We start from the raw sequence: 67,886 nt of genomic DNA, 5'->3' as shown, positions 1-67,886 counted from the left end.
GCGGTAACCCTCGAACCCCGTGGTGGACACCGGTGGTCAGGGAAGCCGTCCGACTGAAGAATGAGGCCTTCTGGGTTATGATATCCGGTGGGACTCCGGAGGAAGTTGCAGTGTACCGACAGGCTCGAAGGGCAGCAGCCTCTGCCGTGATGGAGGCAAAGCAGCGAGTATGGGAGGAGTTCGGGGTAACTATGGAGAAGGACTTTCGGTCAGCACCAAAGTGCTTCTGGAAGACCATCCGGCAGCTCAGGAGGGAGAAACGGGGAACCATCCAAGCTCTGTACAGTAAGGATGGCACCCTGTTGACCGAGACTGAGGAGGTTATCGGGCGGTGGAAGGAACACTTTGAGGAACTCCTGAATTCAACTACTGTGCCCTCTTTGGTAGAGGCGGAGCTGGAGGTGGAGGAGGGATCATCGTCAATTGGCCTGGTGGAGGTCACCCTAGGTAGTCAAACAAATCCGCAGTGGAAAAGCCCCGGGGATTGATGAGATCCATCCACCGTCCAGAGATGCTAAAAGCAATGGGTGTTGGGGGGTTGTCTTGGATGACACGCCTCTTCAACATTGCATGGAAGTCTGGGACAGTGCCAAAAGAGTGGCAGACCGGGGTGGTGGTACCCCTCTTCAAAAAAGGCGACCAGAGAGTGTGTGCCAAATACAGGGGTATCACACTACACAGCCTCCCGGGTAAAGTCTTCTCCAAGGTGCTGGAAAGGAGGGTTCGGCCGATAGTCGAACCAAGGATTGAAGAGGAACAATGCGTTTTTCGTCCTGGTCGTGGAACAACGGATCAGCTCTTTACTCTTTCCAAGATCATGGAGGGGCTTGGGAGTATGCTCATCCAGTCTACATGTGTTTTGTGGACTTGGAGAAGGCGTATGACCGGGTCCCCCGAGAGAAACTGTGGGAGGTGCTGCGGGAGTACGGGGTGAGGGGGTCCTCGCTTGGGGCCATCCAATCCTTGTACGCCCAAAGCGAGAGCTGTGTTCGGGTGGTCGGCAGTAAGTCGAAGGCGTTTCCGGTGGGGGTTGGCCTTCGCCAGGGCTGCACCTTGTCACCAATCTTGTTTTTGGTTTTTATGGACAGGATATCGAGGCGGGGGGTAGTCGGGGGGAGGAGGGTCTACAGTTCGGGGAGCTGCGGATCTCATCGCTGCTTTTTGCAGATGATGTGGTCCTGATGGCATCTTCCGTCTGTGACCTCCAACTCTCACTGGAGCGTTTCGCAGTCGAGTATGAAGCGGTCGGGATGAGGATCAGCGCCTCTAAATCTGAGGCCATGGTTCTCAGCAGGAAACCGATGGATTCCCTACTCCAGGTAGGGAATGTGTCCTTACCCCAAGTGAAGGAGTTCAAGTACCTCGGGGTCTTTGTTCACGAGTGAGGGGAAGATGGAGTGTGAGTTTGGGTGGAGAATCGGAGCAGCGGGGGCGGTATTGCACTCGCTTTACAGCACCGTTGTGACGAAAAGAGAGCTGAGCCGGAAGGCAAAGCTCTCGATCTACCGGTCAATCTTCATTCCTACCTTCACCTGTGGTCATGAAGGACGGGTCATGACTGAAAGAACTAGGTCACGGGTACAAGCGGCCGAAATGGGTTTCCTCAGGAGAGTGGCTGGCGTCTCCCTTAGAGATAGAGTGAGAAGCTCAGCCATTAGTGAGGAGCTCGGAGTAGAGCCGCTGCTCCTTTGCGTCGAAAGGAGCCAGTTGAGGTGGTTTGGGCATCTGGTGAGGATGCCCCCTGGGCGCCTCCCTAGGGAGGTGTTCCAGGCACAGCCAGCTGGGAAGAGGCCCCGGGGAAGACCCAGGACTAGGTGGAGAGATTATATCTCTGCACTGGCCTGGGAACGCCTTGGGATCCCCCAGTCAGAGCTGGTAGATGTGGCCCGGGAAAGGGACGTTTGGGGTCCCCTGCTGGAGCTGTTGCCCCAGCTACAGTGTCAAAGAATCTGATCCAAGACAAAGATAATATTCATCCAAGTGCAACCGTTACATCACATTACTCGTCCCTGTCGTACGTATCGTTCGAGGTCGTGACAATATGATCCCTGAAGAAACGTCATAAAACAGAAACATGTCACGTCATTTAAAATGACTGATTTTAGTCAGTAACACCCATCAAAGTAGGAAAAGACAAATGATCATACGAGGACACAAATGATTAAAAACTCCTTCCCCTAAGAATTCAAAGATCACATTTGTAATTTAGCTTTGCTAACGCTAGTGTTGTTGACGTGTCTTCAGCACTGAGAAGAAATGATGTCTGTAAATGAGCCGCTGCCACGTTCTGTCATCAGCGACGTCACGGCCCATTCAGTGATGTTGCAGATCGGCTTCTTGCAGCTACTCAGTGACTCTCTCTCGTTCTGCCGCTGTCGGTTCGGTCGTATTCTCTGAATGCTGCTCTCAACTGTCTATTGACACGTGTGTCTCTCAGAGACCAAGTCAATAATACATCTCATCAGTAGCTGCCGTCAACAGAACTATTGCCCCAATGGCTGATTTGGTTCATCTCACTTCTGGTAAACCTCTGTAATGAATCGCTGCTTCTCAGCTACTTCCAGGAACTGACAGTTTACTTTCCAGACCCTGGATAATCGGTTCTATCTGGGCAAGTAAATAGGAAATAGATCAAACAGCATTTCATACCAACCCAAAAGACAGGAAAAACACAATGTTAAGGTAAGGTGACACAATTCAACAAACACTTTATTTGATAACCAAAAAATAACACTTTAATTTCATTAAGCAACAGAAAAACAGAAAAAATACTGTTTGAATTCACATAATAATTTCAAGTTTAGAGTGACTACATCCAAGCACTAAAGCTGTTCTATATAAGCAAATAGCTTCCATTGGTCCTCAGCTGTCCCAATGTCCCCGCAGGACGTCGGCTTGCAACAGGAAGGTCCTCAGCGAGCTGCCGGGGCCACGATGGGCACTCGGCCTTTCTCTTCTGCTCTGGCTCCATCTGGGGACCAAACCCAGAGTCCCTGCTCGCCCAAACAGGCCTCATCAGCAGCACAATGCTTCCGATGAATGAAGCTCCAGCCCGAAGCTTCTTCAAGCACATCCATCATCTAACACACCAATCATAACACATCACACATCCTCATATTTCACAACATCATACGCATAATAGTTAACTCATTTCATATTGTCCAAAAGCAACTTGGGCCGCGCAAGAAAAACTCCCCCAAAACCCGTCAATGGGGATGAAATAAGGAGGAATCTGTTGAAGAAGAACCAACATCTCAGTGAGTAGGATTCATGGATTTAAGCACAACCATAGCGCTCTATTAGAACGAGCTCAGTGGTTCATCTTAAGAACAAGAGACTGTGGAAGAACAGTTCTGTAATTTCACGGTTGAAAGACGTAACCGTGTCTTAATATCTTCACTGTGACGTTACACAACTTAATCACTGATACAATTTTATTACGCGTTACAACGTTAAGAGCCAGAGAATTCAAAATGAAGAAACGAAACACATCATTCATCTTCATTAACAAATAATGATGTGAATACATGAGGAGTTTGATCAACCTCGTCTTTCAATCCTTCGTCTTCAAGAAAAAGTACATGATGCCGATGATGATGATGGTGAGGAGGAAACAGGGGAAGAAGACTATTCCAACCACCAAAGCAGCGTGGGGATCTTTCTCTGGAAGTCAAAGGGAGAATAATTAACTTTCAACAAGTCACATGGAAACAACAGACGTGTGAAGTTGTGCTTTGTGTCTCTGGTCCTACTTGTGTGTCCCCCCGGTGTCGACGCTGCACTCGTTCTGGTTTCTGGTCTTCTGCTGGTCGAGGCCGTTGTTGTCTCTGTGTGGGACAGACGGACAAATACATTATATTTTATTTCTCTCAGACTGATCCCCTTTTTGTCGACTTCATGTTCAGATGTGGTGCGTCTCACTGTTCTTTTTGTGTCTCCGTCTCTTGGTTGTACTTGTGTCTGTGGTCAGACTTGTTTTAGCTGCAGAGGTTGTGGTTTTACTTTCAGCTAGAAAGAGAGGACATAAATACTCATCAGGAAGAAGCTCTGCACCGCAGAAAGTGGTGAGTTCATCACACTCACTCACTCCCAGCAACACAACCTTCTCACAACTGGAACCAGTTAAATGCAAAGGTTGTTTGATGGATTGATAATGAAGCAGCAGCTGTAGGTCAAAGCGGGGACACATCTGGCCTGTTCCAAAGACGTAGAACCCCCGACTGGTACCGATGAAGATCACTCGTTAAGGTCTTAGATCAATGAAATATACATCGTGTAGTGAGACCACATGTTCCTGGGAGGTTTGGTGAGGTACAAAAGAAAATGATGACTGTTGCTAGTTGTCATGGTTACCACACAGAGGGAATTGCTAACTAGTTAGCTAGCTACTTAGTTAGCTCGTCCGTCTCCACGGCGGTGGTCAGTGAGCCGGAGGGACTGTTGGACTTCCTGTCCCCAGATTAGCACTAAAGCGCGGTGGCGTTGAGCAGCTAGCTAACTAGCCTGGTGGAATGAGTTAATGCTACTCTGGTCACAGGAGACCTTCTCAATGGGAGCAGATGAAGTGTTGAGGTGAGGATTTTCACCGATAGACTCTGGACTTTCTGGTCTACTTTCTGTTCCTCCTGGTGCACCATCATAAGGTGCTGGTGCCCCCACATGGAATAGTTGGTCTGGAGCTCTTTCTTGTGTGTTTACAAACCACAGAAAGAAGCTTAGAAGCTTAGAAGGTTAGAAGGTTGGTTCTCTGGCTGAAGGATGAGCAGTCTGAGAAGTCCGCTTTCCTTCTGCACATATCGCTTCGTCGTCTCTGACGTCTCGTGTCTCACCTTTGGTCACATGCAGATACACAACAGGTTTCCCATCACAGCTGTAAAGGCCAGAGTTGTTCATCTCCACGGACGTTATGGTCAACGTCTGGTCAGCAGGAGAAACATGGAACCCTTTCTGGTCTGTTATTGCACCAGTGTGAGTGGTGCTCCACCTTCTAGCAGGTGATCCACCATCAGGAGGACACGTCAGAGTGACTCGTGTCCCCTCCTCAGCTTCACGTACAGCGGTTCCTGTAGCACACCACACAAATAAGAAGAGCTTTAGGGGTATTTTCCATTTACTATGATCTCCATGTACTATATATATATATATATATATATATATATACATATATATATATATATATAAAAAATGCACACTATAAATTCACCATTTCATCAGTGTGACAGAGTTAAAGAAACATGAAACATGTCCTTTAGAGAGTCTGAAACAGGAGGAGGAGATGCTCCTGAGCTAGATGTTACCTGCTGGGATCACCGTCAGCTCCACAGCGTCTTCTCTGTTACAGAAGTATCTCCCAGAGTCTGAGGTGGTGACTTTGAAGATAAACAGACTCTTATCTGCATGTGAACTGTATTGTTTGTGCGGGTCCTCAACGTGTTTAATGTCCCGACCACCTCCAGTTGTCAGTATGTCCACTTTGCTTCCACCAAGCTCTCTGCTCCAGGTCACCTTCTCCTCCACAGGGTGAGGACAGCGCAGAGTAGCTGAGGCCTCTTCCTCCACTATTAACGGGATCACTGCTACAAAAGAAAATACGTTTACTATCGGCAAACGCTCTCGTTTGTGTCCACAGGAAACCAGGTTCATTTACTAAAGCAATGACGTTATTCCACTTGTGTACTTTACTGACCTCGGTTACGTAACATGTCATTCTGAATACTTTAGTGGTCTAAACCGAAATAAGAGTTTACGTTACTCTAACTACGAGTCCACTGGCGCGTAGAGACACAGTGGAAATAAACTGCAGGGCACAAATGATGATTTCACCATTTATCAGTTTGATAATGACAAAGAGACACACAACTGTCTGAGCAGACGAGGACGTGTGCTCAGAAGATATTTGATTATGAACCTTCAGCGGAACGAAGGAGAAGTTATCGCTCTTCCTGAAGGCGTCTCGTTGAACCCTTTTCACACGGCCTAAAATCAGCCGTCAAGCTCCTGATAGGAGTCAAACTACCGACCACACGCATCAAACCCTTCAATCAACGCGATTCAAAGCGAGGAATCACTCACCTGCGGCGCCGTGACAGAGCAGCACGAAGGCCGACAGGCCGACATCCGTCCTCCTCCTCATCCTCACACCGACTGAGTCCACTGGCCACAAGCGAGAACAGGAACTCAGCCGTCTGTGCGTAAAGGTTCTCTTCCTCTTTGCCGACGAAAAAACCGCCACAATAAATGATAAGGTTTCTGTGATAAATACTTAGTGGTTGCTCTCATCTGAATGTGACATGATGAAGCAGCAGTGCTAGACACTAGATCACTGCACTTTTGTTAATGTTTAGTCACACAGACATTTTTCGGCAGATTTGCTCATTTAGATGTGACTGTTGCACGTTCTTCAATACTTGCTCACATTTTGGGAACTGCTAGTCACTCGATCTGTATTGACTTCAGCACTCTACCTTAGTTATTAATGTACATGTAGGAAGTTTGCATTGGTAGAAGTGACTTTGTCGATATAAAGTGTTCAAATGTTCATTTTTTGCAACGGAGGAGGTGTCCCGACCCACGCAGGGTTTGATGAAACAAAGTAGTTTATTCACATTTGGTTTGGTCTGGAAATATAAACAGATGTTTGTTTCTCTTTTATCAAAGATTTCCATACTGTTCAATCAGTCTGAATTGTGTCATTAATAAAGTCGTGTGCTAATCTGTTGCTCTTTGCAGCTTTGTTTTCACACAAAGTGGAACGACTGAAAATTCACCATGTCACTTTTTGGATTGTTTTAGAGATATGTTGTATTTAATACACTGATTATAAGCTTTTCATTCAAAGTAACAGAAACATTTCCAATCGCAGGCCTCAAGGAAGTGTGGTCGATTTAATTCAGATATTATCCATTATAATGTAGCGTGCCTTAAGTTCATAAATGTCAATATTGTTCATTATCACGCATTCACGGTGGCAAATAGTTTCATTGTGTCATGTTTTTCTTGCGTCATCTGACTCAAGTAATCATTACGTCCACAGTAAAAAAAAAAGCCAATTATCCAAAACTGTTGATTTACACTCTTGAATCGTAATTGGCTAGTGCGCATGTCACTTCGTCATAGGGACGCAGAATGAATCCACGTTCATTGGTGTGTTGCTCCTGTCCATCAAAACGCGCTTTTGTGATTGGACCGAATCACCTTTAAAATGGCGTTCTCTTCTGCGCTTTCAACAATAGGTTTGTCCGGCACTCCAATCTTATTGGTCTTTCACTTAGTCAGTCACACCCGTCCTCCGTTCTGATTGGTTGTTCTGTTTCAGAGTGGGGCGGTGACTTTCTGGAAGTGCGTTTCCTTGTTTGTCATATGCGAGGCGACGGGGAGAACCGATAGATCATCGGGAGGTGCAAACTGATTAAATAAATCATTTCACCGACGAGGGAAACACACTTTAGCCGCAGCGACAAATGCTATTCACGGCTAAAGCTCCCCGGGATCCTTAATGCGAAACACAGCGGCCATATTGTTCTAGTGTTTGTTATCGCGTCGCTATCTGGCTGCAGCCCCCCCCCCACACACACACACTACACCTCGCCTGTGTGGCTATGAGTACGGACCTCCTATCTGACCTGGACAGTCGTTTCTTCGCTGATAACCTCCTGACGAGCGAAGATTGGGGTACGTTCACGTCTTCGAGCCGTTCTAGCGGTAAGCTAGCGTGTGTCCTGCACGCTGCTAAGCTAGCGGCTACGGTTGCCCGTCGCAGCTCACCCGCTAAAACGGCTAAATCTCCTGCAACGTGTGCGTGTCATTCCTCACGCTTTAATCTCATTTAACGGGAATTGTGCACGCGGGGAAGTGTGTATTTGCGTGCACACTTCCTACCTCAGTCAGAATACCCGGATGTGTCAGTCTATCTCTGGGGCGGAAGCGTGACGTCACCCGTTAAAGAACACGCGACTCTTCTTCTGCAGCGTGACGCGTGCGTCGTTAATGCACGCGGTGTGTGTGTGTGTGTAACGTGTGTGTGTGTGTGTGTGTGTGTGTGTGTGTAACGTGTGTATAATGAAGTAAATGTACCGTTATAGTAGTAATGAACCTGGTGTACATGAATGTCTATGAGACACCCAAGTAGAAGTACATAATGTAGCATAGAATGAATATACTGTGTGTATAAGTACGCTTTATACAGATACAGCCGCAGGTATTACACAGGAACAATAAATATACGAATCTAAACCAAAGATATGTGTGTATAGAATACAACATTCAACACAAATACATAATCAAATGTAAATATACTATTTGTACAGTAGTATGAATAAGAAGTTTATTGTATTTAAGTCAGACACATGTTTGCTTTAACAGCATGTGTTTGTATGGTTATTACAGTGATAGTATTTGTCCTTAATAAGTGGGACTGTGTCTGTTAAGTAAATCCTGTAATATAAGGAGGTACTGGTGATGTGTGACCACAGGTGAGAATGAAGATGATGAGTTTTATACATCTGTATTGTTCAGGCTGTATGCAGACTGATCCTTTAGTTATTAATAACTCTCTAATGTCTCTTTGACGTATTAACTCTGTCTCATGTCTCTCTGGGGTCTAATAACTCTTATTGTGGTGTTTGGGTCCCGTCTCTGCTCAGATGCCTGTCTGTACCAGTGTGAGAGCATGGAGGAGGGAGAGGACGCCGCCGCCGCCGGCCGCCGGCCGAAGTACGAGCCGTCGGTACGGAGACGCACACACACACACACACACACACACACACAGAATACACACAATACTTAACTGCCTTATGAGAAACTTCACATCGTCCGTTCTTAGTCACAGATTAGGTCACTGAATGATTGTTTTAAACAGATCCTGATGATTTGTGTTGGCAGATGCAGATTGTTTTCGTTGTTGTTGGTCTGTGAAGCTTTTCCCCACCAAGTCACTTTCTATTGATTACATCAATCCTGTCATTAGTAGTTGTGATGTTGCTGCTCATGTCTCATCTCTAACGTCTACTTCACGCGTGGAAACGTGACCTCTCCCTCAGTTCGACAATGACCTCGTGCTCACCCTCGACCCCGACAACCCCACGTCGCCGTGGCAACACCTCGACGACAGCCTTCTCACAGGTACGGACAGACGCGTCGGAAGGCTGAGACGCAGAACGCCGAACCTCATGGATTGTTGCAATAAGAATCGAATCATTGATGTGAAGCTTTTAAAAACCTCAACGGCTTTGTCTTTGTTTTCCCTGAAGGAGAAACTCCTGTGATGGAGGCTGAGATGACCATCGCTCAGCCGCTACCGGTGGAAATGTGTTAGTTCTCCTTCTTCTTTTCACATCTGCTGAACCACACACACACACACACACACACACACACATTGTGTACGTGTGTTTTACTGGTTGATGCGTTTGTTTATTTGTGTGTCCAGTGTTCCAGGTTAAAGCCGAGCCTCCTTCTCCTGCTTCCTCACTCGGGTCAGACTGCTCCTCCTTGTCCCCAGACCCACAGGTGTGTGTGTGTGTGTGTAAAGTGTTGTTTAGTTTGTGTTACTTTACATCCACTCTTGTTGTACTGATGGAAACATCGCTAGTAAGACGACACACCTGCGTTATTAAACGTATTTGAGAATATTCGCGTGTCCTTAAACTGTTTGACGTTCCCGTAATCCGACTCCAGGTCACCATCAAAGGGGAGAACCCCCCGACCCCCCCCTACATGTACGGGGACGTGCTCTCCCCTCCGCTGGGCTCCATGGAGATCACCGTGGCAACGACGGCCGTGCCGCGGTTAGCGACGCAGATGCCGGCGGTGGTGGGCGGAGTCCAGGCGCAGCCCGGTGGGTTACCGTGCCGACGGCGGCCCGGGGGGGGGAACTCGGTCACGTCTGAGTCGTGACGCTCTTTGTGTGTCCCGCAGCGCTGCCGGGCTCGGCCACGCTGAAGGCCACCTCCATCCTGAGCACCAAGCCCCCCATCCAGCCCAGGCCCGTGTGCGTGGCCGCCCTCCCCCTCCCGCAGGCCCCCCCGCCGGCCAAGACCCTCGTCCTGCAGGGCCTGCCCCCCTTAGACCACAACCGACCCGGTGAGTGTTTGGATCCCTGAAGCACACGAGTTCTGATAGTCAGAGCGCTGATGACCCCGTCCCCCTCGTCCCCCCTCGTCCCCCCCGGCAGTTGTGCTGTCCCCGTCCGTCTGTCTCGGCTCGGCTCCGGCCATTGTGAAAATGGAGCCCGTCTCTCCCGGCGTCCCCCAGCACTGCTCCAGCCCCACGGCGCCCACCAGCAAGCCCATCGTCCCGGCGACGGCGGCGTTGCCCGGCAACAACTCCAACGACATTGACGTGAGTCGGCTTTACTGTCACCTGAGCTGCAGCTTAAAGTAAATAAAATAGTCTGTCCTTCAGAACAAAGGCTTTGTCCCTTTTACCTCCTGCTGCAGATGAAGGTGATGAAGAGGCAGCAGCGGATGATAAAGAACCGCGAGTCGGCCTGCCAGTCGAGGAAGAAGAAGAAGGAGTACCTGCAGAACCTGGAGTCCCAGCTCAGGGACGCCCAGCAGGAGAACGAGCGTCTGCGCCGGGAGAACCAGGCGCTGAGGGAGAGACTGGCTGGCAAAGAGGTGAGGGGGGGGGGGGAGGAGGGGGCGACTCTTCATCTCCTCTGTAGCCACAGCTGCTCCTCCTCATCGGTAGCATCATCAGCTAAAGCTTCGCTTAGCATTAGCTGTCATGGAGAAAAACAAGGCAAAGGGTAGAAAACAACATTAGAAAGATCCTTATTTAATCATCATCAGATGAAGAACAGAACTGCCAAGTTACAGTGAGTTTCAAAGAACATGTCAAAGGCCTCAGTCAATGAAGAAGTATGAAATTATAAAGCGCTGGAAGACTTGTTACAATTCTGGTAAATTTCTCTCCTTTCTTCTTATTTGTGTTGACACGGAAAAAGGACCTCTGGCAGAGAGGGGAAGTGATGCATCATGGGACTTGTAGGGTTTGAATCATCACCGCATCTCAATCATTGAACCAAATGAAGAGTAGTGAGGCCCTTTGACCTCACGTGAGGGAAGGAGGCCTACAAGGTCATTCGTTCAGTCAGCGTCCTTCAGAGGTTCATCTTCCTGTTTCCTTCCTGTTGTTCGTCAGGTTCTCACTTCTTAGTCGACGGGTTAAAGGACCTTTTCTCTGCAGTCGTACTGCAGGATCTCCATAAGCAATAATGGAACAAATGTATCTTCAGCTGCTCTCTGATGTTACAAAGTCCACAACTTGGTTACCAATTCCTCTAAATGTTTATTGTCTTATACAAGATTCACAAAGTCGTGGAGGAAAATACGGGACAAATGTGTCCGTGATGAAAAGCAGCAGTGTGGATGCACGGGGCAATAAAGTCTGTGATCAATAAATAAATAAATAGACGTGACTCTCCAGGTCGTCTTCAACAAAACACGTGACTCTGCCTGTTGTTCTGGAGGTGAATCGCTCTGCAACACACGCGAGACTTTACAACCAGGAAGTGAAACCAGCGCGTCGACGCGTAAAGACGCAGAAACACGCGGCGGCTTCAGTGTTGATCTCATATTCAAAGAGCTTTTCTGTGTTTTTATTGCATCATTCAGATGATTAATTAGTATCAAAGACGTAAATGAGGAATGCTCAGTATCTGTCTCGGTCAACAACAACAACAACAACAACAACAACAGGAGCACGCCGTCCTCACACGGACCGAACACACAACCGGAGCAAACTGCTATGCAGATCACAAGTTGTGTTCATTGAATTGATGTTGGTTCCTCCAGGGCGGCGACTCGGCGAGCAACAAGAGAGCCGTGTGTGTGATGGCCGTCCTGCTCTTCATGACCTTCAGCTTCGGACCCGTCAGGTACCGATAGCGTCCTCGTCCGCTCACGCCAAGACGTCGCGTCCATTAATGTCCAGTCTTCTCTCCGGCAGCATCTCGGACAGGAAGCTGTCGGGCCTGCAGGACGGCGTGGTGACCTACACGGGGCGCCACCTGCTGGAGACACCACCACAACAACAACAACAACAACAGCAGCGGCGACGGCAGGAGCCGGTGGCTCCGCCTCCCAGCAGAGTGGAGGACAGGGCGGAGACGGAAGAGGACGGAGGAGACGAGGCCGCGGAGGCCTTTCAGTTCAGGTGAGATCAACCTCTTGATTCATGTCCTCAAACTCCTGCATGAAGATCAGAAACTCCTTCATGAATCATGAATTAAGTGAATAAAAGCGGTAAAACGTCCTCATTAATCTCCTCTAACGTGTAGGAACCTCAGCGACGTCTTCAGTGACATGAAGGATCTGGTGCTTCAGGACATCGACCGTTACTTCAGCTCTTCAGACTGCAGACAGTTCAACCGCTCAGAGTCCCTCAGGTGGGTCACACCGTGATGTTGGTCCTCCTCTGGTCCATCTTCACCTCCTCCTCTTCTTCTCATCACAAACACTTCACATAACAACACACGGCGAAGCCGTTAGAGAATCTACTTTCATCTAGAATGAAGTGGACTTTTTCTCTCCTCTCGGCTCCTCTGGTTCCTGCGGTTCTTCAGGCTGGCAGACGAACTGAGGGGTTGGGTTCAACGGCATCAGATCGACAGGAAGAAGTCTGGAGGGAAACCCAAAGCTCCAAAAAAAGCCAAGATCGCCCAGGTTCAGCAGAACTCCTTCTTCTCCATCGCTTGTCTTTGATTCATTCAAGCGTTTTATATGTAGAACTCAGTTTATATCAATTGTTCTTCTGTCTGGTTTCGTCTTTGCAGAAAGCTCAGCTGAGGAAGACCAACTTCTCCAGATATCTGCCCATTCAGGCCCATCGCTCCATAGAAAGGTTTAAGTAGAAAAACCAGATGTTCTTTGGTTTCTCTGTTTCTCTGTTCTCAACATTTCCAGTGTGATCAATAGATAAAGATGTAAATGTCACCTTCGGTCTTGAGGGAATGTTTTGAACAAACTCGTTCTTGTCTGCAGTCAGCTGCAGGTGCTTCCTGGTCCTCAGCTCACCTACAGCGACTTCATGGACGCCATCGACCGCAGAGAAGACACGTTCTACGTGGTGTCCTTCAGACGGGTACCGATCACACTCCATGATCACTAACATTTAACGCTTAGACGAGGGTTCGATCTGTCAGGACTGAAGAATAAAACACACGACGACACGTGATGCTTTTAAATCGATGAATCAGACGTTGGACCTTTAAAGCATCAGATATGCAGAAACTCTATTCATCTTAACGTCTTGATTCCGACGTACTGCTGCTGTTGGCTGATCTGGAGGCAGCTTTTCCCATTGACCTCTGACCCCTGCGCCCCCCCCCACAGGATCACCTGCTGCTGCCGGCCATCAGCCACAACAAAACCAGCCGGCCCAAGATGTCGCTGGTGATGCCGGCCATGTCTGTGAACGGTGAGAGTTAAACGAAGGTTGTCAAAATATCTCAATTGAAATCGTGCTGGAGGAGAAACGTCAACTACAACTCCCACAATGCACCTCGGCGAGAAGATCCAGTTAACTTTAAGCAGCTTCGGTTCATTGTTCTGTTTGTGGTCCTCTGACCTACAAAGCGACAGAGAGCAGCGGAGGATCATGGGTAATGTAGTATTCACTCCGGTGACAAAGCAATAATCTTTTGTGACCTTTGCCCCCCCCCCCCCCTCAGAGAGCCTCTACAACTCGTCTCAGGGCTACGAGATGATGATGCAGGTGGACTGCGAGGTCATGGACACCCGCATCGTCCCCATCAAGTCCTCCGCCGTCCCGCCTTCCCTCCGCGACCCGCCGCCCCCCCCGTCCTCTCCCCACCACCACGGCAACCACACTTCGCTGCGGGGGCGCCACCAACACCACCACTCGTCTCCAAGGCAACCGTTACCCGCCCGCCGACGGACAGCGGAGTATCTGATCAGCCAATCAGAGGGGGTCTGAGGAGGGATGCCGGTTTCACGCCGACAGGTAACACACACACCTGTGGAGTCCTGCAGGAGGCCCCCGCAGGAGGACTCTGATGACTCTGATCCATAATCAATAAATCTCTGTTCTGAACACGATGTTTGGATATACGAGAATCTGTAGACGCACTTAAGAATAAATACTGCGTTTTCCATGTTTAGTGGTGAGTGTCCAGGCTGAGGCAGGCGCGGGGGACAGGAAGTGACATCACACACCTTCTGATCAGCAATAAACTCGTTAAGTCAAAGGTCGTAGGATCGGGTCACTTCCTGTTTACGTTTGTATATTTGTGTTGTTTTGTTGTTAGTCGGTTAATGTCAAAGTTAATGTCAGCTGTGTGTGTGTGTGTGTGTGTGTCATATATACACACACATTAAACATTATTATCTGATTACAATATATTTTAGAAGCGGAAACATTTGGTCGATTCATGCTGGTTTTTCAAAAAAAAGTAATAAATACAAGATCGATCGATACTTGTAACAATAAATAAATAAATCCTATCTACTGATTGGTAACATATTTGAAAATTTAAAAAATAACCAATAATGATGATAATAAAAATTACATATAACAAAAAACAATTTAACAGAGTAGAAAACTAAATGTCAAAGCATTATTGGTAATAAAAAAAATAATTATTGGAGTCCTCGATTAACTTTCTAATTTATTCCGTTATGAATGAAACATGATTATATACTTAATTTTTTTTATATATTCCATCACCAGATGGAAGATGACTAACGAGGAAAGAAGGAAGTGAACGTTCACTCTTCTTCGCTATGCTGCTTGTTAGCTTAGCATCAGGCTGCTAGCATGCTCTGAAGGCCAGATTCCACTTCCTGTTCCCCGCTTCATGCAGCGTCTGCTTTTATTTTGAATGTTGGTTATTTAATACTTGTAAATACTCTGTAGATACTTTTCTTTGTTTTTGCCAACTTTTTAAATATTTTTTTTATTTCTCTTTTTTGATCTTTTGACAAAAAAATCCAAATAATAATAATTAAAGTTTTTACAATAAAGAGACTCGGCGGGAAGGAAACTGACTTCTGGTGTTAACTTTTATATTTTTAATATATTTATGAAAACATACACACTTTTTTTTTACTGTACAGAATCAACTTCATTAAGAATAAAGACAACAAGCCGCCATCTTTTCTTTACCTGTAAAAATGTAGCTTTTAAAAATGTGTGAAACTTTTAACACTTCCTGTTTCTTCTAATGTCCAAAACTTGATGGAAGAGTTGGTTGGAGCAAAATGTAAAAAAAGAAGGTTTGGTGATCAAAGAAACGAGTAAATAATAAAATATATACATTTTTCTACTGGAAGGAAAGATTGCTGAATAGAACTTTGACTAACATTCTTTATTTCTGCCTCTGGGTTTTATTTATTAGTTTATTTGTTAAGCTCTGAACAAGAAATATGTAAATACTTTCTTTCTTTTTATGATGCAAAATCAATGTGCATGAATGTTGTGAAGCAGATGTGATGAAACAAGATCATATTTCTGTTTGGCCTGTTTTTACTTCCTGTTTAAAATGATGCTTATTATTCTGAATAATGTCATGAAATGTCTCCAGACGAAAAGCAGCAAATATTTACTTTAATTCTTTCTCTTGTTTGTCTTTTTTACTTCGCAAAAATCCTTAAATAAAGTACAAATTGATGAGGTTGAAAACCACCAAGCAGATATATTTGTTTATTGATCTGTTTTTATTGACATGAAGTCACATCTGAGAGTGGCGGCATGCAGTCACTACGGTAACGTGTGTGTACGTGTGTGTGTACATGTGTATAAGTACACACACACAGTACGCTTTGTTGTCCTTTTTATTGTTTAAATATGTAAATACATCTTTTCTAAAGTTGTGATTTTGATAAAGTAATAAACTGACGTCGGCTCCCTGTTTGTTGTTGTTGATTAACAGATGTTAACGTCTCGCCCAGATGTCAGAAGTCAATAACTGATCAGCCGCTCTGGGTCCCGTTGACTCTCGGGTGTAACTCATGGCAGGAGGACCTGCAGGGCTCCGACCTCCTGGGGGCACCAGCTGCTCCAAGAGACGGGAGGGTGGAGGCACCTGACGGGTGTTTGACCCGCTTCACCTTCCAGAGGAACCAACACGGCCGACCGCCACGACTCTCCTTCCTCCAACCAGCTGCTGAGAGGGAGGAGGAGGATCTACATCAGCCAGAGGGCGACGTAGCTCTGCACACGGAGGCTCCGTCATCCTCTGGAAGCTGTGACCAGATAGAACCTGTTTATAGGCGACGTGGACCTCGTGAGGGCCTCCAGGAAGCATCTCCTCCACCTATAGACTTGGATTCGGCGCTGTGAGCACTTCCTGTGGTCGATTACTTTTATGGCGGAGGGAAGTGAAGGGTTTCATGGACGCGTTGTTCTCACAAACGTTGACCTCATGGTGGCGCTAGAGGACCCTTCCAATGACCCCGACGGATCGTCCTCGTTTCCTTTCTGTTCACACAGAATCACATTAAGTGGAAGGAAAAACTGTCTTTTTATTAACAGATTCAGGTCATGTGAATAATATCAATTCAGCTATTTTTGTTTTTTATTTCAAGGTAAACAAAACAAATCTAAAAGTTTAACAATTGCATATAATGTAAATGTTCACTTGACTGTAATAAAATGTAACAAACATTCCTGCATTTTGTCTTAAATATTACAGATTGAAGCTTTTGTTACAAAATCTTTGAGCTAAAAATATAAAATATATATATAATAAATATATAAGTCTTGTTTCAAGTCGTTGAAACACATTTAAAATATTTAAGCTTGAATTGTACCTAAAATCTATTTAAAAAGACAATCACTCGATTAAGTGAATTATTAATATATAATGTATTTATTTCCAGACCTGAGCAGTGACGCTGAGCGCGGAGGAGGAAGTAAGAAGGAGAAGAACCAACTTAAAACCTCCGGTTCCTGCTCACAGGAGCATCAGCTGTTCTTACCGCTTTACCTCGTGAGGCTCTGAAGCGCGTGAGGCTGCAGATACACGCGCGTGCACGTGAACACGCTCTCCGTTGTAAACACGCTGCGGTCGGAATGAACAGCATTTATTATTTATAATCCAGGAGGTTAGAGGAGGAGTTTTATGTTTTTATTCTGAAGGTTACGATACTTCTTGGTCTTATTCTGTTATTTACTGTGCTGCCGGGATCCCGGGAACCATTGACCTACAGCTGTTTTTTTAAGAGGGAGGCTTTAGTCATGTGACCCCAATAAATGACCCCCCCTCCATCCAGATGCTGAGGTCTGGCTGATGTTTTAACCAGCTGTGGTGCAATAAGCATCCATAACGTAACACGGGAGCCGGTTTGCTCACATGTGGATCTCTTTCACTTTTAGCACAATCAATCTTTCATAAGTCGTGTATTATTATATTTGGGTCACTAAGAGTTTCTCTTTAACATTAATATCCATATATATATACATATATATATATATATATATATATATATATATATATATATATATATATATTTCACCTTTGGGTGAAATGTCCAAAAGATTAAACACACTCAACTCGTCCTGTTTAGGAAAAGATGATGAAATACTCAGTCAGGTTCCAATATCTTGTTTAGGTTGCTGAATGCTCCCAAATATCTTTAATATTGTTGAAGTGGAACCTGCACACGTGAGGAGAGACTCGGCGTGTGCTAAGCGTGTTGGGGGACGGCCTCCTGGAAGCGGTTTCCACGGTGACGGTCACGATCCATCTCACGCTCCCTCAGACAGACCGGGTCGACCTCCGTGTTCCACTTCAGGTTTGGAACATGGCTCACGTGTGCAGCAGCGTGGTGAAGCTTTAGGATCATGGGGGGCGGTGAGCTTTCCCTTAGTGTGTCCTTAGTGTGCGTCCCTGGTGGAGCTCATGGACACCTCATCTGTCCTGAGGGAATGCTGCTGGTTTACGTCCACGCCGGGACGAAGACGTGGTCCTCAGTGGGCCGAAATCTGTGAACTCAGTCGCTCATCTGGGCTGAAGACTCACGTCACGCAGCATCAGAACCGAACCAACCAAAACTACAAGAGATTTGATTTCCTCAGTGTGGACGGAGGGGCGGGGGTCCCCCTCTAACGGGACCCCAGAGACCCGTTAGACACGTCACATAGTGCTGGATGCATGACCTCACGCACACGCCTAACATCTGGCCAGAGGAGGCTAGTCGGGGTCTGCTGAATGTCCCGCTGGAGATTTTATTTGTATTTTACATCATTGGTTCTGTCAAGAGATCAAGCTGAGATGAGCTGCTTCAGGTCACATGACTTCACGTCTCCTCCACTAAGATGAAGGACGAGTATTGACCCGCTGAGGACGTCCAGTCGTCTCTCCTTAAAGCTTCTCCCACTACCCGTTTATTACCTCGTGGGTTCGGAGGACGCCTGCATTTCAGGGTGAGGTTTAGTGGATGAGACCACCGCGATCACTGGACTGACGGTGGGCAGTTACTGTTCTTTTTTATTAACTACCAGTTTAAAGAAGAATCAGGATGAACGTCAACGGTTCTTTGGGATCAAAGCGCTCGACGGGAGACGGAGGGAAGAGCTTCTGGTGCCAGAGGTCAGAGGTCACGGGCGTAAACTTAAGGGTCAATAAAGATTTCATCTTCATCCTCCAGACTTATGGAAGCATATTGATGGTCGCTCTCCACGCGCGGTGGACCTTTTATGAAACCAAATCCATTCACTCTATTTGCTTAAATAGAATGCAAAGTGCTTCAGTGATGATTTACAGATGAATCCACTTGATTTTTCCCTCATTGTAAACATGAGTTTATGGTCTCGGTCTCTAGTTTCCACACATGGCCACCATCAAATCTCTAGATGTTTTCCATCGCAAATCCTCCGCCCAACTGGGACCCGTAAAGAGAATGACATCAGAAAGAGAGAGAGGGGAGGAGGAGGAGGAGGAGGAGGAGGAGGAGGAGGAGGAGGAGGATCAATTCTTCAGGAATGAGCCCCCCCCCCCCCCCTCCTCCTCCTCCTCCTGTGTCCTGCTGGTCAGTTGGAGAGAGCTTTTCAGGAGAAGGTCAGCTGGCTCACAGCAGGTAGGTCGCTTCTCCACATCTTCTCTCAATGCTTCTTTCATTCAGAACCGTCCTGGCGTTTAAAACATGTCCAGTGACGTTATGGACACGACACCAATGTGCCTGTGAATCCCTACGAGCTGAAAACAATAACAGATTATTGCAACTTCACAGACAACCGATGACGAGCAACAACGTATTTGTTCTACCGGACAGACAACATTTATGCATAAGTCACAAAGAGTGAATGTTATGCAATGATGTAATATTTTAATATCTTCTGTGTAATCCTCGGTCTGCAGGTGAGCTCATGTCCGTGGGATCAATATTAATTAATCAGTGAGTGTTGCTCATGCTGCTGATTCCTGAGACGAGAGAATTGTTGCTCGATGACTGTTTTTTTCTCCAGATGTCACGATGCAGATGTTTTTACTTCACTGGCATGAGTCAGGTGGATTCTACTTCTCCATCAGAACAACGTCGTTCTAATGCAACAAGTTTACAAAAGTGCAGAAACAATTCAGTGATGTTGCAGTATTTTGCTTAAATCAGTCTCCTCATCAATCTGCATTTTATATCTCGTAATCCAGAATCATTTTAATGGAAAACCTAAAACATTTTCAACATGATCATGAAAAACATGATGTGTTTTTAAAGATGAATTCACTGAATCTGCAAACATTCCTAGTAAATCATTAATATCACGTAAAAAACTTTTACGAGAGAGAGCAGCTTTTTTCTTTTCACTGTTTGTGTGAAAGTCTCGTCTGGCTGCGTCATCGATACTAAACGAGGGGCGTGTAATCATTACATCACAAACCGCCAAACAGCCTCACAACACGCCGTTGCCCTGCAATAAAAAAAACAGTCCAGGCTCAAATTTCTGGTTCTGACAAGTGAAGCTAATGCATATTTGTGTTGTTGGTGTATTCTGTGTAGTGACCAGCGGGGGGCGACTCCTCTGCTCCAATAGAAGTCTATGAGAAAATAATTCTACTTCTCTCTTGATTTATTCCCATTGGTGTGGCTGAGTTCATCAGATGTGAAGCTGGTGAGAACGAGACATCATCAGGGTCAAAAGTCAGAAGGTGAAAAAAAATATTTTAAACAGAGAACATCAAAAAATAGTGAAGATTGAAAAAATTATAGAACTGCACCCACTTAGTTTCATTTTGAATACATTTTTCAATGTTCAAGAACAAAACTTTGACTTTCAGGTTCACATTTGTTTTTTAAATGATCAAAACGTTTGGCCTGGATTTGGCTCCATAATCCTTCTCCTTCACAAAAGCCCCATAAACTACTAAAACTATACGCAGCTTCACCAATGAGGAGAGACTCTCGAAGGAAGGAACCAATCCCAGAGAAGTCGTCTGTCTGAACTCCTTGTTGCCATGGTGATGACCTTCAACACGATCCAAACTTTTCTGTTTTTTTAAAAGGAGAGGACGTCATCACCTGTGTGGGATCTGAGCCACTGAACGGAGATCTCCTCCACCTGCAGCTCCACCTCCTCCACCTGCAGCGTCACCTCCTCCACCTGCCTGCTGGAAACAATCCGCTCCTCAGCTCTCTACCGGTCCGAGCACAGCCATGCTTCCCTTCGCCTCCCCCCTCCTCCTCGTCCTCCTCCTGGCTGCTCCGGCCCTCCCGACCCCAATGCCCTCCAACCAGCTCCAGGTCAGAGGTCAAAGTTCGTCGGGGGACACCAGGCAGGACTCCATCAAGGTGAGAGATGGTTGCTTGTGACATTGTGATTACGGTGTTTTTCAAATACCTGTGTAGAGAACCATGTACATGTTTAAAAAATGGGAAAAAGTATTCTATCAAGTAAAAAAAATGTCTTAGCACAAATATTAATACTATAGTTTTCAGTTTTAGTTTTGTAGTTTTAGTATTACTGGATTTGACACGGTCGACCATCCCATACTACTGGATCGACTAATCAACTGGGTGGGACTCTCTGGCACAGCACTTAACTAGTTTGAATCCTACTTGAAAGACCGAAAATACTTTGTGTCTGTAGCTAATTACACATCAGAGCTGCAGAAAATGACATGTGGTGTCCCCCAAGGTTCAATACTGGGGCCCCTTCTATTCAACATCTACATGCTTCCATTGGCTCAGATTATGAAAAACAACAGTGTGTTATCATAGTTATGCAGATGACACACAAATCTATATAACTATATCTCCAAGGGACTACAATCCAATACAGGGGCTGGATAAATGCATTGGACAAAGCTAAAACAGAAGTAATTGTTTTTGGTAACAAGGATGAACGATTGAGTTCAGTCAGCGCTGAGCTTCAATCACTGATGTTAAAAACCACAAACCCAGCTAGAAATCTAGGTGTAATTATGGATTCGGACCTCAACCTGAACAGTCACATCAAGACAGCTACAAAATCAGCCTACTATCACCTAAAGAATATATCAAGGATTAGAGAAAACTGAAAACTACTGCTGGTAGTTTCATCTAAAACAATCCATCCTGTATCAGCTGATTATGTTTTTGACATCTACGCTGTCCTCGCTGCAGGTGGTCGTCTCCGAGGGCCGCGTGACTCAGGAAGACGGGTCTGACAGATCGGGAGGTAGAAGTCACTTTCCTTTGTTCATCAGTTTGACATCTTCTCAGATGCTGCTTCTGAGTTCTTCTGAAGTTCCCCTGAAGTTCTAATCCCTCCCGGTTCTTCTCTCAGGAAAAGAGGTCGACCTGACCCCCGGTTCCCCTCTGGTCCTGACCCATCGGATCACACTGGTTCCATCCTCCGGGTCCAGGTCCGGTTCTTGCGGGTGCGAGGCGGACTTCGCCGCCCTGCGGGGGCGTCTCGAGCATCTGGAGAGGGAGGTGTCGACCCTCAGGGAGAAATGTGGAGGAGCTGACGGAGGCTGCTGCACCTCCAAAGAGAGCAAAGGTACAACAATATGATTATTGTTTTTAAGAGTACATTTTTGTGTATTTATTTGTGTTGTTGGTGCTTAACAACAACAACAACAAAGCGCATAATCCAGTCAGGAGGTGGTGGAGACCAAAGACTGAGATAAAAGAGAGTGAATATTAAGATGGTTGGTTTGGATGGTTGGTTTAACCTCGAGCCGCAGCCACCTCCCGAACCACGAATACTCAAATCTGAAACAGCGTCTGGAGCAGTGGGAGTCAAACTGGGGTGCCGGGGTCCCCGGGGGTCCTGTGACAACGTAGCAGTCTGTGTGCTCACTTTAACACACAGTGCAACACATAGTATAACACACCGTGTAACATACAGTTTAACACATAATGTAACAGAAGGCAGAAGGACGTCATGAGGACACAATTAAGGAGAAATAAAAGTCCTCCTCTTCAAAAATCAAATGCTGCATTCCTCCAAATTATAGTTTTAAAAATAAACATATTGAGGAACCCAAATCAAATCCAAAAAGATTTACCTAGATCTGATCACGGTCACCACGGCAACAAATACAAACACACACACCAGCCGATGTTCGAATATCAAACCAGTCTAGACTGGGTTGTTTTGTGTCTTTGTGTTGTTTACAGCAACATGCCTTGTGTAAACGTTGATGTCCCAGACAGAATACCTCAAACGTTTATGCATGAGACATTCATGCTCCGCAGGGAACGAATCCTCAAGACTCCATGTGGATGATATTTGTGTTTTGGAGTGAAATGTTTGGCCACAAAATTGTGCACAACAAATCAGCAGAGGAACCTTTGAAAAAAGACGCATTGTAGAACAGCAGAACCTCAGTGTGTATATTAACGATGCTAACAGGGTCTGCTATCAGTCCATTCTGCACACTTTTACTAAAAGAATGTACACAAATGGAGGCTGACATGTGAGCATATTAGCATTGTGAGCATATTAGCATTGTGAGCATGTTAGCATTGTGAGCACGTTAGCGCTGTGAACATGTTAGCGCTGTGAACATGTTAGCACTGTGAGCATGTTAGCATTGTGAGCATGTTAGCGCTGTGAGCACGTTAGCGCTGTGAGCACTTTAGCACTGTGAGCATGTTAGCATTGTGAGCATGTTAGCGCTGTGAACATGTTAGCACTGTGAGCATGTTAGCACTGTGAGCATGTTAGCATTTGTCCAGTTTGTCACCATCTTTAGTGTTATTTCTAGTCCACATGTTCTCCTGTTGTTTGGATGATTTTAGCTCATTAACTCACATGAAGTCAATGAGACAATAAAATGATTCAGTCCTTTAATATTCAGCCAAACTGAATCGAGTGTCTCAAAATAATAAAGAATAACATGAATAACAACAAAAGATGTTATTCCTGCTTTTAAGGCCAACAGATGTAAATATGTATCTAGATTTTAGATGTTCTACGATAGACCTTAGAACAAGAAAACCAACAACAGAGAAGTTGACAAACATCCAAACAATCCAACTACACAATGATGTGACGTGTAGCCTCTTTTTCACTGGTGTTGTGTCTCTTTGAGTTGTTGTGTATATCTTTGTGGTTGTTTTCTATGTCTGTGGTGTGTTGAATACTTCTCTCTGGTATTCATTATTTCTCACCGGGCTGTCAGTTAAATCCTTTTCAACAGATTTCTGTTCTCATCACTCAGGACCTCGTGGACCCATTATAGCCTGGCAGAGCTACAAGCTGAGCTAATGCTCTGTGTGTGTGCGTGTGTGTGTGTGTGTGTGTGTGTGTGTGTGTGTGTGTGTGTGTGTGTGTGTGTGTGTGTGTGTGTCCTCAGTCAGTCTTCACCTCTGACCCTCTAATTAGTGAAAGCAAAGCAAGTTGCACCGTGATTAGAGAGGATTAGACCCCCTCCCCTCAGGACTCATGTTTCTAATTAACCTCCACTACTAAACAGGATTTTATGGAGCTGAATCCTTGTTTACAACCCTACGCTGACGAGCTGCTGAACCGGGATGTCCCAAACTGTCCTCAGCCTTATCTGTTATGCTGTCACTCATGATGACACGCCCCTCGCAGTCGATGCCCCGCCCCCTGCGCCACATCAGGGTCAAAAGTCTGAATGTGAAAGAAAACGCGAAAATAAGTTTTCAATCTGAAAATTAGAATCTGCAATCGAATATTCTAATACAGTGCATATCAAGGAAATATATATATATATATATATATATATATATATATATATATATATATATATATATATATATATATATATATGAAGTGAAGATTGAAAAAATATATTTTCTTAAAAAAAAGCTATATTCATTTTTCATCCACTTATTTTTATTTTGAATACATTGTTGTATTTTTCAGTGTTCAACAACAAAAGTCAAACTTTCAGATTCACATTTGTTTTTTAAATGAACAACACTTTTGACCATAGTAGTCGGTCCATCCATGTTCACACTGATCATGACTGACGAACAGATGTTTCCAGATGTTTTGACACTTTAAACGTTACAGAGTGAATACAGGCCTGTAAAACCAAAATATCCTGGTCTCAAAGTCGGATGGATTATTAAGTAATATTATTTGCATTATTGATTTATGAAAATAATGTATTAGAATGTCAAATAATTTATACTGTTGTTTGTAAAATGCAATGTTTGGCTTTAGTTGCTTTAGAATAAAAATAAAATGTCTCATAAAGACCAAGTGACACAAAATAACTGTTTTATTCAGAGAAACAACAAATGCAGAGCGGATTTGACCCGATCATTAAACGGAAGATAATAATCCAGCATCTCGAGGGGTAACCATCCCTGTCTCTTGTCCCGCTGTCTCTTGTCCCCCTGTCCCCCCGCTGCAGGTTCCGGCTGCTCCATCCGAGGGGACGGGGACGGGGACGAGTGTCCCAACGAGTGCAGCCACCAGGGCCGCTGCTCGGGGGGGACGTGCGTCTGCTTCCCCGGCTTCCACGGAGCCGACTGCGGCCAGTCCAACTGCCCCGGGAACTGCACCGACAGGGGGCGCTGCGTGGGCGGGGAGTGCGCCTGCGACCGCGGCTTCGCCGGGCCGGACTGCTCCGAGAGAACGTGCCCGAACGACTGCGGCGGCCGCGGCACGTGCGTCGGCGGCAGGTGCGTCTGCGACGCCGGCTTCGCGGGGCCGGGCTGCGGCGCCACAGGTTGCCCCGGCAACTGCGCCAACAAGGGGCGGTGCGTTAAAGGGAGGTGCGTCTGCCCGCCACCGTTCACCGGACCGGACTGCGGCCGGTGTGACGACGGCCTGGCGGGACCCAACTGTGACGGCGGTGAGTGAGACCCGGCGAGGACAGTGTCCTCCGCCAGGACCTGTCCAATGACGCGTAGATCCATAGCTCCGATGGACTCAACATGGGGATGTTCCATTTGCACCTCATTGGGGTCCAGATGTTTCGATCCAGATGCATTTACACTAATGAGCACCATGGAGTCTTTTGTGTACATTTACACAACCAACACTTTGTGAATATATTTAAATATGATTTAAAATCACCTCACTCAAAAGGAAGCAGCAATAAAAACACAAAAGTTCCTATTGAATCATTTTTATATATAAAATACTTTGCTAATAAGATAATAACTTTATTAATCCTGCAGGAAAGTCTCGTGCCAGAGTTTGATTATTTGCTATATATATATATATATATATATATATATATATATATATATATATATATATATATAATACAAACATTGAAAATGAGATGAATAATTATAAAGCAGCAGGTAAAATAGAATAGCAATAAGATATAATAATGACTCATCATCAGAGTACATCCAAAGTAACCAGCGACTAATAAAAACGTAATATTGTGTTTTATTAAAAAGCAATCAAATAAAACTGCACAATAGTTGAAGGAAAAAACTTTTGATTTGTACTTTTTTGCACTTTATTGTCTGCAGTTTTTCCTAAAAGTGCAGGATTAAATATATACAAAATGAAATACATGAATCGAATACATAGATAATCCATCCATCCGTCTTTATCCCGCACACGGGGTCGCAGGGGGCTGGAGTCGAGAATACATAGAGAATAATAATTAAGTACATTAATAACAATTACATTAACAAAGTAGATGCATGAATAATACTGATGATTGAATGAATGATTAAATGAAATGTGTAAACTCTCTCCAGTGATGTCGGGCGTTCCTCAGCTGAGCGCCAGTGACATCACAGAGACCTCCGTCCTTCTGCTCTGGACTCCACCCGGCCTCCAGTATGAGACGTACTACGTCACCTTCAGCAGCCAGGTAGGACCGCGTCTTCTTCCTCCTCCAGAACAGTCTGCCTCTTTAGGGCGGGGCTTCCTGTGATTGACAGGTCTCTGCCATATCCGGCCTCCTCTTCCATCCTCATGTTTTTCTAAAGGGTCACACTTCAACACTGCTTTACTTTACTGAACACTGCGTACACAACAACAAAACCATCTGACCTTTGACCCTCATATTATACCAACGGTATAACAACTGAAGCCTTTTTAATTCTCAAACGTACAAGAAAACGTACGAGATCCGGACCTGAGGATTTGCGCAGCTGAAGGAAGTGACATTCAACTTTCCAGCCAGATTAGATGTAATAAACATCTGCGGGACGGTTTGGATGAAGACGTATTTCATCCGGTTTCCACGGCAACAAGGGAAACCATGAAATCCCCACGCAGCCATTCAAAGACGATTCATGAACGCTCACACAGCTGTTCACTGAAGCTTATGAAGTGAAATATAACAAACCGCTAAATTGATCCTTTAGTTTCGTTTTAGCTCCTTTTATTTCCTCATAAGAAATGCAAAGATTTCCTCGGTGAATTACTTTAATTACTGTAAGTCATTCCAATGTATAAATGTATAAACTAAATGTTTATAGGTTCTGACTGCAGCCTCTTAAAAACCAGTAAGGAAACTACATTCAACTCAATTCATCCTTATTACCACTAAAATATACATATTTTATGAAAGTAGTGATTAAAAGTTACAAGGAATATTTTAAAAGTGCACTAAAGTAAAAAAATGTTCTTGTTTACTCACATTGTGTACAAAAATATACCATGGTGGCATTATGGAATCTCCTAAGGAGTTTAAATGTAAAAATGTGTTTTGTGTCTCTTTTTGGACACATTGTGTCTCTTTGGAGTTGTGTTGTGTCTCTTTTTGGACACGTTGTGTCTCTTTGGAGTTGTGTCTCTTTTTGGACACGTTGTGTCTCTTTGGAGTTGTGTTGTGTCTCTTTTTGGACACGTTGTGTCTCTTTGGAGTTGTGTCTCTTTTTGGACACGTTGTGTCTCTTTGGAGTTGTGTTGTGTCTCTTTTTGGACAGGTTGTGTGTCTTTGGAGTTGTGTCTCTTTTTGGACACGTTGTGTCTCTTTGGAGTTGTGTTGTGTCTCTTTTTGGACAGGTTGTGTGTCTTTGGAGTTGTGTTGTGTCTCTTTTTGGACACGTTGTGTCTCTTTTTGGACACATTGTGTGTCTTTGGAGTTGTGTTGTGTCTCTTTTTGGACACGTTGTGTTTCTTTGGAGTTGTGTTGTGTCTCTTTTTGGACACATTGTGTCTCTTTGGAGTTGTGTCTCTTTTTGGACACGTTGTGTATCTTTGGAGTCGTGTTGTGTCTCTTTTTGGACATGTTGTGTCTCTTTGGAGTCGTGTTGTGTCTCTTTTTGGACACTTTGTGTCTCTTTGGAGTTGTGTCTCTTTTTGGACACGTTGTGTCTCTTGTGGTCCTGTGTGCGTTGGGCCTTTATTATCCCTCGCAGGATGAAGACGCACTGAGTGAACAAACGCACACCTGTGAGACTCTTTTCTCTGGCGTCTCTGACGGGAAACAGATCTGATTTGTTCATTTTGTCCAAACAAAAGGCCGAAGTTGTCTCGTGGATGAGATCATCGTCCGACGCCCACAAACACCTCATATCTCCTCTTTAATTTCCTGCTGCGCCACTTTCCGAGTCCAGATGTTCGTATTGGCCTTCATGCCTCCTCCAGACGGACCCTCGAACCGGCAGAGACGGCGTCTCCATGACGACGGCGTTTGGCAGCGCGACGGCTTCAGGGTCACGCGCCTCCCTCCGGTCTGCCGGACAAACATTCAGTGCAGCGTAGCGACGAGTTGACTGTTAGCTTTTAGCACTGTTAGCTTTTAGCACTGTTAGCTTTTAGCACTGTTAGCGCTGCAATACGGTGTTACAAGCTGAACAAAACAGTCCTTGAAGTCTTCTCTATGTGCGAGTTGAAGGTCACATCCTGGTCCAAGAGAACTGGGTACCAGAGACGTTCCAGCCACAGAACGCTGTCAGGTGACAGCTGACTCCGACGGCGCTGTGGATCCATCGAGATAACTTCAGCATCAGGAAGCTGCCGGTCGTCTCTCAGGAAGACGTTCTCGTCCAACAAGCTGGTCGGTCTGTAGTTCTGCCATGAGAGGCAGCAGAAAAACACCTGAAAATAGAATGATTTTTCATATTTGTTGCTCCAGTGTTGCAGTGAAATGTCAGAACCAGAGAACGCTGCGTGTGCGTCGTGGTGTTTTGTGGTTATTTAGCTGACGTACAACCTCACAATATCTTAATTACAGTATATTTTAGGAGATTCAAGTGGGAACCGTGTTTTTGGTCTCGGCAATGGAAGGTTGATGCTTGGTTGCCCGGCAACCGTTCTTAAAAGCAAGTGTTTATTCGTCGCCGGGCTCCACGGACCGGTGAACCTCGCCGGTTTGTGTGTCCTCAGACATCTGCGACCAATCGGCAGCAGACGGCATTAAAGTCGTGGAAAATGGGAAATCAGGCCGGTTTTCATGAGCGGGAGAGAGAGAACAAAGAGGAGACTCACTTCCTGAAGCAGACCAAATCAAATCTGCCCTCACGGAGGAATCACATCACCGGACGGCTTCTCAGGCATGTTTCACACGCAGTCACAACGTTCACCTCAAGAGCGCCGACCCCGACTCACCTTTAGTTTAGAGTCCATGAGAAAATGAGAGAGACGAAAATAAACCGAGAAAGAAAAAGTCAAAATAATGGAAACAGAACATGAATTCTCAAACATGTCTGATTGAATGTAGACATGCTGGTTGAAGCCAGCAGGCGGCTAGCAGACGGCTAGCAGCAGCTAGCTTAGCTCCACACAAGATATACTCAATATATTATTAAAATATTAAAACGCGAAGGAGGGAAAAGAAGAGAACGGGGAAAAAGAGTCAAAGCTCAGAATAGAGAACCGAGCGCTGGGAGAGAAAAAGGATGCAGATGTGGGATGCTTGTTGCCGCGGAAACGTGTAAACACCGTAAGAAACATGGAGTCTGCCAGAAGGAGGACGTCCCCGCCGGCCCACAGCTGGGACGCAGAGACAGAGAGATGTTTACCCGACCAACTGAGTCACAACAACAACAGCTGACCGGTCTACAGGGACACCAGGACGATCCGAGGGGGACGACAGTGAACATCTGTCTGGAGGAGATGTTGGCTCGATGACGCGCTTCACGATCCGTGTGAGATTTCTCCTTCAAACGTTCCCGAAGCCAAACTTACGTCTTTAAGAGACTTTTCCTGTAAAAAGCCCAAATATTCAGTTAACAATATTAGAAAACAGAAAGATCCGAGCTTTAAAAACTATTATTGGATCAAATATGTTGTTTCTCCGCTAAATATAGTTTATTCTTTTTTTGTAGTTTATGCAGTTTAAACTTTTGATTTGTGTGTATTTATATTAATGAACATATTTCATGTTTCTATCTCACCGTCATTAACTCACATTTTCCCCAAATTTCAGGACATTTATAAACTGTATTATTGTTTTTGTACTGAGGTATTTTTACTTTACTCAAGTATTTCCATTTTATGCTCCAGCCAACGTCAACCTCCAGTTTAGAAAAGCACGCCGTGTCTTTGACCTGCCTCCTCGGTGCTGGTCATCACCATGACAACGCTTCCAAACCAAGATGGAGACGGACAAAATGTAGAACTCCGTTTTCCAAAGCCAGTTAATGTTACTACTGATGAGGTCGGGACTCAACTAATATGTGAAGGTGCCAATCAATCGAATAACCGTTAGCTGACACATGAATGGGTGATGATGAAAGATGAAGTAGTGGAAAGTCTCTCTGCTTCTTGCGCCTGGTGTCCAGTTAACGAGGTGCGTCTCCTTCACTTGGACGCTTGGATGTAAAAAGGCCCGAGAGGACCAGGCTCTGTGTCAGGAAGCCCTGCTGTTGCCCAGCGACGGTGATGTGGTTGGTTGTGCGAGTCTGTGAATCATCTCAGTAAAACGCCTGAAACACGTCAATCGTTCTTTTATTACAAGTTTCATTGCCTCGTGCTGCAGTTTCCCAGATGAGAGATCGGCGTTACACAGTCGATACTCTTCATGGGAGAACTGAGAGGAACGAGGCCTTTGTGTACACACATGCATGTGTACAAACATACATGTAGATGTTTACACATGCATCCACATGTATGCACACAGAGCGAGTTTATTGGAGTCTCACGTTTAACGATGTCGCCCTCATTAATGTGAGCGGCCTCTGAGGCTCCGCTGGCCAGTCGCCATGGCAACCGGCCTGGCAACCATTTACTTCAGTGTCCTTTCATTAGAACCAGCGCTCCCAGTTGAGTTACTGGTGAGGAAGCGTTTCACTCACAGGAAGTTACAGTATTTTCACAATAAACAACGAGAACTTGTTGTGACCTGTTTGAAATCTAGAAGATGACTGAACACTGAACACAGTCAGCAATCAATCAAAGAGGATTTATTCCTGATAAATAAATCAATAATGCTCATGATGAAAAATGTATTCAAATTCAAACAAAAGTAGTTTACATAAACAAATGCAATTTATGATATAAATATATTCTAGAAATGATTCTATATTCTATTGGTTCATGAACAAAAGCGACAATAAAATCATAAAAACTTTATTGACATCAAAATACAACCAAAAATTATGATATTTAATTATACATTTCTCTCTGCAAGCTTCTGTTGTCTGGTTACCGGATCACAGACGCCATCGTCCTGCTGCTTTTTATGCACACACACACACACACACACACACACACACACACACACACACACACACACACACGCACACACACACACATACATACACGCACATAGACACACACACACGCACACACGCGAGATGCCCTACAGACTCCACATGCACTAATAACGAGATCATCACGTGGTTTTTGTCACTATTAGTGAGGATTTGTTTGATACAATGTTTTTCACATTGTATCAGTCACTGTAACACTCGCCAGAAATACAATGTAATGAAACGAATGGACCATCATTTCAACCAGTACTTTAATGTCACATTGAGTCACATTGAACAGGTGATTTTAGTTCAATGAACCAATGATCTTTGTTTTTTGTGGATCGTATCCAATCAAATGAAAAAAAAGTGTTTTGCAATTTGATCATTGGAGTTTTGGCATCACGTGGCATCACGGTTCTGAAATCAGAGGCAAAGTGACTGTGAAAGCTTTAGTGCGTGTTCTACTTTCTTTATTCCCCCTGGTCCGAACAGAAGGACACTGAGCAGCAGATCAGCGTGCAGGTGGACGGCGGCCTGACCACCTACAGCCAGACGGGCCTGGCAGCCGGTCAGGATTACACCGCCACCGTCGCCGGGGAGATCGGCGGGCAGAGGGGAGCCGAGAGCTCCGTGACCTTCACGACCCGTGAGCGGCCCGCGGTCATCTCTTCCTATGAGTAGAAACCCTCAGCAGGCAGAAGACAATCGGCTCACAGTCTTTTTCCATCGCTAACAAGCGCTTACGCGTACTTCAGATTCTTTTTCTAAACTCTTAACACAGACTCACACCTTCAAAACACAAGTGGATCATTTTCTTCTTCAGAAACACATTTTGTTCAATATCATTTCCAAATAGAACACATCTTTCTCTGCACACACTAACTTCACCAAAACACTGGAAATCTGACTCAAAATGAAATTATTCTGTCAACGAATAACACTTGTTTTCACTTCACAACAGGCAGTGAATCAAAGTACACCAGGTTTCATTGTTGACATTACAAAAACTGCACAGACTTCTATCCTTCAGTTTGAAACTGTTATTTCTGGAGCGAAGAGGAGGAGCTGAGCTAAACGCGCAATGTCATTTAAACGTGTCTTCTTTTCACTGCCGTTGCACGCGGCCACATGTTACCCGGCAGGATGGAGGCTGTAAAAACTCTTCTTCTTCGTCTTCCCCTCCAGTCACGCCGGGTCCCACCAACCTCCGAGTCGTCAAGACGACCTCCACCTCCGCGGTGGTCCAATGGGAGCGGTCGCAGGGTGAGATCGACAGGTACCACGTGATCGTCACGCCCACCGACGGAGCGGGGAGCAGTCAGGAGGTGACGGTCCCGGCTGGACAAGACTCCGCCCACATCCGGCAGCTGGAGGCGGGGCGTTTGTACGACGTGGTAGTGGTGGCGGAGAAGGGGGCGAGTCGGAGCAAACCAGCGACCAGTCAGGTTACTCCAGGTGAGCTGGAACGTTGACGCCAGGGAATGATCTCATGGTAGCTCACAAGTCGTCTATTATCGTCCTGTCTGCTGTTACCCAACAACCGGCAAGTCAAATTCCTTGTATGTCTGACATATTATGCAATTAATTATGCAATAAATGTTTCCTGATTCCTGAAGAGGTCACAGTTTATTGTGAAATTAAATCAACAGGGTTATGAAAACCTTTCAGACAGTTGTCTCTGCGTTCAGTGTGGATTCATCCGCTGCAGAAAATAGTCCCCAACAAATGCAGCGCTTCCATTGTTCTGTTGAAAAAAACACAGCGGTTCTGTAGTACAAAATATGTATTTGTGTTTTTCAAGATTTACGTCTTCAGTTGAAACCAATGGACCCGGAGCTGAGACGAACTAACGTGTTGTGGACAAAGTAGAATAACAACAGACTTGTCCTTTAAGTTTTTAGTTTGGTGCAACACTCACACTACTTTGCACATAATCAGCAACTCAAACTTGTTCCTCCTGATTTCATCTACATGAGACTACATTCAGCATCCAGACACCAAATTATTCCAACGAACAAACAAAAAAAACATACTCCAACATTTCTCAAGGAGTTTGCCTCAACCGTCCATGAGCAAATAATAATTCTAATATTCCTCTAAGTGCTCTGTTTCCTCTGTCCGTGTTTAACGTTGTTCATATATACATTTCCTCCTTGCAGGTTCGACTGCGCTGAGTTGTTTGTTTTTCACTATTAATCAATTTCCCTTAAAGGTATCGTAAAGAACATTAAAACTGCTTTTCTCCCTTTATTAGATGTGAGCTCCTCTGGATTATTAGCAGCAGTAGCATAGGACGACCTAAACACTGAATCCAAATGCTCGCTCCTTTCACATCTTTAGGGAAGACCTTACCAGGGGTTACCACGGCAGCTTCGGCGTTAGCACCCGGACAAAATGTCGACCACGGACTCCGAGACTTTAACCCCTCGGACGAGGTGCAGGTGTTTGACCAACAGGAGAGGAGGGAGGAAGTGAAAGTCGGAGGTGTAAGTGGCCACAACAAAGACTCGCCAGTCATCGCAGGAACTAAGCCTCTGCTCAGCAAAAAGGTGGAAATAAATGGTACCATACCCAAAGACACAGAAAGGTCTTCATTGTACAGGAAGCCAAACGTCTCAGGCCCTTTCCGTTTAAACACAACCAGATTTTTGTCCAGATGGAGACAGTTTGGTCCAGGTCCTTTGAAAAAGCTCCCGGTGGGTCAAAAGAAGAAGCCACCGACAGGACCCCTAAAACTTAAACCAGATGTACCCGCTAGTGGAGACAGGACAATGGCTTTGACTTTGAGAGACCCGGATGTGAACGCGTTAACGCCTGAGGCCTGTTCCAATACAAGCAGACGGAGTAGCTCCGAGAAACCGACCGCCGATGCTGGCACCAAAGAGCAAACAGATGTTGGCCGGGTCGGCCAGGGAAACGACACTCCAGTGTCTTCGGAGCCAACTGGGACCGGTCGAAGCCAACAGAAGAAATGCATGAACAAACTTAAAGTGACACCTTTTAGATTACCCAATCGGGGCACAGGCAGCGGGTGTAAAGGACATGGAACCGTACTGGTAGCAAAGACCACCGGTTCCGATCAAGGTTCCCCTGAAACAGATGATTTGAAACCCTCGGAGACAGATGTCGACTATTCACCCGATCCTTTAGTAAAACTCCTGACGGACACTTTTGACGATTTGAACATCACAACTTTTTCTGTTCACCTGTCAAAACCATCAAATCTCTCAGAAACAGCGACGAGGCAGATTTTAAGGGAATTGAGGCCGTTAGTGCCTTTCTCGTCCGCCTCGCATTCATCCGCACAGTCATCATCTTCCTCATCCTCTTTATCCTCACCTTCACTTGGTCCGTCTTCTTCAACAGCAGCTCCCTCACCACCACATTCACCATCATCCTCTCTTTCCAGCTCAGATAGATCAGATTTAATTGGAAGCAATGAGCCAGATGTTGATAACAACAAAAGTGTGAGTCACATTACCTCACCTCAGGACGGAAAACTGCAACCCACAGGAACTCTTTTCCAACGTCCACCTGCAAAACATGGATATGTACGTCGCCTGCGGCCAAACTTTGGATCGCATCAGAACAAAACCCATCTGAATTTGGGAGTTCCTCACCATTTGACTCGTCGTTTAAATCTTGGCCCGAAAAGACAGACAGAGACGAGGCATACATCCACGATTCAACTACCATCTTCAACGTTTTCATCTGCCTCAGTGGAATCTTCAGTTGCGGTAGAGACACCAGTAAGGCATATGAGTGGAGACAAAGATGGGGCAACTACAATGGCATCATCTGGAGTTGAACAAAACCAGACAATGGCACCAACAGAAGAGCGAATTCCAGTTCGGCGTCTTCCTCCAAAAGGACGATACCTGCTGCGTAATCCGATTATCAGGGGGTTTCAGAATCGGACTCATTCAAATTTGAGGCAGGTGCCTTCGCCTTCACAACCTATAAATCCTGCATTAGATGCAAGAATAGACCAGGTATCTTCTGCTGTATTGCTGGCCACTTCTTCTTCTCCTGTTTCCAAAGGATCCTTTCCAACTGAAGGTCGGGGGCCAATAGTAGCCGAGAATGTAGACAGAGTAGAGACAAGTATGCCCTCAACAAGTATGTCCACTGAGTTCAATCAGACCATCAGAGGGATTGGAGTGCCTTCCTCTCATCGCCCCACTCACAGAGTTGGTTATGTCCGTCAACTGTATGCTAGACATTTCCAGGAGGCCCCCTTGCCTTCCCAAGGAGTACAAACAAGACCATCAGGAGAACACAACACTGCAGAAGTTATTCCACATTCCCTAATGGATGACCAGAATTTAACGGTCAGACCCCAGATTAACAAATTACAAGGTTGGGACAATGCTCCAAACCAAACCACTAAATTGGGAGCCGAAATAATTCACACCTCAGATTCAAGGTCTAACACCCAGAAAGACAGAGCCAATGCTGGCAAAATCACAAGAGTTACAAGTCAAGGTGGACCAAAACTCCACCTGCCATCAAGAGGTGCAACCGCACAGCGTCACGCCCAGATAAGAGGCTACAACAGCGGGGAAACAAAAACAGATGATACCACCAAAGGTTTGTTGGAGAGTAAACCTGAGCAGACAAGAGGTGTTGATTCAACAGATGGTTCCTCTTCCGGAGACACAAGAGAACCTCTGGACCAAGTGGGAGTCACAAACCGGACCTCAGATGGATTTACGCTCACGTGGGACTCTCCGGAAAAGAAGTACAAGAACTTTGTGGTGACAAGCAAAGACGTTCAAACCAAAGGAACAGAATCTCAAAAGGAAGATAGAGTGACTGAAAGTGTCTCCCAACAAAGTCCAAAGATTTCAACAAGTACAGAAACTAAACCGGTTCCAGGAAGCGACAAAACTTTGAAAAACATACTTCCTGGATCCGCTCGCTCTTTCCGGTTTGAGCATCTTCCTCCTCAGACCAAGTACACCGTGACCTTGCTCGGAAAGGGACCCGGCCTCCTGTCCAGACTGCACAAGCTTGTCATCAGTACAGGTACAAGTCATTGTGACAGTGGCCCATTGACTGCACAATGCTACAACATTACCGCCAATGTTGTGAGGTCCTTCATAGGAAACTCGCACCGGCACCTTAATTTAAACTCAAAAATACTCATTTACTAGTCAGTCATGTTGGGTGTGACTGGAAATGTTTGCTCGCCCACTAAATGCTTCCTCCATGTTTATCTCAAGAGCTTCGGAGCTTGCTCTTGAAAACTGTAAGCTCACGATTTACAGTTCCTCCCCCTTGTACTTCTTATCTCAACGATGTCACCTGTTGTTTTCAGTGGATCTGGAAGTTCAAAATCTAAATCTAATTGTGTTTTGTGTTAACGCTGTTTGTGCACTCATTCCTCAGCTTTTAATGAACATTCATGGATTAGCAGTCATACATTATAATCATCACCGACTCTCTCAACCATAAACACACAGTTTGATGTCAAACCTCAGTTGTGCTCTGGCAGTCTCTGACATTGTCGGCCATTGTTGCACTAGCTAGCATGTTGTGGCTTGTAGTTCTAGTTTAGCAGCCTTAGCGTGATTGTCAATTGTAGTTGGCTAACTTTGGTAGCTTGCTTTCGTCTTAAAATACTTCAGTATTCACTGCTTTAGGTAAATTAACCATTTCCATCCAAATATTTAGCAAATTCTATGCAAATATGGAGCAATTTAGTGGGAAACAAAAACAAGACACAAAGTTAACCATGCTTTTTGAGTTGTCTAAACCTCCACAGACCTAAACCATAGTGATGAATATTATATGAATTAATTAATTCATATAATATGAATTGATATTTGGATGTAGATTCAATAAGCGAACAGTATTAAATGGTAATTATTTTGATGATTGTTTAACTAACAATAAGAACGTTATTGTTCCAGCTTCACCAATATGAAGATTTTAATCATATTAATTTATCTTTAAACATTTCTTAAGATGTATAAGAGTTTCTTATACATAGAGTATTTTTACTATTGATAAAACAAGTATGCTTTCCTGATGATACTCATCCTAAAATAGCCTCGTATGGTTTGTAGTATTACTCTCAGTACTTTTGAAAGTAAATGATGGATTCAAGTTACAATAAAGAATGTTAATACTTATTCCACCATGTACTACACTTGATTTGCAACCAACACATCTTTCATGAAAAATTGGATCTATCAATCAATCTACGAGCCCCGTGATTGGCTTTAACCTGAGAACGGTCTCTAGTGAGACCACCTGCTCTCCTTTAACTGAGTTGACATCAAATGAGCTCAAGCTAACGACCGATTCATTGCTGCTGTGGTTTTCTCTCATTCAGGGTAAGCTAACAGCCATCTTCACTGACAACCCGTCACCTCTCACCCGAACCAGGGTAAGACCACGTCTGGTCTCTGTACGCTTCGTCTGTCTCCTCCGCTCACGTCCACGATTCGCACAAATACCAAAACAGAACATAATGAAACGTCACACTTTTTCCTACTAAAGTCCAGCAGCGTAAATCAATTTAGTTTCTCCAACAGTGGTCTCCATTCACATGAAATCACCAAGACTTTTCTCATCGTTTTGAGTCTGAGGTAAAAATAACCGTCTCGTGGGTGAAATATTTCTTCAATCCCACGAGTTTACAAGAAGAGTAAAAATAAAGAAATAACACAGCAAAGTTTGATCATTTAATCGGTCCGACTCTTTTTTATAGATTGTGTACTATGTTAAGATATGAAAAGCGTTCTAGGATGATACGCCCCACACACGGGTTCCTAATCTGCCTCCCGGAGCTTTTCTGTGAGGAATTAAAGTCTGAATGTGTCTGTTTTCATTCTTCTTTTGTCTCTCCGGCTGCACTTTCCCTTCCAGGTGTGAGCGAGCAGCCGTCAAATGTTCCTCCGCTGCCCTGCAGGGTCCATCCTCTTGCTTCTGGCTGTCGTAGTTCTACGTGTCCCCATATGATTAGTATACTGTAAATATACAGTAAAAAAGAATATATATATATATTTATATATATATATATAGTATACTGTATATATGTCTGCATATATACACTCACTGGAGCACTAATGGCAACGTGTGGATGGATGAAATAATGATGAACTCCTCATGAAACCTTCGTCACTACTCTTCATCACAAACTTTGCTTGCCCCCCCTCCTCTCCTCCTCTGGCTTTCATCCGCCCCTCTCATGGTTTTCTTCGTGCCGTCCAGGCCCCGAGCCTCCGACCAACGTCGTATTCAGTGAGGTGACGGAGAACTCTCTGACGGTGTCGTGGACCAAACCCAGGACTCCCGTCAGTGGTTACAAGGTCACCTACACCCAGACGGAGGAGGGTGAGGACCGACGCCCGTCCTGGATTAAGTCCATTTTATTAACATCCTGCTCATTTGACCTTGAGATGAAATGCGTCGTTCCTTCTCGGCCTCCTTGGTGACGCCAGGTGAGCCGGTGTCGGTGTCCGTGGACTCGGACGACTCCACTCTCGACCTCAGCAAGCTCACCCCTGGTTCCGCCTACGAGGTCAGCGTCATCTCCCTGCTCGGGCTGGACGAGAGCGACCCGACCCGAGACCTCGTCGCCACGCGTGAGTCCCGATCCGTGTTCCTAATGTGGGTGTTATTGTTCGTATCGCTTATTCACAAGTCTTAACCTAAAACAAAAAAACATTTACACTCATTTCACTGCAATTAATAAGGGAGCTGAATGAAGAACCTCCTGATGCTGATTTGTGAAAAAAATCTGAATTCTCTCCTCTTCAAGTCTGCAAAGAAGAAGAAAGCAAACAAGTTTAGAAAATTCTGTTTTCTGGAGGTAGTTTGGATCCGTCTCTTTGGTGAATTCCATCAGTGTGTTGATTATGACTCTCTTCTAGTTCCCGACCCGCCCACCGACCTCCGGGCCTTCAACGTCACCGACACGACGGCCTTGTTGCTGTGGCGACCGGCGCTGGCCACCGTCGATAAGTACATCATCGTGTATGGTGCTGGGACGGGTGAGTGATGTCATTGACCCGCCTAAACATATTATCATGACTTATTCGTTGATTGTATTTTGTATTGTTCATCTGAACCTGGAAAGTTATCAATCAATTAGGAGGCTAAAACAATATTTATCTCCACTAAATTACAGCTTTCTCTTACTTTCTGAAAATAGAAGGAATATCAAGTCATAAAAATAATAAAATATTAATAATAAAAACATCATTGATAATTATTATAACAACAATAATGTTATAATCTAAAATAATGATAATAAAATAATAATACTAATGAAATATTAATAATAAGAGAAAATAATAATCAATCACACATTTTGAAATTAATTTATCTCGATTAATGAATGTTTGTTTTCCTTCTTAGGACTAAATCTTACAAGTAATGAGTAATCACTTTAGAACGCATGTATTTTAGACACTATTGTTCAATTGTTAATGTTATTTTAAATAACATTAAAAAACGACACATCATCTTGGAGGCAGAACTCCACCTGGTGGAAGATGTTGAACTAGCGACTCTTCCTGTTGTCCTCGTGCACTTTGCTCTCAACTCTCCATCATTCAATTCAAGAGTTTGAAGTGCCACATTTAGCAGGACGTTTTCAAATCACGTCTTTTAGGGACACAGTGGTGGTCCTCTCCAGCTGTGTGCCGCGCAGGGTAACGTTAGATGTTGAGATGGAAGCAACCTAGCAGCTAGCTTGCCTCTCTTCATCTTGAGCCACCGTTAATAATAATTACACTCTAATAATGATGTCTTAAATAATAAGAATACTCATAACAAAATCTATACCATCAAGAATACAAATAATATTAATATTAATAAAACTACTGATGGTGGATTCAGACTCAGAGTTGAGGATCAGCGTGTCTGGAAACGCAGCAGAGCTGCAGCTGAGCGGCCTGGAAGGATCCAGCACCTACACCGTCACCGTCACCAGCCAGCGGGGCAGCACACAGAGCTCGGCGGCCTCCACCAGCTTCACCACGACCGGAGGTCCACACACACGCACGCACACACACACACACACACACACACCTTGTAGTCGTGGAAATAGCTAGAAACGCCTCCACTATTCCGCTCCAGGCTCCGGAGGCGGAGAAAGCCCACGTGACCTCCGTGCCGACAACCTGACCCCGCGCACAGCCATGTTGTCATGGAAACCGCCCTCAAATCCAGTAGGCAGCTACAGGCTGACCTATCAGAGAGAACATCTGGGACTGAAGGTGAGTTGTGTCGGTTATGACCGCTGAGGTCACATGTGAAAGGTGGAGGTCTCTGAACTGCAGTAGATAGCACCTCTACCCACTATACCTGCAGTAGGTAGTACCTCTACCCACTATACCTGCAGTAGGTAGTACCTCTTCCCACTATACCTGCAGTAGGTACTACCTCTACCCACTATACCTGCACTAGGTAGCACCTCTACCCACTATACCTGCAGTAGGTAGTACCTCTACCCACTATACCTGCAGTAGGTAGTACCTCTTCCCACTATACCTGCAGTAGGTACTACCTCTACCCACTATACCTGCACTAGGTAGCACCTCTACCCACTATACCTGCAGTAGGTAGTACCTCTACCCACTATACCTGCACTAGGTAGCACCTCTACCCACTATACCTGCACTAGGTAGCACATCTACCCACTATACCTGCACTAGGTAGCACCTCTACCCACTATACCTGCAGTAGGTAGTACCTCTACCCACTATACCTGCAGTAGATAGCACCTCTACCCACTATACCTGCACTAGGTAGCACCCCTACCCACTATACCTGCAGTAGGTAGTACCTCTACCCACTATACCTGCAGTAGTTAGTACCTCTACCCACTATACCTGCAGTAGTTAGCACCTCTACCCACTATACCTGCACTAGGTAGCACCTCTACCCACTATACCTGCACTAGGTAGCACCTCTACCCACTATACCTGCACTAGGTAGCACCTCTACCCACTATACCTGCAGTAGGTACTACCTCTACCCACTATACCTGCAGTAGGTACTACCTCTACCCACTATACCTGCACTAGGTAGCACCTCTACCCACTATACCTGCACTAGGTAGCACCTCTACCCACTATACCTGCAGTAGGTAGTACCTCTGCCCACTATACCTGCAGTAGGTAGTACCTCTACCCACTATACCTGCAGTAGGTAGTACCTCTGCCCACTATACCTGCAGTAGGTAGTACCTCTACCCACTATACCTGCAGTAGGTAGTACCTCTGCCCACTATACCTGCAGTGGGTAGTACCTCTACCCACTATACCTGCAGTAGATAGCACCTCTACCCACTATACCTGCACTAGGTAGCACCTCTACCCACTATACCTGCAGTAGGTAGTACCTCTACCCACTATACCTGCAGTAGGTACTACCTCTACCCACTATACCTGCACTAGGTAGCACCTCTACCCACTATACCTGCAGTAGGTAGTACCTCTACCCACTATACCTGCAGTAGGTAGTACCTCTTCCCACTATACCTGCAGTAGGTACTACCTCTACCCACTATACCTGCACTAGGTAGCACCTCTACCCACTATACCTGCAGTAGGTAGTACCTCTACCCACTATACCTGCACTAGGTAGCACCTCTACCCACTATACCTGCACTAGGTAGCACATCTACCCACTATACCTGCACTAGGTAGCACCTCTACCCACTATACCTGCAGTAGGTAGTACCTCTACCCACTATACCTGCAGTAGATAGCACCTCTACCCACTATACCTGCACTAGGTAGCACCCCTACCCACTATACCTGCAGTAGGTAGTACCTCTACCCACTATACCTGCAGTAGTTAGTACCTCTACCCACTATACCTGCAGTAGTTAGCACCTCTACCCACTATACCTGCACTAGGTAGCACCTCTACCCACTATACCTGCACTAGGTAGCACCTCTACCCACTATACCTGCACTAGGTAGCACCTCTACCCACTATACCTGCAGTAGGTACTACCTCTACCCACTATACCTGCAGTAGGTACTACCTCTACCCACTATACCTGCACTAGGTAGCACCTCTACCCACTATACCTGCACTAGGTAGCACCTCTACCCACTATACCTGCAGTAGGTAGTACCTCTGCCCACTATACCTGCAGTAGGTAGTACCTCTACCCACTATACCTGCAGTAGGTAGTACCTCTGCCCACTATACCTGCAGTAGGTAGTACCTCTACCCACTATACCTGCAGTAGGTAGTACCTCTGCCCACTATACCTGCAGTGGGTAGTACCTCTACCCACTATACCTGCAGTAGATAGCACCTCTACCCACTATACCTGCACTAGGTAGCACCTCTACCCACTATACCTGCAGTAGGTAGTACCTCTACCCACTATACCTGCAGTAGGTAGTACCTCTACCCACTATACCTGCAGTAGGTAGTACCTCTGCCCACTATACCTGCAGTAGGTAGTACCTCTACCCACTATACCTGCAGTAGGTAGTACCTCTGCCCTCTATACCTGCAGTAGGTAGTACCTCTACCCACTATACCTGCAGTAGATAGCACCTCTACCCACTATACCTGCACTAGGTAGCACCTCTACCCACTATACCTGCACTAGGTAGCACCTCTACCCACTATACCTGCAGTAGGTAGCACCTCTACCCACTATACCTGCAGTAGTTAGCACCTCTACCCACTATACCTGCAGTAGGTAGTACCTCTGCCCACTATACCTGCAGTAGGTAGTACCTCTGCCCACTATACCTGCAGTAGGTAGTACCTCTACCCACTATACCTGCAGTAGATAGCACCTCTACCCACTATACCTGCACTAGGTAGCACCTCTGCCCACTATACCTGCAGTAGGTAGTACCTCTACCCACTATACCTGCAGTAGATAGCACCTCTACCCACTATACCTGCACTAGGTAGCACCTCTGCCCACTATACCTGCAGTAGGTAGCACCTCTACCCACTATACCTGCAGTAGATAGCACCTCTACCCACTATACCTGCACTAGGTAGCACCTCTACCCACTATACCTGGACTAGGTAGCACCTCTACCCACTATACCTGCACTAGGTAGCACCTCTACCCACTATACCTGCACTAGGTAGCACCTCTACCCACTATACCTGCAGTAGGTAGTACCTCTACCCACTATACCTGCAGTAGTTAGCACCTCTACCCACTATACCTGCACTAGGTAGCACCTCTACCCACTATACCTGCAGTAGTTAGCACCTCTACCCACTATACCTGCACTAGGTAGCACCTCTACCCACTATACCTGCAGTAGGTAGTACCTCTACCCACTATACCTGCAGTAGGTAGTACCTCTACCCACTATACCTGCAGTAGGTAGTACATCTACCCACTATACATGCACCAGAACTAAAAGAGTGATACTACCCACTATACCTCCCCACTGCAGGTATAGTGGGTAGTATCACTCTTTTAGTTCTGGTTCTGTTCCCTCTGGGTCAAATGCACTTATTGTCACTTCAATTCAATTCAATTAATTTTATTTTGTAGAGCCCAGAGGTCTGTACACATACGACATCCTCTCTCCCGAAACCCTCACATCAGCACAGGAAAAACTCCCCAAAACATGAAAAACAGGGAAGAAACCTCAGTGAGAACGTCAGAGGAGGATCCGTCTCCTGATGGACAGACTACAATGGATGCCATGTGTACAGAATGAACAATGTATAATACATGCAATTATATGACAGAAATGATTCAAGTAATTGTGAGTAGTAAGCCAGACGCACAGCAGGACCACTGCAGGGGCAACCACCATCAGATAGAACCACCATCCACAGAAGCCTGTGGGGAGGGAGAGCACAGAGACTTTAGGAGAGTGCAGTCACTTATAAGTCACTTTGGATAAAATCCTCATCTGGATGATGAATCTAAATGTATTTTAATAAGGTAAAAGTACCATTACATCAGTGTCAAAACACACTCTGTCTTTGTGGTCACAGGAGGTGATGGTGGACGCCTCGGTGACGGAGTACAACCTCACCAGACTTCACCCCGGATCAAAGTACTCGGTGCAGCTCCAGGCCGAGAGAGGAGGCCGCTTCTCCGCTGCCATCTCCACTGACTTCACCACCGGTAACGGCCTGGAGCGATGTGCACCGCTGTCACGGCGATTGACTGACGGACGCTAACGGGCCTCCTCCCGTCTCTTCCTCAGGCACCCTGAGGTTCCCCTTCCCCACGGACTGCTCCCAGGAGCTGCTGAATGGCATCAGGACGTCCGGCGAGGCCGAGGTCTTCCCTCAGGGCAAACAGGGGACCCCGATGGAGGTTTACTGCGACATGGAGACGGACGGCGGCGGCTGGACGGTACGGTGACAGAGTTCAGCGCTACTTTTGTTGTTGTTGTTTTAATCAACAACATGAATAATTGTGGGAGATAAAGGAAGTGAAGTTGTCCTGCGTGCTTCCTGTCGGCAGGTCTTCCAGAGGAGGAAGGACGGCTCGGTGGACTTCTTCAGGGGCTGGAAGGACTACACCAGAGGATTCGGGGTGCTGAGCGGAGAGTTCTGGCTAGGTGAGAAAACGAGAAGGACTGAGTGTATCAGCGGACGTGGTGGTCGACCTGGATGACGTCACTAGTAGAATGAGGTAAAGGTCACGGCGACACCTCAGAAACGTGACTCAACTGAAAGAAACGTCCTCTAAACTCCAAGAACTTTCTGTTTCTAAATGTCCTCTCTTCTCTTCATCTCTTACAAATGAGCAGGAATTTTAAATTCACCTTTTCAGAATACCTTTTTATTTGACCACATACGGAATACTCAAGGGGGTTCTGGGTAAAAGAAGTCTTTTCATCAAACGAAAGGTTGCGATCAAAAGTTCAAAGCATCGACATTTAAATGGCAGGAAAATTAGAGGAGCAGCAAAACGATCCAGTTTTAATTCCAGAAACAGCAGAGTGACGTTTTGCTCAGAAACAAACTGGTCTTTGCCTCCTCAGGCCTGGAGAGCATCTACAACCTGACCGCCATGACCAGGATGAGCCTGCGCGTGGACCTGCGGGACAAAGACGGGGCGGCCTTCGCCAAGTACTCCACCTTCGAGCTGGTGAAGAGGAACTACAAGCTGATCGTGGGCGGATACAGCGGCACAGCAGGTGAGCGGGAAACGTGCTCAGGTACTGCAGAGGAAAAGACAAATAATGGTTTTATCCGTTTGAATTGAGCAATGAATTAAAAATATGTGTTATAACTTTTTATGGATTATGAAATAATTGTTTGCAAAGTTGTAAAAATTGAGGCGAAAGAAATAGTCCTTAAAGGGCCAATTCTGTGGGCGGGGCTCCACATCGAGCAGTGTTAAATCTCACGTGGTTTCTTGAAGGACGCTATATTTCATGTGCTCCCCCAGGTGACTCCCTCAGCTACCACAACCAGCGGATCTTCTCCACCAAAGACCGCGACCTGGCGCCCTTCCTCACGCGCTGCGCCATGTCGTACCGGGGAGGCTGGTGGTACAAGAACTGCCACGAGGCCAACCTGAACGGCGCCTACGGCACCGACCGCAACCAGCAGGTGACATCATCACTGCGCGCCGCACATGTGGCACTTTGTTCAAGTCAAACAAGGATTAGTTTAGATAAACTGAAGTCACAGTTTAAAGTTGAGCTTGTTTGGTTCACGATCGTTTTATGAAGTTTTGTATTTAAACGATATTATCTCATAATATTAATGATCAGCTGTTTATCCACCTGTCAGTCTGACACCCCAGTGCGTGTGTGCGTGTGTGCGTGTGTGTGCGTGCGTGCGTGTGTGTGTGCGTGTGCGTGTGTGTGTCTGTCAGGGTGTGATCTGGACCGCCTGGAGGGGAACAAAGTTCTCCGTCCCGTTCACCGAGATGAAGATGAGACCAGCAGCCTTCAGTCCTCCGACCAGAATATGAAGACGATGAACTGAAACACACACACACACACACACACAATGCGTGATATGGACAGCAGTGTGTACACACACACACACACACACACACACACACAAGGAGAGATGGAGACGTGTCTCTTTTCATCTGTATACAGGTCAGTTATCTGTATGTAGTTGTACAGTTCTTTTTTATAACGGTGCTGCTTCTTTTTATTTAAAGGGCCAGAAAAACGCACCAAAGCTCGACGGCCGGCTTGCAGCTTGTAGCTTGCAACTTGTAGCTTGTAGCTCTTAACTTGTAGCTTGTAGCTTGTACCTCGTAGCTCGTAGCTTGTAGCTTGTAGCTTGTAGCTTGTAGCTTGTAGCCCCAGTTGTGAGTGAAAGATTTGGGCAGTTAAATGTGTGTAGATCAAAACAGGAAGAGCTTCCTGTTTCAGTGTGTTTCACAATAAAACCACCGAATAAACTGGAATTAACGTGTTAAAAGAGAAACCGACTCGAAGTTTACAGTTTGAAGTGCGTCACGTGTTCAGCATCTTTGAGAATAGTTATTATGGCTGTAACAGCTGACTCACTTTATGTTTCCTTACTTCCACCCTGTTTGGCGACGCAGGCTCACCTGTGGATGAATCCCAGGTACGCACCAATACATGTGTATTTCTTTATGTAAATAAATACCTGCCAAAGACTTAAACATACAGTAAAATAAAAAATGGCTATATTATTTGTTGTTGGTCGAGCAAAACATTAAAGACATTGTTTTGAGCTTGAATTCCTCCAAGAAAATCCCGTTGCTGTTTCTGATCGAGTCAATCTGATCTGTGGAATAATTCAGATATTTAGGTGAACCCGTCTGTGGAAACCAGCAGGTGAGTCACGGAGACCTTCGCTTGTCCCTCTGCGGCGCCTTTGCAAATATCTCCATGTTTCAATTGTTATTTTTAATAAAGGTTTTAAAATCATTTTTTGCATCGTTGCTTTTCTCGTCTTCAGAGGATAAAACACTCGTTTAGAAAAGTACTGATTATATTATTTCATTATAATCCAACGTGCTCATCACAGCGATGAAGGTGGAGATAAATTGAATAACTTATTATATATATATATATATATATATTGTATCTGCTTAAGCTGTTTTAGTGATTTAAATGTCGTCAATGTTGTTAAGTTTCACCGGTAAGTTTATTTTATTAGGTTGGAAAGTTAAGAAGTTGAATTACTGTCTCTTGTTCTCTCTGATGTTCCCTTTAGAACTGTTCTCTAAATACTTAGTTTGTTTCATTCATCCTGACGTTTGTCTTCATGTGTTCAAAGCGTTTATGAAACCATCACCTTCAGGTTCTCACGTGTGTTTGATGCTCAGTCTGTTGATGGAGGAAGATGTGAGACGGCCTCTGATGGGGGAGTCAAACACCACGGTGGTTCCAGCCGTCCTTCTAAACACCCTTTTGTTTTATTTAATTGGTCCCCGGGGTGCAGCGTCCCGCCCCACCCATCTGCCAATGGCCTTGTCTTTACCTGCTCCCTTGTTTACAGGTGTGAGCCGGGACGCCACCTGGGACGGAGGCCCAGGTGGCGTCCCGGCTGTGATTGGTCGAGGACGAGGGGGGAGGCAGATCTCAGGTCAGCGCTTCCAGCAGAGTGGAAACTGATCCTTAAACCACAGGACGGGTGGGGGTGAGGGGGGCGAGGGGGGGTGAGGGGGGGGGGCGCTCAGGTGGTCGAGTGTTCTTGAGGAAAACCTGCCGCCGTAAAGGAGACGCTGAGGGAGCCACAGGTGAGACCTTGTTGGGACGGAGCTCAGCGAACCAGGTAAGGACACAACATGATTTATTGACACTCTATGAGAGTCTGCTGGTCTCTGTTAAATGAAGAAGCTCATTTACTTTCTCACTCCAGAGACTGTCGTCTTCACGAGAAGGACGTCTGTATTCATGTCGCGTAATGAAGCTTCTTCTTTGTGTCACGCTGACTCTGAGTTGAGATGAATGTGCAGCTCCTCACGGTGTGTGTGAGACAATGCAGAGGAAACACTCGTTTACACACAATTAAACGCCGTCAGACAATAAAGTAAAAGGTACAAAAATAAAGCTTATCAAGAAAATATTTAATTAAAGACCGAACAAACGGAATAATGTTTTTTATTCGCGAATTTTAAGCGCGTGAGAAACCTGGAAAGTCAAATTTGACTTGATGTGATGTGAGTGAGCTGAAGCAGAAAACAGACACACGCCGTTGTTGTTGTTGTTGTTTATTAACGGGACATTATCTCGCTCTGTTTACAGCTCTGACGAGGACTTTGATTACCTGCCGCTGATTACAACCTTCTCAGGGCACTCATGACGTCACCAGACGAGCGCGCCCTGGAGGAGCTGCTGTGCGGCAGTGACCTTGGTGACGAGGCGGAGGGGGCGGGGCTTAGCGGCGGCGGCCCGGCGGGGCCGCGGGACGGTGCGGCTGCAGACCACGTGACCATGACAGCGGCGGAGGAGGTGAAAGTACTGTGAATATACTGGAGTCTCTACCAGCGAGTGAAAGTATTGGTGTTTGTGTTATTAGAACTGATGTTTCTGGATTAATAGCAGATTATTTAAAGATGATCCGCTTTAAACAAACAAAGCGCTGAAATGTGTCACGCTTTATGTGATTTAGTATAAATATTAACTTACTGCTCTCCTCCACTTAAAGCCACGACCGATTCATCTGAGACTTCACGCTGAACATGACTATATAAAACATGTGGAGACGACATTTGATAGTTTAAAAGATAATTCAAAAATAATCCCAAAAAATTCAACTTGTGATTTTTCCTTGTTTATTGTTTATTCATTGTAACTATAGAATTCTGTTTTAAAGACATGATTGAGGTCCGATTGGATCGGTTTTATTCCTGTGGTTCACGTCCTCTGTGTGCCGAGCATCATCGGGGTCACGTGACCCAGATGAGGTCATGAATTCATCAAGGTCACGTGACCATGAAAGCTGAGGAAGAAACGCTGCTCAGCTCCTTTACTGCAGTAGAAGTTTAAATAAAAAATGAATCAATCCTGTTTTTTAAAAGCTCTTTGACTGATGTTGGCGAGAATAATAATCCGGTGGAGATTATTGATCCAAACCTTCTCTTTTTGTAATCACGTCCGGTGTAACACGCCTCGATCCTTCTGCCCAGTAAAACTCACATGAAACGATCCCAAATCTGTCCCAGACTCCCGCGGCCGTGTCCCTCCGGGAGCCGATGACGTGCGCCGGCTGCGGCGAGCAGGTGTGCGACCGCTTCTTCCTATTGGCCGCGGGCGGCGTGTGGCACGGCGCCTGCCTGCGCTGCAGCCGGTGCCGCTGCGAGCTGCAGACGCACGCCTCGCTGTTCTGGAGGGAGGGGAACATCTACTGCCAGCAGGACTACTGCAGGTCAGCGCGCCTCGGGCCTTTTTCCCGCCGCCGGGCGACGTCCGCTGACGCCATTTTCTCTGGCTCCTCCCTCTTGCTTCAGGATGTTCGGAGGCGGCCGGTGTGCGCGATGCTTCCAGCCAATCCCAGCCTCCGCTTTGGTCATGAGGTCCGGGGAGCTGACCTTTCACCCTCACTGCTTCTCCTGCCAGGTCATAGCATGTGACAACACGTGTGCGACGCGCCGTTAAAGGGACATTTTCCTGATGACGGAATGTTGTTCCAGGAGTGTGACGTGACGCTGACACCAGGGAACCTGTACTGCCTCCAGGGCCACAACCTCTACTGTCAGTCCCATTACCATGGCGACGAGGGCGGAGTCCAGCGGCCACGTGACCTCCAGCCCAACCCCAACCTGAGAGAAGGTGAGGCGTGTGCGTGCGTGACCTCTTTGTGTCAATAGAAACATTCTCGTCTTCTTCGAGAGGAGGCAGAACTATTTTGTCCAAATTAAACTGTTTTAATGAATTTTGGCTAAAATTGAAAGTGGCTGAGAAACTCTTTGCATGGTGAAATAAAGCGTCGCCATGCTTAAAACACGCGTGTCGTATGATTAATGAAGCATCGTCCTGTGGTTCAGTCAGCGTTCAGGCTCTGATCCATCGACAAAACTGTGTGTGTGAATCAGCTCTGAATCCGGTCTCAGGAGACGGGGAGGAGTCGGTCAGCAGTCCTGAGCCCCGATTGGATGACGGGGAGGCGTGTGGGCGGAGCCACCGCCGGACGAAGCGAATCAGGACGTGTTTCCGCAGCGAGCAGCTCAGGGCGCTGGAGTCCTACTTCGCCCAGAAGCACAACCCGGACGGGAAGGACTGGAACTGCCTCGCACACAAGACCGGCCTCCCCAAGAGAGTCCTGCAGGTACGGACGCCATGTTGCTTCATCAGGAAGTCGCCATATTTGGACTGAGGAGGAGTGAACGATACCTGTATCACCTGTATCACCTGTAGCTACAATTAAACACGTATAACTGTAACATCTTCACACATCTCAAGTATTTATATTAGAAGAAGATTGTGGCATTTACAGACATTTTGTACCTCATTAAATGTTCTTCTTCTACTCTTATTTTTCAATTGTCGAAACCCACACGCACACAAATAACACACACACACATTAACACACGCACACATGCACACAAATAACACACACACACATTAACACACGCACACATGCACACAAATAACACACATTAACACACACACACACTCTTCAGGTGTGGTTTCAAAACGCTCGCGCCAAACTGAGACGCTCCGTCACGGCGGACGACTCTCAGGTCAACTCGCCCTCAGCTCCCCCTGGAGGCGTGGCCATGGCGACCGAGTCCCCGCCCCTCTCCCCACCGGACCAATCGCAGGCCTTCTCCTCGGCCAGCACCATCGACCACCTGCAGCTCTCCCTGCTGACCGCGCCGCTCGGCGAGCCTCCCGGGAGTCCGGCCGCCGGCCCGCCGCATCCACTGCAAAACCCCACCTTCTTCCCGGACTGCGATTCCCACAATGCACCGGGGTGCATGTCCTCCCTGGAGGCCTACGAGGACCTTTACGAGGCAGGAGGAGGAGCAGAGGGCGAAGTAGATCCTCATGGTTCTTTTAGACCACATTACTGCTAGTAGGGGTCTGTGCGCGGACAGATTTTCAAAGTAAGAGAACAGCAAAAGATTTTAGTTAAACGCTTTTAATGTGAAACAACAGAAAATGAGTAGGATTCGTTTTTAGTTTTTTCCTGATCAGCAGTCACTGAATAAATAAATAAAGCTCTGACAACACAGATTGATGAACGTATCAATACATAAATGCTGCATCGCTTCCCGGGAATCAGAAGTCAAAACTAGTGAATTATATTTTATTATCTTAAGTCATTGTAATAATTACTTTCCACTGAGTACAGTTTTGAAAGTAAAGCCTTTTACTCGTAGTGTAAAGTAGTAGTAGAGTATTTTGTGGCATCAGTACTTTAACTTCACGACCCCGAAGAAGTCGTAGTAGATGTAGTTTCACTTCCTGTGAATAAAACGCTTCTTCTTCCACTGAGTCTCATCTTTGTGAATCCAGATGTGAGGTCCACCGATCAATGCATTGATTGGCCGTTAGTTACTTTTGTTGCAGCGTTTTCTCTCGTTTTCGAAACGATTTAACCCCCCTGCGTCCTCTAATTGGTGAGGACGAGTCGGCGCTTGAGTTGCATTCCTTCCGGTGCCGTCGCGTCCTCACGGGGAGACGACCTTCACGGTGGACAAAGGAAGCCCCCCCTAATGAACCGGCAGCCTCCCCTGTCATGTGTCCCCCAATCAGCCGGCCTTAATCACCCGGGCTGAAGTGGACCTCCACGTTTCCCGGCCGCAGGAATGAAGGTCACGGGGCCGGGCGTGCGTCACCGGGCCGGTCGACCAATCAGGAGCCGGCGGCCTGGTCAAAGGGGCCGGGGGGGTTTAAAGAGGTGAGAGGGGACGGACCTCAGGTCAGACACCAGGTAGAGCGCGACTCAAGGTGAGAAATGTGACTTATTCCTCAGAGCTGTTTCGCTTTCAGAGGTTCGTTTATGGCAAAATGTTTGTGTTTAAACGGGTTAAAAACGCTGCTGTTCTTAGTCAACAGACTTAATAATGTATCAAAAATAATCATTATTTCTATTATTCTATGTTGTTTTGCTTGATAATAATGAATATCAACACTATATTTAGTTAGTTTAGCACTTTAAAAAGTACTTAAACTATCCAACTTAACAACATGAAACAGAAAAAGTTGAAGCTTTGATTGAATGCTGAAAGAATGCAGAGACGTTTGGCTTTTAATTTGTTAAAAAAAATGGATTTATTCATTATTATTGTTTTTTATTATTATTAATAAGTTAGTTCTTTAAAGACTTTTTTCTGTGATTATTATTCTCTTATATATCTTGTTTTGAATTATTACATCTCAGGTGTTATTGATTATTTCTTTGCTTCTTGGACGGTTTGAAAGAGAATAATAATTTAGTTACTCTCTCAACCTCAGAGACGAGTTCGTCATTTAGGTTTGTTGCTTAAAAAAAAAAAAAAGATTACTTCTAGTTCAAAGTGTAAAACTTAACTTAACCTAACAAAGTATCTCGTGATCTTTTTCCCGAACCGAAGGACATTTGTTTCCTGTGAAGAACGAGGTTTATTTTGAAAGGACTGTGTGCATACGAGTGGAGAACAACGCGGTTTGATCGACTTAAAGCAGGAAAATGATGATTCTGTCCGATATCAGACTTCCTGTTCGATCCGCTGCTCGTTGTTCTTCATTGAATTTTTCAAAGTCTTTTTATTCACATTATTTATTTAAACTACCTGCTCTGCTCTTGTTTGTAATGTTTTCGTTTTTCCAAGACTGCACTTGAATGCACCTGGAAGGACGATAACTTTCATTCCACCCAAGAGACGCTGACGTCCCCTCGACGTGTTAATGGTCTGAAGCGTAATCACACACGCGCTTCTTCCTCTCGTTCCCAGATGAGACCTTCTCTTCGTCTCGCTGCTTCAAAGCTCACCCTCCTCTCCCTCGCCGTCCTCTGCCTCCTCCCTCCGACCGCCACGTCCTACCCGCGCTCGCCCGCCGCCCTGCTGCACCTGCAGGTGGCGCTGGAGGACGAGTGGCTCGTCCGGCCCGATGGGGGGGCCGAATGGCCTCTGGACCCCCTGCTGGCCCTCCTCAGCCTTGGGGAAGAGGAGGAGGAGGAGGAGGAGGAGGAGGAGGAAGAGGCCGTGCTGAGGGCCCGGAGAGGAGACCTGGTGGGCCGGCTGTCCCCCTTCCCCGCGGGCCTCTCCCTGGGGGGCGTGAGCTATCAGGAGGGGGGCGAGGACGGGGGCAAGAGGAACGAGGCTCTGACCTCCATCGCCGGAGGCCTTCAGGCCGTCGGCCGGGAGAAAGGAGGGATCGCCTTCCGCTTCGGGAGGAAAAGATGGACCAACAGGGGGTGGATGGGTTAAGGGGGAGGGAGACCCGAGAGGAACCCATGAGGGGGGGCTCTTTTAGGGGGGGAGGGGGGTCAACGAGGTTCTTTTCCATTCACCACGGCGGTGATGCACTAACGACGACGTTTGCGACAAAGTCTTTAGCTGATTAATGGCAACCAAATGTTGAAAAGTTTCCCAGTGGATCACAAATCCGATTAATTAAAGAAAACATCAACAACACGTCCTGTAGATCCCAAAAACAAAACTACACACAACGAGCATTGAATTGAAACACATGATTGTTCCAAAGAGGGATATCATCTTTCTTCTTCTGTTTGCCTCAAAGTTCATGTCAAAATGTCTCTGTGGAATCCAAAGTCCAACGTCTGGAATAAGACATAAATACAGATGTATTGGAGAAATGTGTGTTACTTTGTTGGAAATAAATAAAGATAACATACAGAGTTACTGGTGCAATGTAACCAAGTACATTTACTCAGGATGAGAAACATTTTACTCTGCTATATTTGTATAGCAGCTTTATACTTTATATGTGTATATAATGGATAATCAAACACATAAAACTAAGTGTCTAACGCTGGATTCAAAAATATACAGTACAAATATACATTCCAATAGTAAAGTAACGTTAAAGTACTTTATAAGTACCTAATTTGTGTATTCTACCTGAGTAAATGTACTTCAGTATGACTCCTGTGCTCGTTGACAACCTGCTGAAGTGTAGTCTGCCTAGCAACCGGCAGCGCGTTTTCTGATTGGATGATTTCTGCGTAATAATGTAGGCGGCGCTGCGCGCGCACCCGTCTCTCCGTTACGAACCACACTGCCACAGGCGTGTTGCGTTCACGGACGCTTGGGAATCTGTTTCTTTTTTCTCTTTTTTTATATATTCACTAGCACGTGACACAGGAAAAGACTGATACTCCTCAGTTTTAGAGAGTATAACCAGTTGATACTTGGTGTTACACAGTAGATCAACAATTTAAACTCTCTCCTGGCGGGATTAATAACATGACTATCTATCTATCAAATAAACTGTCTACAAATCAAAAGTAGTTAAAACAACAGTCAGAGATATGAGACGCTATTATTACTCTGCTTCATGACGAGTGAATCAGATGTGACAATAACGTGACACCTGTAATGTCTTGAAGACATATTTCAGAGTTCATTCACCTTGAAAACAGGTTATTTAATTCTTCCCATAAACTCCTCCCTGAAGTCAACCGCACTTAGTGAAGAGTCTCTGACGTCAAAGAGCCACTGCTCATGTTCCAGCCCTTTCCTCCTCCCCGCAGCTCGTTGCCAATACAGATACCAGATATTTGTGTTTTATTTAAGAGAGTGGTAGCCCAGATGTTCATGGTATTTAAACATCAGCACGTATTTTATCTCAGTATTGCAGCAGGCAATAATAGGTAATAGACAAGGTAATACCAAATCCTTGAGTACAAACAACCAGTTCATTGATTGTACATCACATTTTATATTGTTAATCAAAATGAATTAGCGGGTAGAGATTAATGTTGAAGTTATATTTCAAGCATAAAAACATTGATACCAACCAATTGATTATTCTAGTAATTCACTAATGGCTCAAACAAGAGAGTCCATCATGTCTTATATAAATAGGACCCCAGTGTTATATAGATAAATAAATAAACTGGGATTTATTTATTTCGCAGTATTCATAGTTCTATTCCCGCAGTTTTTGTTATTTCTTTGAATAGATTGAAGATTGAATATGCTCGTTTTTTACATGTAATTACTGTAAATAGTATTATTCACACCACAACGCAAGTAGCTTTTTGAAGTGTAATTTCATTTGGAAAGATAAGAGTCGCAGTTACTGAAAGGCGGAGTCTCGTCTGTGAACGAGCCACACCTGAACGCACCACGAACACAACACGCAGACGAGCAGCAACGCGGAAGAGACGTCGCGTCGCGCGCTCACACCGAGTAAAAACGCTGTTAAACCGTCGCGTTATTCTCCGGCCGTGTTTGAGAGGATGTCCCCGGTGGACAGCGGGATGTCTCCGCTCGCCGTGCTGGTCCTTCTGCAGGTGACGGCGGTGGTCTTCGGCGGTGAGTTGAGAGACGTTTGACTCGTCCGCGTGAGTCGGGCGGAAAGCGAAAGTAAAAGAGGCGAAGAAGAGAAGACGCGGTTTTCTGTTTTAATTCTTAAGAACTAAAGTTCGAGTCTTTATTCTTGTTGATCCGAATCTCTTCCGTCGAGTTCGCTGCTTCTGAACAAACAGCAGGACTCACGAAGCTCTTCTTTCCGCCGTTTATAGTCCGTGTCTGAAAATGGCGTCGAAGTTCAATTCCGGAAGTTCTTGTGTTTCCAAATAATAATAATAACAATATTAAACCATTAATATATCCGAACCGTAGCGATTATTTTCACGATATGTTGATCTTTTCAAGAGTTCTTCCTGATTATCAGTTTTGTTTAAAAGTATGACAAAAAAGTGAAAACATAACTTAAAAAAAAGTGAATTGCTGATATTGTATATTAAATTTATTCATCATATGTATTCTATGTGTATACATATAAGAACTGATTAATCATTTCTTAATATATATTTTTTATAATCAGAAAATTTTGGGGGGAAAAAACGTAATTCCTAGAAAGAGTCATTTGTCGCAATAAAATATGTATAATCTCTCAAAGTGACTCAAAATAATTAACACTCAACAATAACTCCACCAGTAGATTGTTTACAAGTAATTATTTGGCAAACCATTTCAGAAGTAAACAAGAAATATAACAACATTACACTGTTTATTTGGTCAGATAATTTAATATTTCTTTTGTAAATAGTGTGTTTTTTTACTTCTACTGTCACATCTTTGCCTGTAATTAGTTCCCTTTGCTGGATTAATAAAGCAAATATCGACCTATAAACATCCAAAGGAGTTAAAACTACAGTCTTTAGAGTTTTATCGCAGGTTCCTCCTTCCTTGAAAAACCGGTTATTTAAATGTTTGGCTCCATCCCATAAACTCGTCTCTGAAGGGAACCGGTTAGTGAAGAAGTTTGTGTACCAGATAAAAACACAGATGATCATTGCACACACGTATGCATTTCACCCCACAGGAAGTGGTTTAGTAAGCATGTTGCGCGTCGGTGTAACGCGCTGCAGAGAAACCGATCAGTAGAACCGCAGCACGTCATTTGTGTACCACACAACTACACAACCGGTACATCGTCTTCAAGGTCAAAAGAATCCCAAGATTCAACAGTAATTAGTATTTGCAGTCGTGTTGATCATCATTAATAGTGAAGTAATGTCTCTCCTCCCCCGTAGTTAAACACTCCCTCACCTACACCTACACGGCCTTCGCTCACAAGCCCGTCGGCCTGCCGGGCTTCCACGAGTTCACCGCCATGGGGCACCTGGACACCCGCATGATCGATTACTTCGACAGCGACCAGCAGCAGAAGGTCCCCAAGCAGCCCTGGATGAAGGCGCGTCTAGACAAAGACTACTGGGTCAAGGGCACGCAGTCCCGCCAGAGCAAGCAGCAGTGGTTCAAGGTCAACATCGGCATCCTCATGGACCGCCTGAGGCAGAATAAGAGTAAGAGGGACATCGCTGACTTCAACTGCTGCTGCTGTTTGTTACACGTACGTCAGGTTTTTCTTCATGGTTTCCTTGTTTGCTCCGCCCCTTCTCTCCCTCCCTCCCCCTCACCTCCCCTCCAGCCTCTGGCCAACACGTTCTGCAGTGGCAGCACGGCTGTGAGGGCGAGATGCAGCCCGACGGCACGTTGAAGTTCTCCACCGGCGTCGACATGTACAGCTACGACGGGTATGACTTCCTGTCCTTTGATGACAGTAACAGCGCGTGGGTCGCCGGGGCCCCGGCGGCGCAGCAGACCAAGAGGACGTGGGACGGCGTCGACGTGCTGAAGGAGTACACCAAGGGCTACCTGGAGAAGGAGTGCATGGAGTGGATGGGAAAGTTCCTGACGTATCAGGAGAGCGTGTTGAAAAACGCCAGTATGTAAAGACCATATATATAAATATATATTTATATATGTACATAAAAATGTATGGAATCACTTCTGATTTATGGTTCAGTAGTGTTGATCACATGTGAATTGTCTATGCTCAGGTTCCACTGATTTATTTCATATGGGTTAAATGCCTGTTTCCTCTCCATCACCTCCCGGCTCCTCCTCCTCCTCACAGAGAAACCAGAAGTTTACCTGTTCGCCTCGAAGGCCAAAAAGGAGGCAAACGTCATCTTGACCTGCATGGCCACCGGCTTCTACCCAAAAGAAATCCAGCTGTGGATCAAAAGGGATGGCCGTGTCCTGAGGAGAGAGGACGGAGTCATGTCCTCTGGCTCGCGGCCCAACGGAGACGAGACCTTCCAGAGGAAAGACTGGGTGGAGATCCTGAAGACTGACAAGTCTCAGTTCACCTGTGAGGTGATCCACGGGGCGACCGGGAAGCACGTCGAGGAGGAATGGGGTCAGTCTTCTTCCTCTTCTTCTTCTTCTTCTTGTGGTTTAGTGCAACAGCGTGGAATCATGGGAGTTCTTGTCTTCATTGCAGACATTAAGAAGATTTAAGATCTAGACATCTGATGCTAACGTTAGCTTAGCTTATTGTTCTGATAACTTAAGATCCGGACGTCTCATGCTAACAGAATACAAAATGCAGGAAGGGAACCTTTTGAATGAAGGATTAAAATGACAGAAATGTTGTTGTTGTTGTTGTTTACCCGAAGGAACAACGTGTTGAATGTTTCCTTTGTTTTAGATGGTAAACTCCCTGAAAACGGATCACCCATTGGAGTGGCTGTGGGTGTCCTTGTCCTTGTCCTTGTCCTTGTGGCTGTGGTTGCTGGAGTGCTGATTTTCTTGAACAGGAGAGGTTTGTACAATATAAAACTACTACTTGAGTGAAATTACTTTTCCTATTTTGTGTTTAATATCCAAGTTGCAGCTTCACAATGACATTAATTATCATGTAATAATAATAGTATTTGATATATTTGAGACTCTTCCAGAAAGGTGCAGTGTCTTTATTTTGTTTTATTACTTACGGACGTCTTGAGGTGCTGCTGACTTCACTGTGTTCATATGTTGTGTTTGTTTACAGGATGTATCCGTCAACCTACCTCCAAGAAAAAGGGTAAATACTTTAATGCTCTTTGAGGAATCGATGTGATGTTGGTGTGAGGCTCCTTCTGCTGGAGACGTGTTTTAGACGCCTAAAAGAACCAGAGTCTTTAAGAAGTTTTAAGATGTATTTTTTTAATTGTTCCGCTCTTTATCTCGATGTCAGTCAGATGTGGAGAAACATGATTTATATTTTTATATTTATATTTGGTTTATATTAAGTGTCGATTATCTGATTCTGTCTGAAACTTTATGAAAAACAAAATCGACTTTCTTATTTCCACTAATAATATTAAGACATCCGACAGCATAATTGCACAAAATAATCTTTTTTTTAAGTTAAGTTTAAAAAATTAAAAAAAACAGTTGTAATAAAGCTGTAATGTCTTTTTCTAAATGACTGTATATTAATGATCTTCTTCTTCTGCTTCACAGGCTCAAATGACCCTATGAAACCCACTGTATACAGTAAGTATCTTAATGTCAGGTGCTGTAACCATGGAAACCATTAGTTGACCCCCTCCCACTTATTTATATGAATCCAAGCTTTGGGTTGATCAACCGATGAATATTGAGCTTCCATATTTTATGTCTCGCTGTACGAACTTAATCATTTATTCCGTGCAGCCTCCGGCTCCAGCTCGGGCGGCTCCAGCTCTGGCTCCACCATCAGCTCCACCGCCGCGGACTCCATCTCAAAGAGCTCACAGGACGTGTGCCTCTTAGAGAGCAACGCACATCCTGCGCAGAACCAGCAGGCTGCGCCCCTGATCCCCCCCGACGCTGACGCTGACGCTGACGCTGACGCTGACCATAAATAGACCACTTCTGCTGAGAGGAGCCGACACAGGTTCATAAGATTACGATCTCTATCATATAATATTCAGCTTACACGGCACGTTGTGGAATCCTTTTACTTCAGATACAAAGACCACGTGATATACCTCCAAAGTTAAAAACAAAAAGTAAGGTTTAAGTGAGGAACTTATGTCCTCCTGATGTTTCCTTACACACCAAAGAAGGAATCCTCACCCGGTCGAGCTCATAGCAGCTCATAGTTAATGAATCTGAATATGGAAGTGAAGTGTGGCCGGTGCGTCTCGGCTGTTATTCTCACAGCGTGTTTGATCCCACAGTGGATCTTTGTGTACTCGGGGTGGGTTTTCTTCTTCTTTCCCGCTAAAGACGATACTATAAAAACGTGGAGACTGAATCCAACCAATTGCAGAGTCCCCTTCTAGGTTTAATTTGTCTTCAAGCACTTTAAAGGTAACTAACATCACGCAGGAAACAAAAAGAATGAAAAGGCATCCAATTTAATAAAGATAAAAAGGTAGAAAAGAAGGTGCAAAAGATATAAAACAAGAAAAAAAGGTTTACGTTCAATTTTTAGATCAATCAATCGATGCCTTTGTTTAATGTAATCCATTAGTTGCAAATCAAATGATACGTCACCAAAAATGTTCAGTCTCTGCTCCTTCATTCAGTTTTCCTTCGTACTTTGGCTTGAATCAATCAATTTGGTGTTAAACTGTATGTTTGTTGCTGGGATGGTGTAATCTGTCTGAAACAAATACACTGATTTCATTTGCGTAGTTTTAAATTCAACTGAAATAAACAAACAATAATCATAAACTATTTTATGAAGATATGTTTATTCATTTATTGCTCTGCTGTAAATACATCCTCTTTGTTTTAATGAGAATTACGGTAAAAATAGGAGAAATATACCAATGTGAGGACTTTAATTGTAATTTTAAGGAACCTAAATTGTTTCACTTGATGATTTTTTCAATGTATTTTTTAAAAATCTTAAATAAATTAGAATCAAAGAATTCATTGTGAACTAAAATATTAAAATATAAGAACCATGTTTTGGTCTTTAAGTGTGCTGAAAGGTTATATGAGTCAAACTCATAAATATCCTAATTTTAATTTCCAATGTCAATAGGATCTTTTTATATTATTAATACAGATATATTGTATGTTTTATTTTCAATTAACCTTCTTGATTATAATGCACCTTTTATTTTGAGTGATATTGCTACATTCTCTGCTTATGAAATAAATAAATGCCTTTGAAGCCGTCAAACAAATGTATTGCCTCATTGTGATAAAATAATTACTGCATTTGACCTTTGACCTTCAAGCTTTATTGGCACTGTGCCAATAAAGCTTGCACCCTTCACCACAATGTGCTCATCCTTTAACTCCTCAGAGCTTATCTTTTTACCTTTTTACATTCGCTTTTAATGCTGTATTTGTATATGATGTCTTTGTTTCATGTTCATTTTAACCATGTAAAGCGTCTTTGAGTATTTTGAAAAGCGCTATATAAATAAAATGTGTTATTATGAAATGAACAGAAAAGACCTCTTACGCGCGTTACGTCATGACGTCACTAGGTGGCGCCAGTACGCCGCTCTTTGAAGAAGCCGCATCAGTTGGTCCGGTGGTCCGCTCACGGAGAGACCGTTTGGGCTGTTTGTTGTTCCAGCTTCCGCCTCGAGCAACCGGGGAACAAACCCGCGGGGCCTTCCACGTGTTCACCGACGTTTTTACGGTGTCTTTACCGGTTTGTTGTTGTTTGTTTTTAACTTAATTCACCGGTAAGCTAGAAAACGGTCTGCTAGCTTGTGTGAGATTCGCGTTACCATGGTGACGTTCCGCACCGGAAGCCGCGGGGACCCGGATGTGAGCATCGGGCCGCACCGGAAGAATCCCAAACCGGGAACCCGGCGCCGGGACGCCCGGGAGGAGACCCCGGGACTGTCCCACCCGAGTCAGGTATCCGAAGGGTTTCTGGAGTTCAGAGGCGTCACCGCGTCACGTGACGTCATCATTCATCATCATTCAATTTGACGTTAAATCGGAAACTTTAGTGGGATTATTACTAAAGAATATAAAAAGCTGTTTTTTTTCATAACTGTGATTATCATTATTAATATAATCATTATCTAACATGTGTACATATATTTTATATATTTATACATATATATGTATTTACATTTGATTTATTTATTCGTCTCAAAAGGAACCATTCAATTAAAGGCCTAATTATCATTTGTCAAACTTTCAAATATCAGTATTGGTATCAGCCAAAATAGTAAACAATATATCACTCTGCAACTTTAATTTAGTAAGTTAGATTAGTATATTTAGTTCCATTTAATATATATATATATATATATATATATATATATATATATATATATATATATATATATATATATATATATGTGTGTGTGTGTGTGCTTTTTAATTCTAAAGATACAAAGGTGATTATAATAAAAAAGTAAAATAATTTAACTTTCTCAAGAACTATTCAAAAAGGTTATAAACCACATGTAAAAAGCGGACTACAATCCGCCTTACACTGAATAAAACAAACAGCATTTGCTCACCTTTCAGAATAAAGTGCTCGTGTTTGCTGATCTGAATCTGACTTCTGAAAAGCTCAACGTGTTTTTTCAGGGAACTAACGCTGAGGAAGAGGAACGTGACCCCGATGGTTCAGGGAGGAAGGTCGAGGATGACGGGCGAGCGGTGGCGGCCTCCATCAGGTGGACGCCTTCATGAGCGAATGACTACGATCGGTTCTCCGTTTTAGAGCCGTCGGCGGCTCCCTCGGATGTTTAGTCTCCGTCTTAATGTGACACGACAGTCGATTTAATCACATTATGTGACATTGAACCTTGTGTTGTGTTTTTAGGAAGTCTCAGAGGCGTCAGAACGCTGCCGGTAAGAATCCTAATAAGGACATTGAACACACCTCGCAAAGCGTCGCCATGGAAACGCTGAAGCTGAATGCTTCTCTGTGTGAGTCTCCCAGGTGGAGGAGGGAGGAGTGGTCTGAGGAGAAGCTCCCGGCCGGTGAATCCCGTCAGCAGATATCAGACCTCCGGCCGCTCAGTCAGCTCCAGGTGAGTCAATCAGAGAAAGTCTCTCTGCTCCAGCAGCGACCAAAGGAATGAACACCATCTGCTTGTTTTTGTTGCTGTTGTAAAGAGGAAACGAGGAGGACTGAAACTCTACTGACACCAGATCAGCTTCTTCAATGAGCTCTGACAAGTGGAGCCTGTTTGGTGGCTGATCTGTTTTCGATTAGTTTGGTCTGAGCCGTTTGGTCCAGAGTTCTCTCCTCCACGGGGACGTGATGACCACAGCAGTGTGTGCCGACCTTTGTAGCTCAGAGAAAGGTGTGATTTTCAGAGAAAGAACAACTCGGATGTTTTCTGAGATAAATGCGGTGAATCAAAGAGAGAAATACGCAAATCAGTGAGTTTTCTTTTGAATGGACTCAATGCACCGCTTCATCTCGTCTCTTTACGGTAAAAGGTTAATGATCATATGATGAAGTGTATTTTCTTTTTATCACTCTGCTCCGTTGGCTCCCTAACAGTCCACTTTGATTTGAAGCGTGACTGTTGGATTCTTCTCTGCAGAGCGGACGCGTCGGTCCTGAAGAAGCGGCTCGTTAACGACGTCGACTCGGTGAGCGGAGATCATTCGTACCCGACCAGTCTGATGCTTTTGTATTTACGAGAGGAGCTTGGATCTGTTTGTGTCCCTGAGCAGGTCGTCCTTCATGCTAACGAGTCTTTTCCAAACCGTCCAGGTTCTAGATAGTTTTATTTTTTCAGGTGCGTACAGTGTCTTTTCATTCCACTGTTGAGCTGCTTTCGGGGGTTTGTGTGTCTTGTGTTGTTGTGTGTTGTTGTAGCAGAACCGCCCACACGGCTAACTAGATGTTTGTGACTCGAATGTGGAGACGGGACATCGGGACCAAACGTCTCTCAGGCGGGTCCAGATTTGTGAGATTTAGTGACATCTGGTGGAGAGTTTTCAGACTGCATTCAACCAAGTTTATTTAACACCTTAAAAACAAATAAACAAATAAATAATAAAATAAAATAATGTAGTTAAAATAAATAAATCAGCAAAGCGACATCAGCCTGTAAAAATACGTTTTGAAGAAGTGATTTAAAGGTTTATTATTATTGGAGCTGAGGTTAAAATTAAATAATAACCATCTATTAACACACATACGTTTCTTTAAGCTGAACGCCGGTGTGTGCGGATTGTGTCGTGTTTCTCACAGTGTGTTTGTGTGTGATTCAAACTGCAGAAGAGCTTCTCTGAAGTGAGGAAGAGGAGGAGAACAGAGGAGCCTCCTCAGGTGGACATCAGCAGCTTCGAGAAGGGTTCGTACCGACGATCATTGGAGACCAGCGAGGGCTGAAGAACATCTCCTCTTACTCATCTGTTGTCCCCAGGTGGACTCGTGGACGAGGACAGGAAGCAGGAAGCGGCAGCAGAGGACAACAGCTGCGGTACAGCTGATCTCAGATCAGTTCCACGCTTACAATCACCCAGAGGCATAAATCCTGCTTTGTGTTGCGCTGCGTTTGTTCCCGCTCAGAGGAAACCGCATTTGATGTTTTCGTGTTGACCCCCTCCTCCATCTTTATAAGTCACACGTGTCCTTCAGAGGTCCCGAGAGCAACGTTCAAGGTCGGCGGCGCCGGACCGAGCCCGGCCCGCGAGGCAGCCTTCAGGTCAGTCAAAGAGGGAGAACTGAGAGAAAAGCTGACGCAACGTTGTCATTGACCTCGATGAGAGAAGATAAGAGTGTTTCTGTCCCGTTGGGCCTCTTTGATCGTGGCTTTTATTTGATGGAAAAGTTATTGATCAGGTCTCCATCTAAAGCATTGAGTTCAGAGTTTAATGCCCCCGAGGAACCCTTGTCTCCTTGTTTCCTCTCCTTGCTCCTCCAGACTCACAGACAGCGAGACGTCGGACAAAGACAGCGACGATGACAAAGACAGCGACTCCGAGGAAGACTCGGAGGATGAAGAGCGCAGCGTGGGGAAGGTCTCTGGAAGGTCAGTAGGTAGATGATGATGTATCTCCATCATCTTCTGAGTCCATCGGATCGAGGAGAGAAGTTGATACGCTCTCTTGTCTGTACGCAGAATATGAAGCTACAGCTTGTTAGCTTAGCTTAGCTTAGACAGGAACTGCTGACCTGCTTCCGTCCAAAGGGAACAAAATGTAAAGCAGCTCTAAAGCTAATTAGCATCTTGATTGAACAAAACGAATGTGTAATAACCACTTTTTGTTATTACACATCGTAAGAAGTTATGGGAAATATTTGCTGCTTGAAGTCTCCTAAAAAAGCCTCGCTGAATATTGTGTTGTTTGCTTTTCAGCATGCGACAGATTTCTGTGTCTGTTGTGGTGGTTTTTAATTATTCCTTTCAAAGTGTGATCAATCTTCATCCAGCCGCCGGCCGCTCGGCCTCCTCGGCGAGGACCTTCTGGAGACTCGCCGAGACGAGAAGATGAACGGAGGAGCCGAGCTGGCAGACATCGATCCCGCCGCCATCCACCAATCGGTTCGTTCTCCCTGTTCCATTGTTTGAGAAGAGAGTCTGCTCATCTCACTGCCTCCCCTCTCTCCTCGCTTCCTTCCCCCTCTCTCCTTCCCCCTCTCCTCGCTTCCTTCCCCCTCTCTCCTTCCCTCTCTCCTTCCCTCTCTCCTCGCTTCCTTCCCCCTCTCTCCTCGCTTCCTTCCCCCTCTCTCCTCGCTTCCTTCCCCCTCTCTCCTTCCCCCTCTCCTCGCTTCCTTCCCCCTCTCTCCTTCCCTCTCTCCTTCCCCCTCTCCTCGCTTCCTTCCCCCTCTCCTTCCCTCTCTCTTCCCCTCTCTCCTCGCTTCCTTCCCCCTCTCTCCTTCCCCCTCTCCTCGCTTCCTTCCCCCTCTCCTCCCCTCTCTCCTCCCCTCTCTCCTCGCTTCCTTCCCCCTCTCTCCTTCCCCCTCTCCTCGCTTCCTTCCCCCTCTCTCCTTCCCTCTCTCCTTCCCTCTCTCCTCGCTTCCTTCCCCCTCTCTCCTCGCTTCCTTCCCCCTCTCTCCTCGCTTCCTTCCCCCTCTCTCCTTCCCCCTCTCCTCGCTTCCTTCCCCCTCTCTCCTTCCCTCTCTCCTTCCCCCTCTCCTCGCTTCCTTCCCCCTCTCCTTCCCTCTCTCTTCCCCTCTCTCCTCGCTTCCTTCCCCCTCTCTCCTTCCCCCTCTCCTCGCTTCCTTCCCCCTCTCCTCCCCTCTCTCCTCCCCTCTCTCCTCGCTTCCTTCCCCCTCTCCTTCCCTCTCTCCTTCACCTTCTCCTTCACCTTCTCCTTCCCCCTCTCCTTCCCTCTCTCCTTCACCCTCTCCTTCCTTCTCTCCTTCCCTCTCTCCTTCACCCTCTCCTTCACCTTCTCCTTCCCCCTCTCCTTCCCCCTCTCCTTCCCCTTCTCCTTCCCCTTCTCCTTCCCCCTCTCCTTCCCTCTCTCCTTCCCCCTCTCCTTCCCCCTCTCCTTCCCTCTCTCCTTCCCCCTCTCCTTCCCTCTCTCCCTCTCTCCTCAGGTGGGCTTTGACAGCATCGGGGGTCTGGCAGGTCACATCTTGGCCCTGAAAGAGATGGTTGTGTTCCCGCTGCTTTACCCAGAAGTCTTTGACAACTTCAAGATCCAGCCTCCCAGGTGGCGCACACACACACACACACACACACACACACACACACACACACACACACACACACACACACACACACACACACACACACACACACACACACACACACACATGGTGTCGGGCGTTCAGTCATTTTTAATTGCCCCTCCCTCCAGAGGTTGCCTGTTTTACGGGCCCCCCGGGACGGGGAAGACGCTGGTGGCCCGGGCGCTGGCCAGCGAGTGTAGCCACGGCAACAGGAAGGTGTCCTTCTTCATGAGGAAGGGCGCCGACTGCCTCTGCAAGTGGGTGGGCGAGTCGGAGCGGCAGCTGCAGCTGCTGTTTGAGCAGGTGACTCCACGTCCCACCCCCACCTGCCGAGGACCCCCCCCTGCTTAGTTTGACCACGTGTCCTACTCGTCCTCAGGCCCATCAGATGCGTCCCTCCATCATCTTCTTCGACGAGATGGACGGGCTGGCTCCGGTCCGGTCCAGCAGACAGGACCAGATTCACAGGTCGGAGCAGAGCGCTTGTTTTCATGTTATTATCGTCTCATCTTTGGCGTTCGGCAGTATTTCTGTGCGCCTCGTCGCGTGGTTGGATTTAACAAAGTGACCCAACCTGTGGGTGCAACACAAAGTCATCGCCATGGTTACAGATGGCGTCGATCCGCTGAACCAGCTGTCCATTTTTCTTCGGTCCCTGAGCTCCATCGTGTCCACGCTTCTGGCTCTGATGGACGGGTTGGACAGTCGGGGCGAGGTCGTCGTGATCGGCGCGACCAACCGCCTGGACGCCATCGACCCGGCGCTGCGACGGCCCGGGCGCTTCGACAGGGAGTTCCTGTTCGGCCTGCCCGACCGGGAGGTGTGACATCACACACTCAGAACCCTCCCTAGTGCCCGCGTGCTTCTGGATGAATGACGTCCTTGAGCTGATGTTCTCTCACAGATCCTTCGGATCATCTGACTCCTTCTGTCATTAAGACCCTCGAAATCCTCTGGACTCGTATTCTGCTACATTGTTCCAAAGCTCTCTCTGTGACTCTGTGACCCAGCTGTTGGTTTTCTTTCAGTCCCGTAAAGAGATCCTGAAGATCCACACGAGGCAGTGGAGGCCCGGCCCGTCGGACGACTTCCTGGAACAACTGGCCGAGAGATGTGTCGGTGGGACGGACTTGACTCCCACCAGCGTGTGACGGAGTGTTTACAAGAATGATGCACACGAAAAGAAGGACGTACAGAACGTATAGAACGTATAGACTGGATGGAACATGTGAAACCTATAGGACATATAGAACGTATGGAACGTATAGAACGCATGGAACGTATAACATATAGAACGTATGGAACATATGGAACGTATAGAGCGTGTAGAAGCCATTCCACTACATTTGTATCGTGCACAATGAAACTGCCTTTTCTGTTGATTTGATTGATTTGTGATGATGTAATGATGACGTCAGGGGGCGTCGGCTATTTAAATGTCACCTGAGTAAGGCCAGGTGTGTTTTTCTATTTCGAGAGCGGAAGGAGATATTATTTTTGACGGCATTACGCATTACGCATTACGCATTAGGCATTGAATTCTCATTTATTTTGATTGTGATTTAGGTTGTTTTTGCCGAACAATAAATAAAGAATTTTGAAGTGACAATACGAGCAAATGCGCGTTGATTTTACCGACCGCTCCTACATCAAGTCAAAAATATCTCATCCGAACGCGAGGAAGGAACGCCAGGCCAGGTGGAAGTGAGCGAAGCTGTCCCGGAGTCACGTCGTCTTGGATTGATCTGGACTGCGGCCAGAATCCGATCTCACCGGTACCGTGAGTAAACGAGCGTATGCGCTGTTTTCCGAACCTGGTTACGATCAAACATTAAAACCGACAGAAGGAACCAAAGGAAACGTTCGATAACAACAAATAAATCCATAAAATGCCTATAAATTACGAGATCACTTAAAGACACCGCGGATCAAACAAAGCACGGCCGCGCGCACGAAAAGGTAAAATTAA

General features: G+C 45.7%; 8 protein-coding genes and 1 long non-coding RNA gene across 18 annotated transcripts in view; 7 read left to right on the top strand and 2 right to left on the bottom strand.

The window, feature by feature from the left end:
• LOC120826731 (uncharacterized) overlaps positions 1-6,539 on the bottom strand; it is a 21,725-nt gene extending 15,186 nt beyond the window's left edge. For all 3 annotated transcript variants that reach the window (XM_078081038.1, XM_078081039.1, XM_078081043.1), the window contains exons 1-5: positions 6,073-6,539; positions 5,298-5,576; positions 4,830-5,063; positions 3,922-4,008; positions 3,753-3,827 (exon numbers count right to left, since the gene is read on the bottom strand). In XM_078081038.1, coding sequence (XP_077937164.1) covers positions 3,753-3,827; positions 3,922-4,008; positions 4,830-5,063; positions 5,298-5,576; positions 6,073-6,133 — 736 coding nt within the window. In that variant the 5' untranslated portion in view covers positions 6,134-6,539. The remainder of the gene's footprint in view (positions 1-3,752; positions 3,828-3,921; positions 4,009-4,829; positions 5,064-5,297; positions 5,577-6,072) is intronic.
• Positions 6,540-7,326: 787 nt separating this feature from the next.
• atf6b (activating transcription factor 6 beta) lies at positions 7,327-16,623 on the top strand. Of its 2 annotated transcripts, XM_040189238.2 has the most exons (18): positions 7,327-7,671; positions 8,643-8,725; positions 9,039-9,120; positions 9,249-9,308; positions 9,425-9,504; positions 9,673-9,832; positions 9,913-10,077; positions 10,169-10,335; positions 10,434-10,613; positions 11,793-11,875; positions 11,947-12,153; positions 12,278-12,385; positions 12,563-12,662; positions 12,773-12,840; positions 12,981-13,080; positions 13,332-13,416; positions 13,670-13,962; positions 15,890-16,623. In XM_040189238.2, the coding sequence occupies exons 1-17, from the start codon at positions 7,599-7,601 to the stop codon at positions 13,933-13,935; spliced, it is 2,067 nt and encodes a 688-aa protein (XP_040045172.2). In that variant the 5' UTR covers positions 7,327-7,598; the 3' UTR covers positions 13,936-13,962; positions 15,890-16,623. The 2 variants fall into 2 exon arrangements, with proteins under 2 accessions (XP_040045172.2, XP_077937160.1); XM_078081034.1 differs by lacking the exon at positions 15,890-16,623 and having other exon boundaries at positions 13,670-15,867.
• Positions 16,624-18,969: 2,346 nt separating this feature from the next.
• tnxbb (tenascin XBb) lies at positions 18,970-46,822 on the top strand. 4 transcript variants are annotated; one of them, XM_078081029.1, is made up of 20 exons: positions 18,970-19,037; positions 20,459-20,744; positions 21,558-21,612; positions 21,721-21,936; positions 24,773-25,216; positions 26,085-26,200; positions 31,470-31,623; positions 32,163-32,432; positions 33,318-36,005; positions 38,199-38,321; positions 38,429-38,572; positions 38,861-38,980; positions 39,831-39,980; positions 40,071-40,210; positions 43,941-44,073; positions 44,156-44,307; positions 44,419-44,515; positions 44,942-45,097; positions 45,352-45,515; positions 45,784-46,822. In XM_078081029.1, the coding sequence occupies exons 2-20, from the start codon at positions 20,610-20,612 to the stop codon at positions 45,880-45,882; spliced, it is 5,556 nt and encodes a 1,851-aa protein (XP_077937155.1). In that variant the 5' UTR covers positions 18,970-19,037; positions 20,459-20,609; the 3' UTR covers positions 45,883-46,822. The 4 variants fall into 4 exon arrangements, with proteins under 4 accessions (XP_077937155.1, XP_077937159.1, XP_077937158.1 ...); XM_078081033.1 differs by lacking the exon at positions 33,318-36,005; XM_078081032.1 differs by lacking the exons at positions 38,429-38,572; positions 38,861-38,980; positions 39,831-39,980; ... (5 more) ...; positions 45,352-45,515; positions 45,784-46,822 and adding an exon at positions 37,318-37,371 and having other exon boundaries at positions 38,199-38,320.
• Positions 43,462-44,005, bottom strand: LOC144383490 (uncharacterized). The gene is made up of 2 exons (XR_013450903.1): positions 43,898-44,005; positions 43,462-43,782 (listed from the first exon to the last, which is right to left on the bottom strand). It is a non-coding gene; the product is annotated as an uncharacterized LOC144383490 (long non-coding RNA).
• Positions 46,823-47,589: 767 nt separating the features above from the next.
• LOC120826097 (LIM/homeobox protein Awh) lies at positions 47,590-51,336 on the top strand. Of its 3 annotated transcripts, none has more exons than XM_078081028.1 (7): positions 47,590-47,672; positions 48,146-48,352; positions 49,066-49,268; positions 49,351-49,459; positions 49,534-49,672; positions 49,954-50,168; positions 50,524-51,336. In XM_078081028.1, the coding sequence occupies exons 2-7, from the start codon at positions 48,200-48,202 to the stop codon at positions 50,917-50,919; spliced, it is 1,215 nt and encodes a 404-aa protein (XP_077937154.1). In that variant the 5' UTR covers positions 47,590-47,672; positions 48,146-48,199; the 3' UTR covers positions 50,920-51,336. The 3 variants fall into 3 exon arrangements, with proteins under 3 accessions (XP_077937154.1, XP_040043993.2, XP_040043992.2); XM_040188059.2 differs by having other exon boundaries at positions 49,936-50,168; XM_040188058.2 differs by lacking the exon at positions 47,590-47,672 and having other exon boundaries at positions 48,065-48,352; positions 49,936-50,168.
• A 1,269-nt stretch (positions 51,337-52,605) lies between these two features.
• qrfp (pyroglutamylated RFamide peptide) lies at positions 52,606-53,694 on the top strand. The gene has a single exon (XM_040188062.2). It carries the CDS (start codon positions 52,783-52,785, stop codon positions 53,257-53,259), a length of 477 nt encoding a protein of 158 aa, XP_040043996.2. The 5' UTR covers positions 52,606-52,782; the 3' UTR covers positions 53,260-53,694.
• A 1,401-nt stretch (positions 53,695-55,095) lies between these two features.
• LOC120826098 (major histocompatibility complex class I-related protein 1-like) lies at positions 55,096-60,479 on the top strand. Of its 2 annotated transcripts, XM_078081016.1 has the most exons (8): positions 55,096-55,332; positions 56,559-56,831; positions 56,957-57,253; positions 57,446-57,730; positions 58,022-58,135; positions 58,364-58,396; positions 58,819-58,851; positions 59,011-60,479. In XM_078081016.1, the coding sequence occupies exons 1-8, from the start codon at positions 55,257-55,259 to the stop codon at positions 59,202-59,204; spliced, it is 1,305 nt and encodes a 434-aa protein (XP_077937142.1). In that variant the 5' UTR covers positions 55,096-55,256; the 3' UTR covers positions 59,205-60,479. The 2 variants fall into 2 exon arrangements, with proteins under 2 accessions (XP_077937142.1, XP_077937143.1); XM_078081017.1 differs by lacking the exon at positions 58,819-58,851.
• A 144-nt stretch (positions 60,480-60,623) lies between these two features.
• On the top strand, positions 60,624-64,896 carry LOC144383487 (uncharacterized). Its single transcript, XM_078081025.1, has 10 exons — positions 60,624-61,170; positions 61,858-61,946; positions 62,096-62,124; positions 62,216-62,306; positions 62,829-62,877; positions 63,512-63,587; positions 63,660-63,716; positions 63,875-63,941; positions 64,161-64,268; positions 64,670-64,896. Exons 1-10 carry the CDS (start codon positions 61,039-61,041, stop codon positions 64,806-64,808), a joined length of 837 nt encoding a protein of 278 aa, XP_077937151.1. The 5' UTR covers positions 60,624-61,038; the 3' UTR covers positions 64,809-64,896.
• Positions 64,897-65,711: 815 nt separating this feature from the next.
• Positions 65,712-67,524, top strand: LOC144383489 (ATPase family AAA domain-containing protein 2-like). The gene is made up of 5 exons (XM_078081027.1): positions 65,712-65,898; positions 66,046-66,220; positions 66,297-66,385; positions 66,578-66,737; positions 66,946-67,524. The coding sequence occupies exons 1-5, from the start codon at positions 65,837-65,839 to the stop codon at positions 67,066-67,068; spliced, it is 609 nt and encodes a 202-aa protein (XP_077937153.1). The 5' UTR covers positions 65,712-65,836; the 3' UTR covers positions 67,069-67,524.
• The last annotated feature ends 362 nt before the right edge of the window (positions 67,525-67,886 follow it).

This window comes from Gasterosteus aculeatus, chromosome 10 (genome assembly GCF_964276395.1).
Source record: "Gasterosteus aculeatus chromosome 10, fGasAcu3.hap1.1, whole genome shotgun sequence".
NCBI lineage: Eukaryota > Metazoa > Chordata > Actinopteri > Perciformes > Gasterosteidae > Gasterosteus > Gasterosteus aculeatus.
Note: the sequence above shows the minus strand (reverse complement) of the source record. Positions and strands in the feature narration are given on the sequence as shown.

Excerpts from the sequence above, each read along its gene's own strand:
- LOC144383487 (XM_078081025.1), top strand. The coding sequence starts at position 61,039 with ATGGTGACGTTCCGCACCGGAAGCCGCGGGGACCCGGATGTGAGCATC. Across the intron at positions 63,588-63,659 it reads CATCAGCAGCTTCGAGAAGG|GTGGACTCGTGGACGAGGAC; the intron begins GTTCGTACCGAC and ends TGTTGTCCCCAG. Across the intron at positions 63,717-63,874 it reads AGCAGAGGACAACAGCTGCG|AGGTCCCGAGAGCAACGTTC; the intron begins GTACAGCTGATC and ends CGTGTCCTTCAG.
- atf6b (XM_040189238.2), top strand. The coding sequence starts at position 7,599 with ATGAGTACGGACCTCCTATCTGACCTGGACAGTCGTTTCTTCGCTGAT. Across the intron at positions 9,833-9,912 it reads CGGAGTCCAGGCGCAGCCCG|CGCTGCCGGGCTCGGCCACG; the intron begins GTGGGTTACCGT and ends TGTGTCCCGCAG. Across the intron at positions 12,841-12,980 it reads GCCCATCGCTCCATAGAAAG|TCAGCTGCAGGTGCTTCCTG; the intron begins GTTTAAGTAGAA and ends TCTTGTCTGCAG.
- LOC120826098 (XM_078081016.1), top strand. The coding sequence starts at position 55,257 with ATGTCCCCGGTGGACAGCGGGATGTCTCCGCTCGCCGTGCTGGTCCTT. Across the intron at positions 57,254-57,445 it reads GAGCGTGTTGAAAAACGCCA|AGAAACCAGAAGTTTACCTG; the intron begins GTATGTAAAGAC and ends TCCTCCTCACAG. Across the intron at positions 58,136-58,363 it reads GATTTTCTTGAACAGGAGAG|GATGTATCCGTCAACCTACC; the intron begins GTTTGTACAATA and ends GTTTGTTTACAG.
- qrfp (XM_040188062.2), top strand. The coding sequence starts at position 52,783 with ATGAGACCTTCTCTTCGTCTCGCTGCTTCAAAGCTCACCCTCCTCTCC.
- LOC120826097 (XM_040188059.2), top strand. The coding sequence starts at position 48,200 with ATGACGTCACCAGACGAGCGCGCCCTGGAGGAGCTGCTGTGCGGCAGT. Across the intron at positions 49,673-49,935 it reads CAACCCCAACCTGAGAGAAG|CTCTGAATCCGGTCTCAGGA; the intron begins GTGAGGCGTGTG and ends TGTGTGAATCAG. Across the intron at positions 50,169-50,523 it reads TCCCCAAGAGAGTCCTGCAG|GTGTGGTTTCAAAACGCTCG; the intron begins GTACGGACGCCA and ends CACACTCTTCAG.
- LOC144383489 (XM_078081027.1), top strand. The coding sequence starts at position 65,837 with ATGGTTGTGTTCCCGCTGCTTTACCCAGAAGTCTTTGACAACTTCAAG. Across the intron at positions 66,221-66,296 it reads TGCAGCTGCTGTTTGAGCAG|GCCCATCAGATGCGTCCCTC; the intron begins GTGACTCCACGT and ends ACTCGTCCTCAG. Across the intron at positions 66,738-66,945 it reads TCGGCCTGCCCGACCGGGAG|TCCCGTAAAGAGATCCTGAA; the intron begins GTGTGACATCAC and ends GTTTTCTTTCAG.
- tnxbb (XM_078081029.1), top strand. The coding sequence starts at position 20,610 with ATGCTTCCCTTCGCCTCCCCCCTCCTCCTCGTCCTCCTCCTGGCTGCT. Across the intron at positions 38,322-38,428 it reads CTACACCCAGACGGAGGAGG|GTGAGCCGGTGTCGGTGTCC; the intron begins GTGAGGACCGAC and ends TGGTGACGCCAG. Across the intron at positions 45,516-45,783 it reads GCACCGACCGCAACCAGCAG|GGTGTGATCTGGACCGCCTG; the intron begins GTGACATCATCA and ends TGTGTCTGTCAG.